We start from the raw sequence: 72089 nt of genomic DNA, 5'->3' as shown, positions 1-72089 counted from the left end.
TAACAATGAAGCTGAGTATGCAACACTAACCAAGGGTCTACAATGGTGCGTCTCGCAAGGTGTACAACACCTTAATGTATTTGGGGATGCTCTACTTCTGGTAAGGCAAGTAAATGGAGCATGGACATGCAAGAATCCTAGTTTAAGGACTCACTTAAGTGGTGTAAAAACCTTGTTGGGTAAGTTTGAAGAAGTTCAAATACACCATATCCCAAGGGCTCAAAACCAAGAAGCAGATGCCCTAGCAAGTGAAAGACTACAGGAAGTGGTGGTTGGAGCAATAAAACTAAAGCTCCCTCTATTTCAAGGAAGTGATGCCTTGCCTGACATCATGCATTTTTTGGAAACAATGGAATGCCCATCAGATTTAACAAAGGGACAGAAGCAATGGCTGACGTGGAAGGCCTCAAGGTATCGACTCATCAATGACGGTTTGTACTGTAAGGGTAAGGACCAAATACTCAGGAAGGTCCCTCTCTCTCAGGAAATCACGGGAGTAATTGCTAGCTGTCACGACGAGGTTTGTGGTGGTCACTTTGCCCTAGACATAACAAGTAGGAAAATCTTGCAGGCATGCTTCATATGGCCTAGCCTCAACCGTGATGTACACCATTGGTGCAAAACATGTAAGTTGTGTCAAAAGGCCGGCACTAGGTCACTTATGCCTGAACCATAGACACCTATTCTCTCATATGGCCCATTTGAAAAATGGGGTATCGATGCCATTGGGCCATTACCTAGGGCCAACTCAGGAAAATTCTACATTATCATGGGGGTCGACTACATGACTAGATGGGCAGAGGCTACAGCCACCACTAGAATCACAGCGGTAGAGGTAGCTAAATTTATCTACGAGCACATATGCTGTAGGTTTGGCACACCTTTAGAGATCATCTCTGATAGAGGGCCAGGTTTCAGAGCAGACTTGGTAGGAGAATTAATGCAGAAACTGGGCATTACAAGGAGGCACTCTTCACCATATTACCCTCAATGTAATGGCCTAGTTGAAAAGGTAAATGGAATGGTTTCTAAAGTTATTACCAAGCAGGTAAACAATCATCCCGGAGACTGGGATAAGTATCTACTACTAGCTTTATGGGCCTACAGAACTTCATTTCGTACATCCTTGGGATTCACACCGTATCGTCTAGTATTTGGTAAGGAAGCAATCTTGCCCATTGAAGTGCAACTACAAAGTCTCAGAGTAATGGCAAGCCAACTTCAACAACCCAACATGCATTTGAGAGATCACATCATCAACTTGGAAAGACTGCAGCTGGACAGAGAAGAAGCAATAAATTATTATGCAGCACAAGCAGAGCATAGACGGCTTAGCTTTAACGAGCATCTCCGGAAAAAAGAATTGAAGAAAGGAATGTTGGTGCTCCGCTACGACAATCGCTTCGACACGCGCAAGGATAAGAAACTCCTGCTCCGATGGGAAGGCCCTTTCATCATCAGGACAAAGTATGCCAATGGAAGCTACCAGCTTATGGAGGCTGATGGAAAACTTCATAAAACCAGGGTAAATGGTTGGCGACTTAAACCTTATTTTCTTCGATTTGACCAGGCTCCACCAATTGACATTCCAGATGAGGACACACCATCAGCCGCCACCTCCGACGATAATGATCAAACAGATGATCTAGAGACATGAATGCCTCTAGCCAAAAGGGGAGGGCTAATGATCGGGGCTTTTCACAAGCCAAGCTCCCATACCCCTCTTCTCTCGTCCCCACCCCATGAAAACCCCCTCTTAGGGAGGGAGTGATAAAAGGCATTGGAAAAAAAGTAAGAAAAAAATAAAGTATGATTATGTAAATATATAAGAAAGGTAAAATAGGCCACCTCATGCCTGCGGGGTAGCCCATCCCCACCTTGCCTCTTTTTTCTTCACTGTTGCCCCGCCGGGTGTCCCTTTTCCTCTCCTCCACTCAAAAGGTCAACCCCCTCTCTCTTCCCCTTGTCCTTTCTCCTTTCTCTCTCCCCTCAAGCTACTCCACCTCTCACCAATAATGCATTATAACTCACCAATAATGCACCCTAACTCACATGCAACTTACCCTATCTTCCAAAATAGTATACCCCACCCCCTCTTTCTCTCTCCTATCATATCCCATGACCCAAATACCCCCCTCTCTCTCTAAAGGGCGCCATGTCTCTTGTCTTGTAGCTAAATAACCTCCCCCACACTCACACACACTCAATTTCACTGAAAAAAGGTGCCCACAGACCCATCCCCACCCGGTGGTTACCTGATTTTTCTTGTGTTCACACACATCTGCACACAGATTCACCTCTGAACACACTCCCCTCTCTCCCCTCTTGTAATTACTTTATTCTCCATGTCACCTCTCACTTTTTTTTCATCAACCCATCTCTCTCTCTTAGTCTCTCTCTCATGAGACTGCTATTCTGGCACATATACACACAGCCAGACAAGTGGGGCCCACAGTCACATGGCCTATGTAGATAATGATTTCTTCATTTCTAAATTCTAGAATTTCTCCCCCCCTCCTCCCCTATATAAAGAGGGGTCACCATCACACAAAAACAACACAACATCACCAAAGAACACACTATGCACTGTGTGTGCCTAGTGCACACACACACACCCACACCATCACCATCACTGCAATCACCATGCTTGTCTTGAGCATGAACTCTACACCCTTGGCTATGGAAGGTGAAGGGCAACTAAATGAAGGACGATGGCCATAATCCTCGTGCGAGTCTTCGCCATCAACTCCCACCTATCCGCCATGTGCTCTACCACTCTCTCCCTTCTCATTCCCCTACCCTATGCTCCCAATTTCATCGCCTAATTCTCTAAATAAAGCTTGAGGTTTTGTGAGTATGTTTTCTTGCAATGTTTTGCCCATGTGAGGTGTGCGGAATCGCCACCTAGTCTTGTGTTTTGGAGTGAGCTTGTGTATGTGTGAAGGGTGTGCGGACTCGCCATCCTTTTGTGGTGCCTAAGTACTAAGCCGCTATACCCCCTCCCTCACTCTCTCTCTCTCTCTCTCTCATTCCCTTTCCTCTTCATCATTACTCCCAAGCATCCATCTCTCTTGGATGAAAACTTTGTTATGGTGGTGTGTTGTTTGCGTCCTAGCCGCTGAAGCTAGGTGGTGCCCCCTGTTTGCTTTACCATGATAGGCTCGAGGCGCGCCATTCGGTCCCCGGTGTTTTAGAGGCTGTCTGGGTTCGGGGTTCACTTTGCTCCCGTCACTATGAGCTTGAGCTCACTAGGTCTCTCTTCTACTTTCACACAGTAACAATCCATATCAACTTTATAGATTTTGACATCCTGTTCATTTTCAAACTGGTATTGCAGGTGCAAAAGTTTCATATTTGGTGCTATTTGTGATGTTCTGACTCCCATATTGGTTTCCTCCTTGAAACTCAGATTCTTGAATCACTCAGTCATATAGGTATAAGATCTCTCTAATGAGGTATTGGAAAGACTTTCCTTAATGATTGGCTCTAAGTTTGGAAAAGTTCCTTGATTGACACTCCAATCTGTCGAGATGTGACTTGACTGGTCTCTAACAACAAGATTTTTATTCTGATGATATAACTTGCATGACTGCAAATACATTAAGAAAATTTACACTTGCAAAATCTTGATCAATTACCTTGCATGATGCATCCAATCTTCCAATCAAAGATAGTACGAGTTGCAAACTCCAATTTTCACAACCTTGTACAAAAATCACTTGGTGGCTATAAGTCTACAACCGCTGTGTTAGTAAAAATTTGAACCAAGTAGAATTTTATCACACTTTTGATAAAAAATCTTATTTTGCTTACAATTTGCACAATTTAAATCCAAATGGAATTTTGAAAAGACTGCTATGCTTCTAAGGACTAGAGCTAGCTATGTTATGAATCTGGGCTCAATCTATGATAGGGAAACATGGGTCTCAATCCATGTATTTTTGTGTCAGAATACACTAAAACTTGATACACAACTTTCTCTCAGTCCATTGATCCCTATTATAAGGTTTATATGGGATTGGGATCACTTTATGTCACCCAAAAGTCAACCCCTATGTCTATTTGGTAGTTTTTGGTCTTGAATTACTTTTGCCTCTTTTTTATCCACTTCTTGGAGTTTTTTTGGCAGCCTTGCTTTCAAATATTTTACTTGTATTGGTCTCTGCTACAAGTCTGTATAGTCTCTATCCCAAAAAATCAAGAAAAATACATAGATTGCAATCAATGTTCCATCAGATCTAGATCCCAAATTTGGCATGATGATTACCTGTAGTCTAATAGTCTACTCCATCACTTATTTTTTAGACTTGAAATAAAAATGTTGATCAAAAGCAATTTTTTTTGTGTGCCCTATGATTTTTGAGTAGCAACTGATCTTTTGATGTTTTGGTCAACTTTTTGGAGCTTTTTGCTATCATATTCTTTGTAAAATTGGTCCTCAATTTATCACAGTTGTTGCTAGCTATCTATTGCTCAAATCTTAGCTTTAGATAATAAAAAAATACATGGATCACAATCCATGTTTAGCCATATCTAAATATAAAATTTGGTCACCTGTATGTTTGCACTCTGTAGATGTTAGATTTTCACTTATTTTTTGATTTGGTTCTCAAAAAGTTGAAAAGTCTCAAATTTTAGTCAACTTTTAAGGTCTTCGTGTCTTTTTCCCAATTCCTTGACTTGAGTGCCTCAGTTTGACCTTAAGTTACCCAATATAGGGAAGGTGTACATGGTTCGGTATAATGTTCAGGAGAGCTTGAACTCTCCTTCAGAGCCAAAAAATTGTTTGATCAAGCCTTGGAGAGCACCTTTTAAAGACTAAAAGAGATATCTTAAATAAGTATGTACATGGTCGATGGGTTAGTGCACATAGCCCACTACATAGTGTTTCTTTTCTGCTTGATCCAGAGTCTTGGAACATGGATTGTGATGATTTAGATGAGGATGTGATTGAAGACTTTTATGATGTGGTAAGTAATTTCTACAACAATCTAGATGATCAAGCCCAAGCAGTCATTAATCTGACAAAGTACAGGGTAAAGGATGGCCTTTTCAATTTGAAGTTTGTGCAAAACCTTGCATCGGAACAACCAGCATGGAGATGGTGGCTCATGAACGGTGCTTCGGTGCCTACATTGCATTGATTGGCCGTTAGGGTTCTTGCACAATGTGCTACCAATTCAAGTTCCTAGAGAAATTGGAGTACGTACAACTATGTACACTCAACTATTCGTAATCGGCTTCTCAGTGACCGAGCCAAGAAATTGGTTTACCTATATTGCAATGACAAGATACTTAGAAATATTCAATCAGAAAGGTATGATAAAGATAGAGCACGGTGGATTGTGGATATGAATGAAGATGACCAGGAGCAAGGCGAAGAGGTGACAGTTGAAGAACTTGAGTTGTGTGAGCTTGGTGGATGTTCTTTGCTTGGATTGAATGCGAACCTTGAGGTGGATGATTTACCTTGTGCTCGGCAACGAAGGGCATTGCGGAGCAAACATAGATAGCATTGTAGGTTAACACTTCATTGAGGTGCAGAACAATTGAATGTAATGAAAACCCTTTTTTCTGTGGCTTGTGGCCCGTGGACCAAGTGGCATACCACAAATTTTATTTTATTGCCATTGAAGACGATAGTTTGAGCATTGTCATTTTATGAATTTAAAAAGTATCATAAATTTTGTTTGCAATTCCAATAAAAAACTTTATACACTTTGAATTTATAACATTACTTTATGCACCAGGGAAGACTATGAAACCTTCACGGATCAATTTAGCAACATTTAAAAAGTCACAACAAGTTTTACAAGGCTTCAATGTTCATTGCAAGGGAGATATATACAAGGATCATAAGAGTCACTACAACCCACTCCAGGCTAAGATGTTTACACTTTACAAAGATAAACTCAGACTATCCAAAATAGAGTCTCTCTCCCTTGCAGTTGTTGCCAATAAGCGTTGATAGTCTTTCTCCATTTTGAATATGGAATACATAAGATCGTCAATCAAAGCCTTGCAAATGTGGCACTCGTTTTTATTTACGATGGTTTGCATGAGACATGGCAAATGATACATGTGGCCACAAGCTATTCTGTAGTGTCCACTCCAACTATGGAAAAAGTATTTGTAGATTGAGCAAGGGCCAACTGCATCCTCAATGTGAGATGGAGGTGGCCGCAATGTGTTAGGATGCTCGATCATTGTCACGATCGATTTCCGTTGAACCAGTTCCTCCATTTCATGGAGTTCAAGCCTGAGCAGCTCGATATCTCTCTGTAACTCTTTGTTATTTCTTGAGTCCCCTTCCCTCGTCATCTATGTGGAGGTAGGAAGTTGTGTTTGCAATTCCTCCCCAGCATCATGTGTTTCCATAGTGGAGCCAACCAATGCATATCTTAGCTCCTCTCATGATATTGTGACTGTCTCACTTCGGCTATCCACTATGCTCTTATTGGGGATCTTCTATTGAAGTCCACTGGTTCATTCTAAACAAATTGGATAGCATCTTTGCAAACCACAAGGGGCAATCTGTGTGGTTAAGTGTACTCCTTATGCATGCAAGGTATATAGATTTGGCATGCGTGCATATGGTTGCCACAACACACGTATCCAACTTCCATCTTCCCTTGCAAATAGAGAAGTTAGACACATTTAGCCATGCTTCCTTGAGGATCTCTATGGTGGCGTCTTTGTTGATGTCTTTCCATTGTTTACCATTCGGCGTCGTACACTCACTGGTCCTTGTGGCAACTCTCGCTTGGTCATTTGGGCCAATTGCGTCAGCAAGTGCACACAAGCGAGCGTATGCTTTTTTAGATTTCTCATGCTCATCTATAACTGTCACAAACACATTTACACTATCTCAATATGCAATAGAACTTAAGTTTTTGCATCACAGATATAATTGCAAATTCACTGGTACACCTTGGTTTAAGTTATCACAGCACACCACATTCTGTATTAATCACTTTGCACCATGACTTTATTTGCGAATACAATGTCCAGATTTCAACTAAAACTATAACAACACACCACATTCTGCATTGATCGCTTTGCACCATGACGCCATTATTATAAGAAGAATTTACTTGCGAATAGATTGCCAGATTGCAATAGAAAATATTACAATACACCACATTATGTATTGATCGCTATGCTCCATCATTACAAAAAGACTTTACTTTTGAATACAGATTCACAAATTCAACATAAAATATCACGACACACCACATTGTGTATTAATCGCTTTGCCCCATGACTACATCATTATAAAACGGTACAATTTAACTCAATGGTCCATGAATATACAAAAAGCTCCATTTACATATTTCAGATAATCCGAAAGAGACCACTGTTTACAACGGTGACCAGAGTACACTAAAATCTAGGCATCATCTCACTAAGCGGACACAAACACATCTCCGAGTTGAGCTCTAACATATCTAAATTCTCACTCATAGTCTGGAATGTCTTTCTCTGCCTAGGTGGTTGTTGTAAGTAGTTTTTGCATTATAGAGGCAATCATGCCGCAATCAATTTGCTTTCACTTTTTCCATGGTACGTTGTAATGCTTTGAAAAATCTTTGCACCAATCACAAACTTGCTCAATGCAAAAAGTAATTGCATAGGTGTCAGTGGCTTTTGAATACGGACAAGCAGCTTTTGGGTTGCAAAGCTCGGGGGTCCTCCAAGGATGTAGGGCATGCTCTATGGGGTCTTTGATGTTGGTTGCTCACTTTTCAATGCCCACTCACAGTGCCAACCCCCAATCAATGACACCTACACGTGGCACACCTTCCTTAGTGAAGTCAGTCATGATGTTCCATGGGTGCAAGTCATAGTGTATAATTCCTTTGTTGTGTGTATGTGCCATGGTCTTCACCAGAGCATCCATAAAAGAAGATACCCAATTGAGCATATGCTTGCACATCTCGAACTCTTGCTCTATGCACATCTCGAACTCTTGCTCTATGGGAGGGCATCTAGGATCTTCTTTTTGAGCCGCCAATATGTTAGAAAATTTTCCTTTGGGTGGTGGAACACACTCTAACATGTCACCCAAATCCATTCCATTGAAGCGAGGAAAAACAAGGGACCATGGCTCTTGGTGTGTTTGTGCAATGCATCTAACGATGCCCCTGTGGAACAATTGCACGCTCGCCTCTAGAGTAAAAGATTGGCGGCTCTCTCTTGCATCTCCTTTGAAGTCTTTGACCACATACTGCACTTTTGGTGGCAACCAAGTGACTCCAATGATTGTGCACTCTGACACAACTCCATAGTATCCTTTCCGAAGATTTTGACCACATTTGATAGCTTCGGGTGTGAGGTAAACAAAAATGGCACATTGAGACATAAAGCGGGTGCGTAATAAATGCTCCATTTTAGCGTTTGAATCTGATCTTGCACCTACTGTATCTTGAGAGGACGCTGTTGAATAAAATATGGTTCTAGCTTTGTGGCTATGGACATCTTGAGCATCAATATTGCGCGCTCTTTTCGATTTTGACCTCTCTACACTCCATATATTAGTCCAATACTGTATCTTGGCTAGATCTGCATCCATTGGTGCATCAAGACCGAAGTTTCTAGTAAGCATTGTGCCATATTGGCCACAATACTATCTATTAGCCTACGGATAGTCTTTGCTTCTATAGCTGAGAAGTGTGCCTAAACTGCTTCAATTATCGTATCAAAGAAACGATCTCTATGCATCTCACTCTCCAATAAAAAGGTGATCTCCTTCGTGGTTAGGACACATAAACACGTGATCAATAAAGATCTAATCTTGGTTTTTAACTCCTTCATCTCCATAGGATCCATGTATGCTACAATCAACACATATTTTATGATTTTTAAAGACAACATAACTTTAAATTTTATAACAAATATATGCATCATGCATTGAAACTGACGACAACAATAGCTTAAAGAGTAGGCAATCATTCAATGAGAGTGACGACACCTCCAAACCAGTAGGGTTGATGCCGCGACCAACATTGAACTAACCCAACAAGAGAGGGCATCATTCAATGCAAAAAACACCTCCAACCCAATAGTAGGATTGATGCCGATAGCAACACCAAATTTAGCCTAAATAGTAGGGCATCATTTGATGAATCTAGCAACACCTCCAGCCCAATGGTACAGTTGATGCCGAAAGAAACACCAAACTAGCCTAAAAAGCAAGGGCATCATTCGATGAATCTAACAACACCTTCAATCTAGTAGTAGGACTGATGCCGAAAGAAACATTGAACTAGCATATCAACACGTATATCACTCATAAAACACAAAAATCAATCTATTAGCTTGTACAACGACACTCCTAGTCCAATAATAGAACTGATGTTGAAAACAAGGTTAATAGAACTAGCTATAAATTGAACGTAACCAACTATGTTCAACGACACTTCCGGTCCAAAATAGAACCGATGCCAAAGTGAACACAATCAATACATTCTAAAACAGTGCTGGCTGTTCTAGGGTTTCACAACGACATTTCCAGTCCAATATTAGGACCGATGCCGGTGTGAAAAGCAAGATCAGCCTAGTTTTAAAACTAAAAAAACAATTATTAAAAAGAAAGTATACCAACTCAAACAAAATAGTAAAAGAGCTTATGAAATTAAAATAAAATTTATATTGTAGTTTTCTTTATTCCTTGTGAGGACTCTTTGGTTGGATATTTGTGCAAGTTGGAACTCAAAAGATAGAGTTGTGAACAAAATGGTCCCCCTAGGGGCCATATATATAGGTACCTTGGGAGCCCGCCAGGCAACGAAGTGGAACCGTTGCCCTCCAAGTTTCTTATGTATCCCTCCGGGTCCCGACAAGCAAGAAAGGTATCCTGGCGGGCAGATCTCACCGAGCCTCCCAGTCTTCTTCAAGTCACCATCCTAGTTTTTGTGAATGTGAAGACTTGTGAATTGAGAATTTTGTTAATTAACAGTGTGATCACAAAAAAAAACACGTGATCACGTGAATTTGAAATCCCTTTATAGAAGTGGCTTGTTGCCACGGCCTCAGTGTAATTAACTAGGTGGTTGCATAATATACTGTACCTAACACCTAGTGAGTTAAGGAAGATATTGGGCCTTAGACAAGCTGACCTGACTCTGTATAATGTGTCCTCATATGCTTGATGATGCGGTGGCTCCCTCCTACATCATCTGCTCTACAATGCATCTCTAACGCTCTCTCTCTCTCTCTCTCTCTCTCTCTCTCTCTCTCTCTCTCTCTCTCTCTCTCTCTCTCTCTCTCTCTCTCTCCAAGGAAACCCTTTTGGTTCTTCCCCCTCGTAAAGACGGACCCACCTTGCCCTCTTGAAGACGGATCCACCTTGCTACTATGAATGGAATGTGTCTATTGGCATCGAAGCCTATAAAAGATGAGCTTCCATGCTCACTTAGCATTGGTACATGTGTGCATATATGGTGTGTGTGTGACTAGTGAAAGGTTTCCTATACCTTGAGAGTGTGAGGGTTTACCTTGCAAGGGTGTGTGTTGTTGGCTCTATGGCAAAAGGAAAAGACAAGAAAGCTATTGTGGAGCTATCTACTCCGACTCAATCTCAGGTGACTTTGTCTCCAATATGGACTACTGTCCAAGATGCTTGGTTGTGTTGTGATTCACCTTTGATATGGTAGTAGACCTCATGCATGTTCCTGAATATACTAAGTCGATTTATGACTGTTATGGGAATAGTTGGCTACTTCTTCTGACCCTTAGGTGAGGGTTACATTCTCAACTATGGTTTTCAATGTTCCTTGGCTTGAAGATGGCGGACTTTTATATCTTTAGGCTCTTGATTCTAGTACTTGTGTATAAAGACTATTTTGTACTATGAATGGGAATTATATTACCTTTTCATTGACAAAGTATCTAGCAGTGCTCTAAAAAAACCTAGGTTTAGTGTAATCCCACCTACAAATTTGAGATTTACCTATTCAACTTATTTCCTTAGGTTTTGGAAACCTAAAAGAAAAGCAATCTATAAGGTTTTTTAAGTGTACATAAAATGGGAGGAGGTAGGCTACCTTTTGAAAATATGAGGGTAGAGTTAATTTAAGGGTAAATTAAAAAGTTTTAGGTTTTTTATAAACATAATATATATATATATATATATATATATAAATAATAATATATGTCCATCAAGAGAGCATTGTGTACTTGAGTCTTGAAGTCTTGAAAAGTTGAAGTGAGGAGTCACGGCTCAGGAGAGGAGTCAGGACGTAATGCCATGTGGGAAATTGGAATGCTCAAGGGATTATGGGAACCCTTTAATTTGGTTTACTTGAAATAACTCCTGAGTCCTTGGAAAGACCTTACTTAACGTTTATTTTAAACATTCTAATCCAGCCTCCAAGTAAATGTTTTTTTTTTTCCTAGGATATAAGCAAAAGGCTCCCGCCCCTTTTTCTCATCCCGCCTCTTTAGAGGTTTTTATTTTTACCTTTGCTTTGTGAGCTATAGTCTGTGACTCGTGAGAGTTGAGTAACGAGTTATTCTGAGTGCTCTTCACAAATTTTCTCCTATTGCATTTGGAAGTTTGGGGGTTTTCCCTTGTGAGTCTGTGAGTCGTGACCCTTTGAGGGGTGAGCACTGAGCACTAAGCAGCTGAGCACTGAGCAACTCAAAACTTTCTTGGAAGTTGGCACGACTCTAATGAAGAAGCTATAATCTCTGAGGGACAACTCAAGAAGAGGCTTTTTTGAATAATCTGGACTCTGCAGCAAAGTTGGACTCCGAAACAGCTTATTCAAAGAGTAACTCGAGTGCTCTTGGATCAATCCACCTCAGGTTACTCTCTCTCTCTCTCTCTCTCTCTCTCTCTCTCTTTTGCTTTTCGAACATTAGATATTTCACAGAGAGAAGACAAATGCAATGTGCATCTACCTGTAATGTAATATGTTCCCTCACCTTGACCTTAGCTCTTAGGTGTTGGCTTTTAAAATTCATTTTAAAGAAATAAAAAACACCTTCGAGCACGCATAGACTGCAACGAAAAAAACACACACATACAGACCCCCATTGAGGCGCACAAGGGCGGAGAGAGAGAGAGAGAGAGAGAGAGAGAGAGAGAGAGAGAGAGAGAGAGAGAGAGAGAGAGAGAGAGAGAGAGAGAGAGAGAGAGAGAGAGAGAGAGAGAGAGAGAGAGATGGCTGAACCAGCTTGAAGGACCTGTGGACTCTGGATTTGTGCACTCTGTCAAAGAGAGACTCGATTTGCGCACTCTGTATTGACGATGTTGCTGCTTACACACACACAGCGTATTTGTCGGCTGAGATCAGAGAGAGAAGGGGAGAAGCTGGTCGACTGAGTTGAGTGTGTGTGAGAGAGAGATCGACTCTTTGCCAGAGGTGTTGGCATGCGTGATTGAGAGAGAGAGAGAGAGAGAGCGCATCCTTCGGGCTCTGTGTGTGTGTGTGTGAGAGAGAGAGAGAGAGAGAGAGAGAGAGAGAGAGAGAGAGAGAGAGAGAGAGAGAGAGAGAGAGAGAGAGAGAGAGAGAGAGAGAGAGAGAGAGAGAGAGAGAGAGAGAGAGGCTCCATATGCATGGACAAAGTCGACACTCCAGAGAGAGAAATATTCTCCAGATTCCAGAAACTTCTAACCTTGACTCTAGAGGCTTTCAAATGTGTACTTCCAAATGACTTATAAAATTTCCAAATTTGGATTTGAAGCTACTTGAGTTTCCAAATTTGTTTTTGAAGCTACTTATCATTTGTGTACTTAGCAATGGAACTTATTCTTTATTCTTTATTTTTTATATATCTCTTCATGCAGGCAACAAGAGTTGTTTTCGAAGTCATTGATTTATCTATACACGTGAAGTTGAGGATGCAAACCTATTTTGAGTAGTGCTTTGCTCGAGGATCTATTACATCAAATAACATATTTTGTGAGTTTTTGTTATGGCTTTTAACTCTTCTAAACAAAAATCTTTGCTTGCCATGCTCGGTTTTTCAAAACAAGTCAAAATTAAAAATGACAAAGGAAAAAGAAAACTTGAAGTTGTGCTTGATGATAATGATGTCAATGATATTGAAGTTCAAATCGTTGGGTTAGAGGAAGCCAAAAGGCGTAAAAGAGCTAGAATTGCATGGAATGACAGTGAAAATCTGAATTTGAGTGGGCTGAGTTTGATAAGGTGCAAGCCAAAATATTTTGTTCTATTTGCAAAGAAGATAAGCATTGTACAAGTGAATTTGGAATGGATGGGGCAATAAACGTACAACATAGTGCTTTAGTAAATCATGGGGGATCCGAAAAACATAAAGTACTTGCATGGGCATTGCATAGTGGGGGAAAAAACTTAGAATTTTGTGTTAATAAGCATTTTGAAGGCATGGAGGATAGCATGAAAAATTTGTTTTGGGTTTCTTATTTTGTTGCCAAAAATGACCTTTCTTATACAAAATATGTTCCCACACTTGAATTTCTTAGAGAATGTAACACTCCGAACATCCCCGAGACCATGTATAAAAATGATAAGGCATGTGCTTCTTTTGTGCACTACATTGGGAAGGGACTTGAGTTAGAGTATTTGCCTCATGTTCATCAGTCTCCATGTTTTGGTATCATGATAGATGAGTCAACCAATATTTCAATAGATGAGCATTTGATTGTTTATGTTTCTTATATAAAGGACAATGAGCCCAAAATCTCGTTTCTTGATCTTTTGGAGGTACATGATCGAACATCTATTGGATTATTTACCTCATTGAAAAAAATTGTTGTTAGATTTTGGCTTAAATGAAAAAAAGTTAGTAAGCTTTGGTTCAGATGGGGCATCAGTAATGATTGGCAAAAAATCAGGGGTTGCTACAAGGTTCAAAGGTGCATATCCATTTTTGACTTCCATACATTGTGTGGCTCACCGCACTAATTTATGTGCTAGTAACACCATATGTGAATTTCCATTTGCGGTGTATGTTGATGCTACATTAAACGAAGTGGCTACTCATTTTAGAAAACGTGTAGCTCGCTTAGAAAAGTTAAGATTTTTGCAAGACAAATTTGATCTACCTTTTCTTAAGATAGAGGGGATACATACAATTCGATGGTTGAGTAGGCATAAAGTCCTTATGAAATTTTGTGAATTGCTTGAACCATTGCTTGACTACTTCAAAAAGGAAAAACAAATCAGTTTTGCTAAAATATCTTCATTTGCATTTGTGTATGTTGCACATTACTTAGGTGATTTATTCTCTCATTTGACAAGTCTTAGTAAGCTCTTTCAATGCACTTATGTTGATGTGACTGCTATCTCTGGCATAGTGGATGCCAAAATTGTGGCAATGGAGAGTGAATTTGTGATGAGAACTAGCCTTGATTGATCTCAATGCCTTACAGTTAGATGGCTATGGTTATCCTATAATTCTTGATTATGGGCCATCCAAAGGACTTCTATATGAACTAAGATCGTCAATGCGAGGCTCAAATTTTAGAAGTATTGAACTCACTCGAGAAAAAGGTGGCTCTGATCTTGAAAATGCAATAACCTTTCAAAAATCTTTCACAAGCCATATAATTGAGAATTTGAAAGAGAGATTTGAGGATACCTCTATTTTGAGCCATTTTAAACTTTTATCTCCTTCTTGCTATCCTCCCACAAAAGATTTTCGAAAATATTTGAAAAACTTCGGTGGTGATGGGATAGAGGAGATAATAAAGTTCTATGGTCAAAGTAAAAGGTTGAAAGGGGGGGAACTCATTGAGCCTTTCATTGATCCTTTTTTATTGAGGTATGAATTTCAAACTTTTCAATACCAAGCTTACAATGAGTGGAAGGGGTGGAACTTCAAAAATACATGGTGCTACATTGGTAGCAATGAAACTTTGAGGGAAAAGTATGCATCATTACTATTGGTTGCTCAAATAGCATTGGTACAATGTTGTAGTACTGCTATTTGTGAGCGTGGCTTTAGTGTTCAAAATATTATCAAATCAAAGCTAGGAATTTTCTTACTACTAAGAGCATGCGTACTTTGATGAGAGTTTCTCTTGAAGGGCCACCATTGGAGGAATTCAATTTTAATGAAGCGATTGGATTATGGCGAGATGATACAAAGACCTCAAGACATGCATTTGGCTCCATTGAGGACTAGATTGTAGGTTTTCATATCTTCTTTTATTTTGAAGTTATATATTATGGATTAAATTTCAAAATTTGTTTTTAATTAATGTTTCTTTAGGTTTTTTGTCGAAGAAGAATGGATCAAATTTTGTTGTTTCATCTTTGAGATCGGAGAAAAGATTCCTCTTTCTATGAGTTTTGATATATAGCTTTCCCTAGCCAATAGACATTTTGGTGCCTTTCTTTCCAATAAAAAGTGGATCAAATTTTGTTCTTTCATTTTTAAGATAAGAGAAGATCTTTCTCTTCCTATGAGTTTCATATGTAACTCTCCTTTTCCAATAGACACTTTGTTGCCTTGTTTTGTAATTAGTTCGATTCGAACTAATGACAATTTTGCTCTCTCAAAAGTTATTGTTTATTTGAATGTCATATAAGTTCTATCTTTCTTTTGTTAATAGAAATTTTATTAGCTCTCTCACTTGCCAATATACATTTTGTTGTTTCTCTCAAAAATTACTTTATAATCTTCTATGCCAATAAACATTTTATTGGCTCTCTATATGGTTTAAGTATTGCTCAATTTAGAAATAATCTAATCATCTCAAAACTTAAATTTTACTCACATTATTGGAGTAAAATCTACAAAAAAATATAATCTTTTTTTTCTTCTCACTTTGTAAAATTTAGAGAAGTAGTTTTTTCAAGTATAAAAGTTTGGGGTAAACTTAATTCACCTATGTCCATAGGTTTTCTACTTTTTTTACTCAATACAATATAAGAAATACTACTTACTTCAATAGTTGTAGGTATTATAAGACTAAAAATTAAGGTTTTTTTCGAGCACTGGTATCTAGTGTCTTTTGTAATTTCAAAGGATTCTTTGGTGTATGAGTACCAGTATACTAGTACTACCAATGTACCAGTACCAATACTAGCACTAGCTCCAGCACTAGCACTAAAAATCGGAGACCAGTACCAATATACATATACCAGTATAGTAGTATAGCAGTACCAGTATACTAGTACTAGTATAGCAGTATAGAACTCATGCATGTTCTTGACTATACTAATTCGATACATGACTGTTATGGAAAATCCTTGAAGATGGTGCACTTTTATATCTTCCGGCTCTTGATTTTAATACTTGTGTATAAAGACTATTCTGTACTAAGAATGGGAATTTTACCACCTTTTCATTGACATAGTTTCTAGTGTCCTTTGTAATTTGAAAGGATTCTTTGGTGTATCAGTACCAGTATACTAGTACAAGTATAGCAGTATACCAATACCACTACCGGTACTACTAGTACCAATACTACAAGTACCAGTTTCAATATTACCAGTACCACTACATATATTCTGCATATATGGCCCACTATGGGGCTAAAAAACCTCATAAAACTCGTCTCCGACATTATCTCATGAGAACTTGCAAAGCAAAAAGGGCTCCATTTGGTTTCCCTTCAACCCCTTGTAAATGAAACCATCTTTGATTATATGTTATGGTTTTTAACTATTTGTCTTTGAAAACAATCTAGTTGGGTGACATCTATAACACGTGGGATGCCCATGCATCACTTGCATACGGTGCCAATGCTAACTATAAGTTGTGTTGTTTTCATGGGTGCAAGTGAGGATTACCTTTTCAACTATGGTCTTCAAAATTACTTGGCTTGAAGATGGTGATCTATTATATCTTCTGGCTCTTGATTTTAGAACTTGTGTATAAGAACTGTTCTATATTATGAATGGAAACTATACCACCTTTTCATTGACATAGTTTCTGGTGTCTTTTGTAATTCGAAAGGATGGCTTTGGTGTATATGTTATATTGTTATTGGAACACACACACACACACACACACACACACACACACACACACACACACACACACACACACACACACACACACACACACACACACACACACACACACATTCACTAAGATTTGGAAGTTATAGGTCAGAGAGGAAGGCTAAGAGGGAAGCGAGTAGCGAATGATGGATGTGAGTAAGTACTCTCTCCTTCCTTGGGTAGATCATACCTTTTGGAAAGATGTTGCCACTTTTTTGAAGCAATTGTTCCAAGTTTTAATGGATGAGGACTTTGGCCTATAGTTTTCAGTTATTTGAGGCACTTCATCAAGTTGTAAGGGTGGTAAGGTACTCTCCCATGAATTATCTTGCAATTTATTTTTTGTGTGGAAAAAAATTACAATGGAAGGTGTAGATTCATTGGTGTTTTCATGGCCATTGACAATTTTAGGTGGGGGTTGTGTAGAAGCTTTTATCTCTATGGATGAACTACATGAGGAGCTTGAAGCTTCATTTGACTTCCCCCTTCTTGAGCTAGGTGGAGAAAATTGTTCTCTCTTTGGTACCCAAACAAGCTTCAAAATTTGTGTGAAGCACTCCATGATTTTTTCCTTCCCACTCTCTTCAATTGACTTGGGACTTATAGAATTTGGCTTGCATGGTTTTATAGGTGACAGAAGAACACGACTTAAATTTAGGTCTCCAAATCATATCATTGTTGTCATAGTAGCCTTGGGCTTCCAATAGTCATTTAGGAATCCAATGCAACATATCCTTGCATTTCTTGGAATGAGTGGAGATTTTATTATGAGGCTTCTATTGTGAATAAGACTGAAGTTAGGAAGAGGAACTTAATGAAGCTTTAGGGACCCATTTGTATTTACCCCTTGTCAAATCATGTTGAGTTTTGGGTGCAATATTCTCTATTTTAGCCATCGCTACCATTGTATCACCACTTGCACTTGCTCGCACACACACTCTCTCTCCCGCTCACACACAACAAAGAGATAAAGCCAGAGAGGAGAAGAGAAAGATCAATCTTAATACATTTGAGAATATCCAAAAACTATGTTACATGCCACTTACGTGGGTCTTCTCGTCCACATATGGGTGCCCACACTCTGTCGATGGTCAAACATGTTATCTCTCTCTCTCTCTCTCTGTGTGTGTGTGTGTGTGTGTGTGTGTGTGTGTGTGTGTGCGCTAAATCTGGTGTGCACCTATCATCGACGATCACCCATGATTTGTTGGAAGAAGAGGGGGAGATCGACCGCTTAGAATATTCAACATAAGCTTTCAAGCCATCACCATCAAACTGTCCACCTCTTCTTCCAATTTCCAAGCACACACACGCACCTAAACTATCACACACACACACACACACACACACACACACACACACACACACACACACACACACACACACACACACACACACACACACACACACACACACACACACACACAGTAAACATAGAATTGACATAGACAAGCTTGTAAGAGAGTGTAAGAGATGTGTAAGAGATGGAGACTAGATTAGAGAGTACACAGCAAAATAACCATAGCTTAAGAGAGTAGAGAAGAGAATCTGCAAGAGAAAGGCCTAAATCTAGCCCCAAACTCCACGGCACCTCTCTTGTGGAGTTGGTATTTAATATATTATTTTTGACTTTGAGGTGCCAAAAATTGAGGCCCCTCTTTTACAAACACTTCACTTTTGTAAATGAGTGAAGCTCATTAGTTCTTGCATGACCCATAAGGGGAGTTCCCACTACAAATATTTACAGAGCCATAGTGGCTTATTGAAATGAGATTCTAAGATACTGTGCAACTATAAAATGGCCAAGAATAATTGCCGTCGCCTCTTCATCAACTCCCCGCATTCCACTCTACAAAATCATCATCAACTCAATTAGTAAAATGAATAGACAACACATAATTAACCATTACGCCCAGCTATCCCAATTGCAGTTAACCACTACAACAGGAGGGTGCCCAGTCTCGTAACATGATTACACATGTGGAACCGACAAGCCCAGTCCATGACTTAATACAATAAATAATGAAGATGATGCTTAAAGTTAATAGTAGATCGACTGAATTCACACACCAAACACCTAAAGAGAGAGAAAGCAAGATTTGTGCGAGAATTAAGATTCACTTTAAATGATTGACACGGGTGTATATATAGCTTGAAGGAGAGTCAAGAGACACAATTAAGTTTAACGATGTTGCGATATACACATTATCTTAGGTTTATGGGAATCCTATACAACCCTCTTATAATGTTTCCCCAAGGAACAAAAAACAAACACAAGAGCTCTTGAATCACATATAAGAAAATACCACAAAAGAATCTCAAAATGAAAACATGTCACCTTAAATCAAATGAGATGAGGTTGCCAAGCGTAAGTTGGAGAGACTCAAGAGAGTTTCAAACCATAGTAGCACCTTGAAACCCAACTTATTAGTTCTATTGATGTGCAAGAGTAGGTACAGCTTTGATTTGAAGTATGAATCACTCACTCCCTTGCAATGCTACAACTAGCTGAAAGAAGCTTTCTTATACACCACAAGTAATGGTGTATAGAGAGCTCACTCTCTCTCCTTACAACTAAGACGGAGAATGGTACGCTCAAAGTAGTGAGCAATAGTGTAGAGATCAATCAATTTACAAAAGGAAAAGAGCTCTATTTATAGGTGAGGAGAGCCCTTATTAGGATTATCTCATGATTAGAATTTACATAAAAAACCATATTTATGAATTTGTTTATATGTTCTTATGACAGTGGGGCTCTCTTGTCCCTTGAGTCACATGGATGTGGGCTCAAGAGGAGAGAATTTATGAGGTGAAATAGAGAAGATTCTAGAGAGGTGAGTGATTTTTGTGTGAGGTTTCCTACTCCAAGGTAGAGTAGAGTGGGTACAATTTACAAGAAAGGGTTAGCAGTTAATGTCAGTAATCACTAGAAAAAGTTAGTAATATAGTTACAATGGGTAAAATGACTTGAAGGATGAGAAAAGAGGGGTGAATGAGATGGGTGTACCCTTGAGATGGTGAATCCTTGAGGAATCTTGGACTCATGCTTGCGTAGATTGTCGAAGGTGACCGCCGTTCTCCTTCTTCTTCTTTTCACGTTGCCACCATAGTCGAATCACCACAAGAGAATGAGGGTTTGGTTGATTAAAAAAACCCCATTTTGTAAAGATTAGGTCTGATTAGGTTGTTGATTTTTTATGCATTCTTGAAAGGAGAGAATAAAATTGTATTATGGGAGTAACAGAGAGAGATATGGAGATGGTGGATGTAGGTAGAGCTTCAAAGAGAGTTATGACTGTGGGAGAGGAGACTAATGGTGAAGAAGGTGAAAGAAAACCATGGAAGTTGTAGGTTTGAGTGAGGAATAGAGAGAAATGAGTATGCGTGCGTGTGTGTGTGTGTGTGTGTGTGTGTGTGTGGAAGTAGGAAAGGAGGTGAGACAAGACTATAGATTACTTGTGAGAAAACCATGAAAGTTTCAAGTTTGAGTGAGGAATAGAGAGAAATGTGTGTGTGTGGAAGTAGGAAAGGAGGTGAGATAAGACTATGGGTTACTAATGAGAAAAGTGGGAAGACTGTGATCCACAAAAAACATCCTATCTCACTGGTGGTATCTCAAAAAATTATCAAAATTTTTAAGGTGATTATTCAACTCTTGGTCCACATTTTTTCTTTTAGTTACCACTTGAAATTTGGAGTGGAGATAGATATAAACAATCCCAACAAAATGCCTATTTTTCTTCACAAAAAAGTCTTCAGTGGCCCCCCTTTTGTCGAATTTGCATAAGGCCCCAAAGGTGAGTCCCCTCCTTGCATGAGAGCATGACCTAATATATTTCGAGAGGTTTGAAAACATGCATGGTTGTGGATTATGCACAAATATAATATATGGATATGATGGAAAAAAATAGATTAATATATAATTAATTCATGAAATCTAGAATAGTGTTAGCTGTATATACAAAAAATGAATATATAAAAATATAGGGAATCAAATGAGGAGGGTCCGCATTTGTTTTTATTGACGTATATTTATCTACAAAAGATAAGAAAAAATATCTGTAGAAAATAGGAATTTAGTAAAAGGCAATGACTGATGGTGAAAGGTATTTTTTGAGGTTTTTCCTTGGAGTGGATTCACACAAAAAATAAGAGAATCTTATATGAAATGATTTTTTATAGAATATGGTAAGAAAGATGATGGTAATGGTGAGTAAATGTACATAGCATACTTATGTAAATAACACACACCTCGATAGAAATATTTAAATAAATACCAAAATAATTATAAAAATCCTTATATTTAGGCCCTATATACAATGAAATACTTACACACAAATGGGCCATAATATTTTTTTATTTTCTATTTTTTGGTTCAAATAGCCCAATTACTAGCTAGCTGAGGGTTTTAAGGAGATATGAAAAAAGTCCCCTAACTCACACACGCCTATGTACAATGAAATGGTAGGGATAGCCATAGTGTTTGGGTGATTTTGGTAGGGTGAGGTAACTCACTATGGCAATTTGGATAGCCAAAAACGGCTATCATTAGCCCTCCCCCAAGATGATGGTATATTCATGTACCATCATAAAGCACCTTTTCCAAAGAGAGTGCTTCTGAGTCCTTGACAAGATTTTCATTATGTAGTTCTTTATCACTTTGACTTGAGTTACACACATGCATCGTGCAACAAAACTTACACAAGATAGTATCTCTTTGGTAGATCCTTTGGTAGAAGGAAACTCAAGTAAGGCTTTTGTCGTTACCCATTTACCTTCATGGAGTGTTATTTATCATTCAAGTCCATAAGCTGATAGTAACTGGAATTGAAAGCCTTCTTGACTGTGTATGGCCCCTGCCATTTAGTTTTAAACTGGGAATCAAAAGAATTATCGAGTTGATTGTCATACCTTAGCACAAGCTCTCCTTCCTTGATGCCCTTGTCCTTGACCTTCTTATCAAGCTTCTCCTTTGCTTGCATAGCTTTCCTCTTGTAGCACTCATAAGCTGCTTCTATTTTCCACTCAAGTTCAACTAAGGTAAGAAGTTGATTTTCCCATGTTTCTTGGTCATCTTGTGCCCCTTTTTCGTGAAGCCGCATGGTTGGAATTTTGAGCTCAATAGGTTGCAAGGCCTCTTGACCATAGACCAAGTAAAATGGTGTGAATTCTGTGGCCGCCCTATATGTGGTTCGATATGCCCATAAGGCACCATCCAAGAAGTCATCCCACAACTTTGTCTTGCTTTGCACCATCTTTCTAATGATTCTTGCAATGACACCATTAGCCTTCTCCACCAAACCATTTGACTGTGGGTAGTAGGGTGTGATATGACGATGGAGAATGTGAAGCTCTTCACAGACTTTCATTAGTAAACCCTTCCTGAACCCTGGACCATTATCAAAAACAATCTCCAAGGTGTGCCAAATCTACAACAAATATTAGTTTAGACAAACCTGGTCACTGTTTTTCCATTTGTCCTTGCCACACTTTGAGCCTCTACCCACCTAGTCATGTAATCTATAGCCACTATAATGTACAGTTTACCATTTTTTGTTCTAGGTAGAGGACCCATAGCATCAATGCCTCTTTTTTCAAAGGGTCCATTTGCAAGCACTATTTGCCTTGCACCATGCAGAAAAATTTTATTTCCATTTACCTGACAGTTGTAACAGCTTTTACACCAATGTTGAGCATCCACATGCAGACTTGACCAAACATACCCCGCAAGCAAAATCTTCATCACGGTTAACTCTTGGGCAAAATAACCACCACATGCCTCTTCATGCAAACCTTTTAGAATGGCTGGAATTTCCTTGATAGTTGGTACTCTTCTACACACTTGATCCTTCCCACTTTGATAGAGGGAGCCTTCTAGGAAGAGATAGAAACTTGCCTTCTTCATGAGTCTCCTCTTCTCATCTTTTGTGAAGTCTTGTGGAAACTCATCCTCCAAAATGTAGCCAATAATGGGAGACAATGACTCCAATCCTTGGTATCTTGGTTGCTTGACAGCTCATGCCACCATGATGACCTGCACTTCTTTTTCAACACATGTAATTGCTTATTGTGCAAGTAAATTAGCATCTTCATTCTGCTTCCTAGGAATATGATACAATTGCACTTCTTCAAATTGATTAAACAACCTATGGATGACATGAACCTTTGTACTTAGGCTTTCATTCTTGCATGCCAAAATGCCTAAAAATATGCTTCACAATGAGAAGTGCATCCCCTTTTACCATGAGATGTTGTATACCTTGGCTGATGCACATCTTCAAACCATGAAGTAATATGTTGTACTCTGATTCATTGTTGCTAGTTGAACCTGGTAGATTGACCTTCTCTTTCATGATCACCTCTCCACTTGGGTTGAGCAACACTAGCCGTCCCCCTGCTTTTCCTGTGGCTCGTCAAAAAACTCCATGAAAGAACAAGGTAAAGGCATTAGGAATACTTTTAGGTGGTGGCAATGGTAGGGTATTTACTTGAGGCACCTTAATCTCTTTCTCATGTACCCTATAAGTGAGAATCCCTGTCAATTGTGCATGCACACTATCTTCTACCTTGAAAGAGTATTGGAACTCTTGAAACTCCATAATCCACTTTTAGATCGTTTATGAAATGTTTTATATGTTCTTATGAGAGTGGGGCTCTTGTGTCTCTTGAGTCACATGAATGTGGGCTCAAGAGGAGAGAATTATTGAGGTGAAATAGAGAAGATTCTAGAGAGGTGAGTGATTTTTATGTGAGGTTGCCTACTTAAAAGTAATGTAGAGTGGGTGCAATTTACAAGAAAAGGTTAGCAATTAATGTTAGTAATCGCTAGAAAAAGTTAGTAATATAGTTCCAATGGGTAGAATGACTTGAAGAATGAGAAAAGAGGGGTGAATGAGATGGTTGTATCCTTGAGATGACAAATCCTTGAGGAATCTTGGACTCACTCTTACATAGATTGTCGAAGGTGACTGCCGTTCTCCTTTTTCTTCTTTTCACGCCGTCGGTTATATTTAAAATAAATAAATATATGAAAATACAAAGAATCAAATGAGGAGGGTCCTCATTTGTTTTTAATGATGTATATTATCTACAAGAGATAAGAAAAAATACCTGTAGAAAATAGGAATTTAGTAAAAGGCAATGGCTGATGGGGAAAGGTATTTTTTGAGGTTTTTTCTTGGAGTGGATTCACACCAAAAATAAGAGAAGCTTGCATGAAATGATTTTTTATAGAATACATGGTAAGAAAGATGATGGTCATGGTGAGTAAATGTACATAGCATACTTAGGTAAATAACACACACCTAGATAGAAATATTTCAATAAATACCAAAATAATTATAAAAATTTTCTATATTTAGGTCCTATATACAATGAAATACTTACACACAAATGGGCCATAATATATTTTTATTTTTTATTTTTTGGTTCAACTAGCCCAATTACTAGCTAGCTAAGGGTTTTAAGGAGATATGGGAAAAGTCTCATAACTCACACACGCCTATGTACAATGAAATGGTAGGGATAGCCATAGTGTTTGGGTGATTTTGGTACCGTGAGGTAGTTCACTATGGAAATTTGGATAGCCAACAAATGGCTATCTCCATGAAGACACATTTATATAGATTTAAGCAGATAGAATAGGTTTTGAACTTTTCAAATATTTTTTTGAAGTGTTCTATGTGCTCATTCTTCAAGAGAGATTGCACACATACGTCATCCATGTAAATCTCTAAGAATTGTCTTAGATAATCCTTAAAATGCATGACTCATTAGTCTATGAAATGAATTTGTTAAGCCAAATGGGATTTCTTTGTAAGCAAATATGTCCCACTCTCTAGCAAAGCCTATATTATGTTGATACTCTAACTTTATATCAAGTTGACTATAGCTTGAAAAGCCATCAAGAAATGTATACACTACCTTTTCTGCAACTCATTCTATCACATGATCTATAATACATAGGGGATAGTTGCATTTACCTATTTGAGATTCACATATACTTGTAACTTTTTGTTTTTCTTGGGCACTACCACAATCTATGAAACAAACCCAACCGTGTGCTTGATCTCGTAGATAAACTCTACTGCCTTAAGCTTGCCTATTTTCTCCTTGATATTCTTTGCAAAGATTTCATTATATGTATAGACACGTTGCCTGTGAGGCTTTGCATCACTTAGAAGGGGTATCATGTGTTGATAAATGTCCAAATATACATCCTTAAGGTCTTTGTATGACCATGAAAACACAACTCTGTACTCTTTGAGTGTGACTATCAAAAACTGCTCTTGCTCCTCTATGAGCACAATGGCCATGTATGTTGGCTTTGGTTTGTCTTCTATTTCACGAAAGTCTGTGCACTTAGCTTTCTCAACCCCATTTTAAGAAGTCCTTAGTTCTTTAAGTTTGCACATTGGTTGTTGAGGTATAATTTTTTGATATTGTATCATGTATGTTTTGTCATGAGAGGGTGTGTCAATTAGAACTGTGTCTGAGCCCTCTTCACTCTCCATTTTGGTAATCCAAACCTCTTTCTAGATGATGTTGGTGCAGCTAAAGTTGTTCCATGCTATGAATAGTGCAAACAGGTGCTTACAGGTGCATGCTAAAGTGGTAAGATAGATATGAAGTTCAAGGGCAAGCAAGTAGTAGGAGGTGTGTGTGCTTTATGTGGTTTTATAGCCCAAGGTGCTTTGCTATGTTGCCTAACAAAGGTGGTGGGTCCACATGTCTGAGGTGCTAAAGTGGACATTCCAAGTCCTTGCAATGTTCTCCAAGTTGGTCCAAATAACTCCTCAATACGAGCCATGGAGTGAAAGTTATGGTAGTTTGAAAGTAAGAGTGGTTTATAGATCCCCACTAGGTTGGACAATTGTAAATAATGTGAGTGCATGGGCCTAAAGTGCTTGATTTTTGGTGCATGTCAGTCTTCTTGGATTCACAATCAGAGTTCAAACAACCAAGATATTGGTGGTTGAAGTTTTTCCAGGGGCCAGTTATGTGCCTCTTTGGTTGACTTGATGAGTGTGCCATCATGGATTTCCTTGAGCTTGCCAAGGTCTATAAGGGTACTATGCAGCATAAGAATCCCATTGGAAGTTACAAGGCATCAACTAAGGCTTGAAATGCAAAGATATGCCCCATTGTTGGTGGATAAGTGCAATGGCGAGGAGAAAAATGGTTTTTTGCAATTTTTGGGTTCTCCTTTCTGGGCCATGGGAAAGTGAAAATGTGAAGCACATATTGGGACTCAGAGCCCAACATGTGGGATCTCATTTAAACTTTACAAAAAGTGCATCGAGTTTTGGAGCTAGAAGGTATGTGCTCCTCAAGTGATAGAGAAAACACATTCTTTTGGAAACTTTTTGTGAAATTTTTACAATTCTTGGAGGGCAGTTTAACCTAAGGCTACCATGTGGCAGGTGCACAAATCCCACATAATAAAGGACATGTCGTATAGATGCGAGGTATATATGCAGGAGGCAAACATAGTGCTTTGTGGAGAGAGAGAGAGAGAGAGAGAGAGAGAGAGAGAGAGAGAGAGAGAGAGAGGGCGGGGGGGCTCTCATAGCTCTCATTCCCTCGCATGCACGTAGTGTGCAAATTGTGTTGTTCTGAAGGTGTTTCTAAGAGGAGTGGGGTGTTGTGAGTACCCTAGGCAGTTTGGTGTGTTTCCGAGTGTGTTTTCGTTCCCCCTCTCCAACGTCTCCTTTGTGTCTTTGGTTTTTGTTTTGCTTTGTTTCTGAGGATTTGTCTTTGTTGAAATAGGTTTTGTATATCCCCGTGTGATCTTGTCTTTGACATAATCTATATCTCCTACAAGCATCAAATACTTCGGTTTATTCCTCATAAGAGGCATAGGTTTTCCTATTGTTTACTTTTGTTTTCTCACTCCGTTTGCACCATACCTTTCTTGTCTTCTAGGTTTTTGGTTTGGAAAGTCATGGAAGATTGTCTCTTTTTCTCTTGGTTTTTCTATGGATCTTTGGAAGTGCATCGTCTTGTGAATCTTGGAATTCTTTCTCGTCTTTGTCGTTTAGATCTTTGATGAAAATCTCATCAAATATGCATTTACACTCAATCGTTTCCTATGTAACCAGGTCCTCGGTCTCTGACCCTAATTCCAAGATAACACTCATTTGGAAGGGTACTATATCATAGCCCTCTTTTTCATAAAATCTTGTTGTGGTTACTTTGCTCACACATACATCTAGAGTAGCCAGTATCTAATTCTAGACAAAAGGTTCAAACAATTCCCTGAGAAATGAATATAATATGTGTCCTCTATTAGTCTCTTTAAGATACAATCTTCTCTCGCCAAGATTTCACACTTAGAAGCTCCACAGATCCAAATATGTGCTTTAGTTTGTAACCATGCAAGTATCTCTTTCTCATTGACCGTTGTTGAGTCAAATTCCTCTATAGGAGTTCAAATAACATCTCTGTAGCTATGGTATTTCATGCTAATTCTTGTCGTAATCTCTTTGTGCCTTAAGTAGATGTGGTCATAGCCCCAATCTTGTACCATTTTAAGTTGACACATGAATGGTCTTCATAAAATGATATCAAAGTTGTTTCTCTTACCAAAATCCACTATTGTGAAGGTATGTTTGTACTCTATCCCACAAGAGGTTACTATAATCTGCTCCAACATACCCACAAGTATCTCAACATAACCAATTGCAAGTGTTGCAATTGCATTTTTTTTTTCTTGAGAGCTGGTCTTCCCCATTTCTCCCAAGTCTCTTTTGTGGAAATGGCCACTTCAACCTTGCTATCAAGTATAGCAATCATTTTACCCCTTTATGTTCTATTGGTAAGGTTGTATTCCCTTTTACCCCTTCATAGAAATCACACACCTTGCTCATAGGCGCTGGTTTTTCCTTTAGTTTATCTTGTATCAATTTACCCATTTGCTCATGTAAGGGGATGTCTTGATGAGGAATTTTCAATCCCATTTTCTGTAAGTTTTTACCCACTTCTCCCCATGGATACGATCTAATTTGTAACAACTCAAAGAGAGTTATTGTGCATTGTATAGGAGTCAACATCAGTTTGTAGTATAGGCTTCGTGTAAGCTCTTAGTGTCCATTATCTTTGCTTTCATTTTGAGGGAACTACCCTAACCTTTCATACTCCCTTATGAAAGATGGCAAAGTTTTCAATGTTTCAGGTTTACTCTCCCCAAATGCTTTTGTTTTTGCATCATTGTATAGATATTGTATATCTCCTGGGTAGAGCTAGTGTTCCATGTTGATCTCAGTGATAGGTGTAGACTGAAAGTTGCACTACCATCCTTTTTATTATTTATTGTTTTCCATAATGTGTGTGGCCATGGATCTTCCACTTTCAAACTTGGCTTCATCACTTGTGACTTTGGGTTGTCTATGGTAATAGCCACTACTCTATCTTTCGATGGTGTTTCTATATCAAACTTCATTTGATCATTTGTTTTGTTTCCTTTTTGCTCAATTATTTACTGCTAATGATCTCTGCTAAGTGTTACACCATGGGGTTGGATGATCCCATCTACAAGTGTCACATCTCCTCGTTTTTGGTTGTTGTCGTACATTCGGGTTCTGTCTATTACCTTGGTTTATTCTCTTTTTCAATTCATTGACTCATTGATGAATGTTTGACATGGTAGGAGCTTGAACACTCCTTTTCATTTTGGATTCACTTGTCATAGACGAGGCACTACTAGTTGTGTTGTCTACATCTTCCATCACCTCTCTGTAGGCCTTACAATTGTCAACTAGATATGTTTTTCTATGCTAAGAAAATCTCTACTATTCAAAGGTTGGAACCATGTTGATGCCATTCTTTCCAATATCAGCCCAAAATCTTCATACTCAATGTGAAGATCCACCACCTATTCAACTTTCAAAACTTGAAGAGTGAAATATGAGCATATGAATCTCATGATCCATTATAATTTTTGGCAACACACTAAGCTACCTGCAATGGTCACATTTGTCATGTTTCTACAACCATTCTCACAACTTTTGGTTCTCTTGCTAAGACATCTCTAGCCTCATAACCCTTATTAGGAACTCTAGATGGAGTTCTCTTGATGACTTTCTCCTTAGAATGCACATCTCTTGCTTCTGTCAAGGTAATCATATCTCTCGTGGAATATATTGTTCTAAAAGCTTTACTACTCCTACATGCTGTCATTGGAACCCTCAAACCCAAGGATCCCGTCAGTCTAGGCACTAAAACTTGTTGCTGGTTCATTGAGTCAGCAACTGCCGATCTCTCTTGGACTCAATCTTCCCATCTCTAGTCTAGTCTCCAAAACATTAGGTATGATGGTAGTTGGAGTGATATAAGATTGATGGAGTGGGCCTCCAAAAAATGTATATCTCTCAAGATCTCTCCAATCTTTTATTGTTAGAGTATCTACACCCATACTTATCAAGCATGATTATATGGATGTCTCTTCATTTAGCGTATGGGAAAATACATCAAGAAACAATCATCTTAAAAAAACCCTATCCTATTACCTCTTTGGTCGCTTCTAAATCCCCAACTCAGAATCACTCTAAGCTATAGCGCTCTAGCCCTTGCAATCAACACAACAAACACTGAACGGCTATGAGCTTATAGCTACTATGTTAGTCAAAGTTCTCAAATTAACAAAACAATTGTGTTTTTGGCACAAAACGAGCTTGCAAAATCCTCTAATGATATCCAAATTCAATTTTGAAAAGACTTATGTGCTCCCTATGACTTTATATAGCTATGGTATCACTCTAGTTTCAATTTGTGATAGGGGAACATGGATCATGATCCATGTACCTCACTAGTAGAATATAATGAAACTTTGCACATAGCTTGTTCTTTGTACCTTGATACCAACTATATGCTTTTTGTGTGATTTGGGATGGTTTAGGTTAGCTGAAAGTCAAACTCTATGTCCGACTTTGTGGTTTTTTCACCCTAGACTTTTTTTTCCCCTTTTGGTCTACCTTTTCGATCTGTTTGCAAATTTTTTTTGGGGAGTATATTTCTATAGGTCTCTACTACAATCTTTATAGGTATTTGCCAAAAAATTTAGATGGGGGACATGGATCGTGATCCATGTTCCTTAATTTTGGTAGACTATGATGTTTGGAGACTACCCCCAAAATGGTTTTGGATTTGGGTAAGAAAAAGTTGAAAACCCCCAAATTTTTGTCATATGGGCTAATTGTATGTGTTTTTTCACAATTTCCCTCTTTTGAGTGTGATTTTGATCTCAATTCACTTGATTGAACTCAATATCTATCAATTGGACTTAGTTATGCACTAATCTATCTCTGGCAGACATGGATCATGATCCATGTTTTGCCACAAAATCTATTGTAACTTCTTAGTTTTCTTCTGATGAGTTTATTGAGGGACTTTTGCACCCTTTTTTTGGTTTTGGATCAACTTTTAGGTCTCTCCCATCAAATTTTCAAAATTTTAGAGTTATGGTCTTCTTGTACAAAATATGGTTTTTAACCCTTGTTGCCTTGATTGTTTTTAGCCCAATATAATTGTGATGCTTTCTACTTACCCTACTCCTATGTGCTAGAAAGAAACGTGAAACAAAAAGGAATAAAACAATGCAAATAAAAGTCATAACCAAAAATGGAAATCACTTTCAAAGCATCGAGAAAATTTGAAGAATGAAATGCTTTTGGTATCTCATTCATAAATCTCTTTGCTCCTCAAGGATAGATCTAGCCAATCCCTTGACTCTAGGCTCTATCAAGTACTTAACTCATGTCTAGCCGCTTTACTGTCAATGTGTATGGAATGGATGACGATTCTCTAGATAACGAAGACTCTAAATATGTGCTAGGTCACTCAACACGTGAGGGTCATTCCCCATCAATGGTGACAATGTTAGTGGGTTGCGATGATGGACTTATATAACATAACTATCTGGGACTAACATACTCATGTGAATACTAAGGGAAGTGACTTGGATAAGGCACAAAGACTCTTTGAGGGTGTCAATCCTCAAGAAGTGAACATAACAAGCGGACACATCAACTCAATAAACAAATAACCAACTCATTGATAAAAAAATCTACCTATGTTCTATTTCACCATTCTTAGTCATCACACAATTCAATTATTTAACGCATTTGAATAGCCATAAAACTTTAAGGGAAGCTATATTAGGTCTAAAGGGACATGTATACAAAGTCTGGTAGCATTTTGACAAGGTTCCAAAGTCATACTCCATCATTTACCAAATGGTCACTTATAATATATCTTGAAAAATCTTGAGACATACTCCACTTGTCTCAAGCACACATATGGGTGAACAAACAACACCCTTCCTTATTTATAAACAAGGTGGAAACCCATCACCCAAAAGTTTGCGGCACCCATATGCCAGTACCAGTTGCCCATACAATCAGGTGGTTCCCCTAGGATAAAAACGGTATCCTAAGTAGTATCCACAAACATACACATGTAGGAGGTACATACTCCTCGTACATGGGGGAAACAACCTCATCAGTGGCTGACCAGCCCTCATTACTCATCACCTGAAGTGAAAATATTCCAGGGAATTAGAGTTGTCTTGAGACAAGCTGTCTGAAGGATGACCAAAAATTCTTTCCTAAGTTAATCAACCTTATCCCAAAAATTTCCTTCCTAATTTACAAACAAGTGCTCGTGCGTTTCTTGGAAGATGTCTTCCATTTCGGCCAATTTTATTTTTCTTAATTCATACTCCCTCTTTACGTATGCAGTGTTAATAATTAAAGACAAACTTAAATTAATTAAACTTAATTATAACAAGGACCCACCTGGGACTGATGTGGCATTTCTTGTAGCACCAAGTCCTGTACACTTTCATCAGTCGGTGTTGACGGCTAGGTCAACAACATGACATAATTCAATGTTTGCACCAAAGAGTAATTCTTTGAGAGTTATGGAATGCTTCGGATTATGTTCATAAACATCATTTGTAATAAGTAGGTAGTCTAGTTGCAAAATCTGAAGTGCAATGGCACTTCCAGATTGAAAATACCAAGCCATTTGACCGCTCAAACTCTATTTCTAGTAACACAAGAAAGTAGAACTTGAAAAAGTACGTAAAGCATGAGCAGCACGGAAATGGGTTGTGTATCAAGGAGGTAAGGCCATTATCCAGGAGTTTCGAACTCCCAAGCTGGCTTCCCTCTCACTTGCCCCCTCTTAGGATTTTCTTTTGTCTTCCCTTTGGACCCTCAGTCCTTAACTGAGATGTATGCTACAACCCAATTAGAAGGAACCCGTTGTAATGTTTTGTATTCGGTCCCATAGGTCATATCTGACCTCCATGGACGATAATGCAATCTCTCTCTCTCTCTCTCTCTCTCTCTCTCTCTCAGATCAGTTGTCAAGTGTCCTACTCTTCCATCAAAGGGAGAAACATGCTGCTAGATATTAGAACAACTTAAGGGTTTGCAAGCAAAAAACTTAGAAGTTTAGATGAGAGATAGATACACAAAAACACATGGAGGATAGAGTTGCCCTTGCAAAGAAGAGTAAAAAGCACAGGACCATGGCTATAATGTCCAAGATTTTTTCCAAAAAAAGAAGGAAAAAACACACACACAAAGAGAGAGAGAGAGAGAGAGAGAGAGAGAGAGAGAGAGAGAGAGCTTGTATAAAGTTTTTTAGGAATTGAAAATAGTGTGATGAATTATAAATAATTCTAGAGGAAGCCTCATGATTTCGTCACTTGTTTGATATAGATTCATAGAATCCACCAAACAAAATTCAAAAGACTTCTCGTACAGATTGTGAAGGAAACAATGTTTCCATAAGATTTTCACACATTGTATCCACACATGGAATCATTAGAATACTCAAAGATCTAAATAAGAATAACCTTTAGTGGAGCATAAAATAAGACGCTTTGAGCAATATTACTTTGCCTCTACCAAGAAACCCATCTTCCAAACACATCCACAAAATTATCAAGAGTTTTTTGAATGAACATCCAAACTAAAGTGACTCATTGAAAGTCCACATTTTTGCTAATTTTTAAAAGGATATCCGCATCGGGCTGGCTTAAAATAAATGTGAGATCTCTATCTCTCAATGCTAGTTGATGCATAATCAAGTGTTTCTTGTGATCTAGTCCCAAAATTTGTATGTACACAAAATACAGATGCTTGCATGCTAAGTATGATTTCTTCTCTTTATCTCGTCGTTGAAAATCACGGCATGTGCAGTAGGGCTCATCCTTCACATGCACCTCATGGACATCTTGTGTTTCTAGTTTAAAGAAAACATACTGATTAGGCACCATAATCACCTCTTCCATAAGATGAGCCTCCATTTGTACAACCCTCTCTAAACGCTTACTTGCCTCCTTAGACACAGTTGTTCACCATTTTTTTCTACGTTTGCCAGAAATTCTAGCAATATGTATATTATGCATGTTTTCCTCATGGTTCACATGCACCTCATGGACATCTTGTGTTTCTAGTTTAAAGAAAACATACTGATTAGGCACCATAATCACCTCTTCCATAAGATGAGCCTCCATTTGTACAACCCTCTCTAAACGCTTACTTGCCTCCTTAGACACAGTTGTTCACCATTTTTTTCTACGTTTGCCAGAAATTCTAGCAATATGTATATTATGCATGTTTTCCTCATGGCTATTTGCAAACAATATGTTGCTCCAAGTAAAATAACATGTTTAGCCACTGTGATATTTGTGCCACTCTCTATTGACCATGTTGTTGGTGTATCTAGTGGGGAGACTACTTGCTTGGTCATATTTCTACAATGAGTAACATCATGTTTGTGGGTCGCCGCGACAGACGTCCATAGCATAGCTCTCACGCATCAACATAAAATATCAATACAAGGGAAGCGACCGGGATGAGGCATGGAAACTCACTAGGGTGTCAATCCTAATGAAGTGAACTCGAAGAGATGCAACTACTAACTCTACAAGAAAATCAAACGCACTAAAGCCAAGTAATCTGCCTATGTCCTTCTACACAGCTCTACAGTCATCACGCCCGTTTACTATGCAAATCATATCGGATTCGCACGAAACTTGAAGGGAAGCTACAGGGGACTATCAGAAGCATATCCTATCACTATCACAGCATTCTGGAGAGGTACAAAGATCGCTATCGTTCATCCCGAAGTCAGCAAAAACAGTGAATAGGTGATCCTAAAGGGTTGTTTTAGGGTCCCTGAAGCCTCTCCTAGGGTCAAAACAACATAAAATACATGTTTAAACACTCAAAATAGTGATTTAAGGTCTCAAACTTGTAGATGAACACCTACACCGAATCTTGAATGATTACACTTGAATGGAAGAGCAAAGTAAGAGGAACACAATGCAATAAACGAATTTGAATTCGGATTAACGTAGCCACAATAGAGAAGATTACAAATTGGAGCAAGATAGAGCTCTCAAACATACACTATCTTCTCTTGTGATAAAAGAAGATGATGTTCAAACTTACAAAACTTGACCTTTATAGTTTAGGTCTTTACAAACGGTTTGCCTGGCGAAAAGCTCCTAAACTTCTAACTGGCTCTCTAACTCAACAAAAAGAGAGGCGCACAAGCGACAAAGTAACAGGGGGCTTGGGGTTGTTGGGCTTCCACATTTGGCTCACGTAGCTTAAGGGATAGAGCATTCCTATGTACCAGGAAAGGAAATGGCACCGGTTCAAGTCTGGTCGCTTTCCTGGATCGAAAAGGTCGCGGTAGTATCTATTATTTAGTTGAGCACTGCTTTGTTGATATGAGATTATGCTTAACCCCCGCTCGGCCCCAATCCCGGGACGTAAGATGATTCACCTAATACACAATTGCTCCCAGAAAAATAATCATAAATTCTTTTACAAGTTCTCGGCTTAGAGATGCTCTCTTACAAAAGAATTTTACAAGGGTTTCCCACAAAAATGTGACTCTTTCTCTGGAAACCACGGCTTCGTCCGCCAAACACTCCCCCCTTCCTTATCCTTGCACGTCCTCGTGCATGTTCAAAGCTTTGGTCGTTGATGAGGCTCCAAGGAGGTAAGAGTTGCTGAAAAGCTTCGCGTGCAGAGTACAACCTCCAGGGCTTCTTGATGCTGTGTGAAGGGGTTTTCACTCAATGTGTTCTGGTATGCTATGTACCGTGCCTTGAGGTCCTTCGCCATAGGATGAAAGATCCTTGAGTCGATTTCGAAGAAACCTGTGACGAAGGCCTCTTCAAACGTCTCCAAGTAATGTGAAGGCAGGTACATTAGTCTTGAGTACATTGCCATCAAAATATGTCATGGCGGCAAATCTTGGAGATTCTAGCAGATCCCTCTATGTCGTTCCAGGAAAACACGTTCCACGGATGATCATCGCCTTCAGTGTCTTTGAACACCTGGATGCAGGTGATGATCATCCGGGCTATCTTTACCAGCATCTGATAGGCTACGTCAGGAACATCCCGCAGCAAAGTGATGGTTGAATTGAGAGTGTTCACTACATATGCTACTGTAGGAGGGTTTTGTGCTGTCACGATTGGGTAGTTGAACTTTTGCTGCCTTGAGCCTTTCCATGTGGCAAACTCCTTCCATGTGCGTCTTCTAGGGACTGGGCAGAAAGTAGGATCTATTTGAATGTGTTGAGGAGCATTGTGGTAATTGGTTCGATCCTGTGGTGGCCGCTTGTCCAGCCACTTCTGCCTCCACTTTGGGTGGTCATCTATGAGTACCTGTACTTCTTCAGCTGTCAATGCTACACCTTCTTAATCCCCGTCTTTGTTTCGTGGCAGGGTCAGCCGCATCTTCTCCTTCCATAGGATTGCTTCGTGGCATATCAAGGGAAAAGGTAGGTACTCATGGCCAAACCCCTCCACCTGATCTTCTGGCTGTAAGAACGCTAGGGCCGCTGACTCCATTATCTTCTTTTCGTATATCATGTAATCTTTTGCTGGTCCCTCTGGCATGTCCCTGATGGTCTGAGTTAGCTCATCTCTTATCTTCAGATTTGCCTCTGCTGATCCTTGCTCTTGTTCTCCTTGGTGTGATGTTTCAGGAAAGTCAGGCATTTCTTATCCTGACAACAGTTGCGGCTACAATTGGGCTTCCTCTGTTTTGATTTGCGGTTGAGAACTCAATGATTCTTTTTCTTTCAACAATGTGTCACTAATCTGCTTTTGCGTCTCTATTTCTGCTCTTGCCACTGCTAATTGCTGCTCCAGCTCTTTGAGATTTCTTCTGTTGCTGTGCTTGGTTCGGGTTTTCAGCCACTTCTTTCTCCTTTGTTCCTTCAGTGGAATGAGAAGAAACGTCCACTTTTGTAGCCTTTTGTTCCGCTTCTAACCTTTGTTTTTCAGCCCGTATGCGAGTTGCATTTTCTATTCTTGCTTGTCTTTCCTCCTTGAACCTTAGTTTTTCTGTTTGTTGTGTTGCAGCAGCTCTTGCTTTTCTGTCAACCCGCAACTTGCTCCTTCTTTCCTCAATTCTTTGTTGGGCCTCTGCATATGCTTTTTGAAGGTCAGACTGCGGCAGTGTACTTCTTTCCCTTTTTCTTTACTCAAGCGGTGTGGTGGAGTCTTCCTCTTCGCTTTCTTCAAATTCCGATGGTCCTTTGTCTTTTGACCCTTGAGATTTTCCCTCGTCTTCAGTCTCCGTCTTTTCTTCATCACTTGAGCTTTTGTTGGATGCTTTGGCCGAGCGCGATGATGTTGCGCTAGTGGTCGTCCTTACTGAGTGAGCAACCAGCTTTGCTTTCTGAATCAAGGCCGTTTGAGAACTGGCCGCCGGCAGGTCTTCAATCATTCCCAAAGCTTGGTATGCTATTCTTGTTAGCATTGGCCCTGCACTCATGTAGCTTTTGTTCTTTGCCGAGCCTTTCAAATTTGCTTCGATCAAGTTCTCCAAGATGTAAGAACCATAATCACATCGGATGGTTCTTTTTTCAGCTATTGCTAGAGCCATGACCACTGCAATGTGCAGGATCGGCTCGGTGTAGCAGGGAGGCTTTTGTACCCTGAAGTGTTGAGAGATCAATCTCATTGGTAACTGTACTTGTACTTGTTTCATTTTGCTTTGATAAATGCCTTCTCGTTATCCAGTGACTTGGTCTTTGCCAGCAAGTTGTATTGCCCTGGAAGGAAGTGCAAAGCTTCGTTGATGATTTCTTTTGTGATCTTTACTTTTACCTTTGAACCATCCTTGTCGGTGAGCATTTCTTGCCCATCATACTATATCGAGCTCATGAGCTCGTGGGCCCTCATGTAGTCTGTTCCCCATGGCTGCAATCTGAAAAATTGCTCCAAATGAACAGCCCGCACGGCTTCGGTGACCTCCGGCCTTCAGTGGAGATTTCATATTTCCTGTGGCATGATAGTCGTCTTTACCATGTCACCATCAGCATCCCTAAACTTCGGATGAAAATTTGAGCAGGGATCTAAGCTAGTGTTTCACCCGAAATGTGAGCTTTTTCATTCGTAGAGAACTCATCCACTTCATATGGTGCAGCTGTCCACTGCCTTGCTTGCTTTTGACGAGGCATTCTGTGTCATTAGAATCACAAGCTTTCAGGATTTTCCTTTCGCAACCAGTAGCATTTAGACTTTTAGTAAAAAACAGTTCAAAAGTTAAAACTGATCATAACTTGAACAAATCTCATCCGTTCTTGTCCATATTTCACCAGTGAGACTAGGAAGACTAGAGCTATGAGACTGATTGAAATCTGAGCCAAATCTGGGCCTGAGGTACACCGATCACGATCGTAGTACAGAGGCCAATTTTTTTTTTGATCACATGAGTGGTTTGTTGATAGCTAGAGGGTCATTTTGGTCCACTCTATCTTTTATTTGAACCACTTTGGAGTTTATAAGTCCCAATTTTGGGTTACAAGGGAGTTTTGGACTAGACTTTGATTTTCATGGGTTTTTGATGTCCAATTGGCTTGAAGCTTGATGTGTGACTTGAACAAGATGTGTACAAGAGATCTGCTAGGTTTTGGTCAAAATCTGATGCACACGAAGTTACAATTATTTGGTCCAGGACTCCCAATGGTCTCTCTACATATCCATCTGCGAGTTGCAGTTTCATTCTCGTCTTTCTGAGAGCTGGACGGCCCCATTTCTCCCAGATTTTCTTTGTAGCAATCACAACTCCCGCCTGACTGTCTAGGATAGCTATCATCTTTATATCCTGATATTTGACAGGTAAGGTTGTATTACCTTCCTCACCTTCACAGTAATCTCCGACCTTGTTTATGGGCACAGGTTGGGCTTTGGGTGGGGCTTTGGGTTGACCTTCTCGTTTGTTTTCTTCTACCGTAGGGTTTGTCTGAAGAGGAATCTTTATTCCTTTGTTCTCCAAATATTTCCCCATGTCTTCCGATAAGTGTGGTCTGACTCTCAAGAGTTATGACAGTGTGATTGTGCATGTTACAGGTGTCGACAACATCTCTTGAAGACTTTTTGAGTCAATCATGGTGGAATAGCTCTCTTCTGGGATGGAACTAATCTTATCTTTGATTGTGCCTCGTGTTCACCTATAAATGAAGGTAGGGTTTTCAGGGATTGAGCTTTGCTTTCCATCAAAACCTCCATTCCTGCATCTCCATACAACGATTGTATATCTCCTGGATAAAATTAGTTGTCCATGTTAACCTCAAGAATTGGTGCAGACTGTAACGTTGCGCTTCCGTTCTTTCTATTTCTAATGGTTTCCCACAAGTGTTGTGGCCGTGGTTCTTCCACTTCTGGAACTGGCATTATAGTCATTGACTTAGCATCATTAGCGGTGTTTGGCACCACTCGGTGATCCAATGACAATATCGTTTTAGGCCTGGGTCCGTTTACTTGTTCTAATTCATTGATCTTCAGCTTTTCTCGCTCTTTGTGAATCAACACTTCTTGTTCTGGGGTTCTAATTGCATTAGGTTCCATCAATGCCTGGGCTGTTTCAATGAGGTGTTTACACATTTCCAAACGCTTTGTTTCCACTTCTGGTTGAGGATAAGTCAACCACCTCTGCTCTAAGGTTTGGTTTGTTTTTAGCCTTGCTTCATACGATTGTAATAGAGCATCTAAAGGCTCTAGTTGTCCTTAGCAGTTTTACTATCTCTCTCTTGTTTCAACTGCTCTTTCGTTTCATGTAATTCATTTGCATGGCAATTTGGGTTTTTATCCTTCTTGTTTTCATTCTGTCTCGTTTCGCCTTCCAGGATTTACACTGTGTTCTCACAGATAAACTCTCGTTCTCTGTGGGTATTGGCAACTCGACCTTTTCTTCCAATGGCTAGTTTTTCTCTAAGTCCTTGGCTTGGGCTCTGGTTACCGCATTGATTTGGATCATGGGTTTGGTTTCTAATCCACTGCTTGCACTTGGTAACACCCCCACAATATTCATAGTTACTTTTCCCTTGTTGTCCGGATTCCTTGGGCAATCTGGCAGTATGTGATTCACACCACACCCATCACAAAACCCAAAAATTTTCACTCTTTGGCCTTTGAAAGGACAACTACGCTCCCAATGATCTGAACTTCCACAGTTATAGCACGGTCCAATTGGTGGTTGATTTTGAGGAGGTGGTCCCATAGGTTGTCCCGCCCTATTAGGATATCCTCTTGGTTTGTAGTTCTGGTTCGCAATGAACATTAGCGTTCTTTCGTCCACCAAATATTGATCCCTCGAAGGTTGTGCTACATACGTTGGTGGTGCCATACCCTCGTTATTTCCCCACGGTTGATAGGCTTCGTCTACGTACATCTGTGGTTCAGGTTCAATATTAAGGCTCATTCCGTTCCTCGTAATAAGAAATTTGAGGTGTATTATTTGTTCCTAGTGATGCTTCATAAGGTTGAGCATACCTAATCATGGCCCTATTTTCCTATGGTAAAGGAGGTTGTTGACCCAACACAGGTTGAGGTCTATCTGCTCCTGCTATCATATTCACATTCAGCCCCACTTGATATCTTGGAGGAGGTGGCTGGGATGGTCTTGCTGGAGGTCCATACGGCCTTTCCCTCACATAGTTTTTGTTGTAAAAACACTCATCCGTGCCATGGTTCGTCCATTTTGCTATATGGTGCACAATTTCAGTACTCGTCCATTCGCAACTGGTACTTTCGGCTGTTGTGTGCACCACGGGGTCGGGTGATCCCCCCCACATATGTCACATTTCCTCATCTGAGCCTGTCTCATCACCGGATTTGATCTCATATGTTGCTGCATTCTCTTCGTTACTTCCTCTATCATTTGGTCAGCTGCTGTCGGCATCAAAAAAGCTTGAGCATCTTTCTTGGTAGAGGGTTCAATCTTAATAGATGAAGAGCCACTGGTTACTAAATCAGTATCCTCTGACACTTCCCCATATGCTTTGCAATTATCAACAAGATATAACGCTTCCCTTGTAACCTGTTCAAATGTGCTACAGGCTTTCAAGTGAAGGTCCTTTTTCAAGGTTTCGTTTCTAAGTCCTTCAATGAAGAGCACAAACAATCTCTCGTCCTGTGGTAATTCTCTCCTTGGGCACCTCTCAATGTATTGCTTGAATCTCAAGGATGCTTCCTTCACTTTTTCGTTCTCCTTTTGTTTAAAAGCATATATCTGTGATACAGTATTATGCTTTATACCCCGTTTTGAGAATTCTTCTGCGAACTCCCGTAATACATGTTCAATATTCGGACAAGTTTCAGGGTTCAAAGGCTGAAACCACGTTAAGGCCGTCCCTTCCAAGGTCAGCCCGAATCCCTCATATTGAGTATGAAAATCAGTGATCTGCTCTGCTCTTAAGACTTGCTTGAAGAGCGACACATGGGATGGCCTCATCCGTCTATGGCCTATGACCAATCTCAATGCTCCCACGTATCGACTTAATCGTTGTCGTAAATCATGGATATCGTGGGTTGCTCTCGTTAGCTCCCCTACCACGAATCTACTACTAGGAGGCAAATGGGATGGTGTTGCTGCAAATGTCGGAGCTATTGCGGTATGTGTAGAGATAGGAACCGCACTACCTCAATTCGTAGACATTGATTCTCTAGAATGTAATGTTCCCATGAGTCCTCTCTCCACCTGTTGCCATCGGATCTGGCATGACATGTGTAGGTTCTCGTCTCAGTGGGCTTGGAGTGACATAATAATGGTGGAGTGGTCCCCCAAAGTACGTATATCCTTCCAACTCCTTTTTACCGATTGCTGCGTATCGCCTTTCATATTTGTCGTATGCGACGATTTTCATTTCTGATCCCTCTGTGTAGGTGAAGACATAAAGTCTTTTCCGCTCTATCAACTCTCCGGCGTAGGGTTCCTCGCATCTATAATAGAGATCTTCCTCTCCATTATTATACTTGTATAACCCCACGTAGACGTTGTCTGTGTTGACTCTCAAAGTTTCATTTTCTCGCCTTAACCTCGCATTAGAGAAGCTCATTGTTGGTGCTTTATCCTCAAGTTCCTCATCTACTTTGGCTTTCGTGCCCATCAATCCCCACTTGTCCACAATGTTAGGATTCAGGACTACCAAGTACATGATACCTTCGTCATCTAGGTACCTATCTCCGCTATAGCTCACAAGCACTAATTCCTTGAACTCACTTGGTCTATCTTCTATTTTCACACAGTAGCGGTCCATACCGTCTTTGTAGATCTTGGCACCTTGCTTGTTGTCATACTGATACTTGATGAACAATAGCTTCATTGTGGCCGAAGGGTTTGATGGTCCTGCTGCCATGTTTTCTCTTTCGTTTACTTTTAACCGTCCCAAGTGTTCTGTGAAATACTCGTAAGATCTCTCTGAAGAAGTATCAAAAATACTTTCTTCAAGGATCGGCTCTAACAGTCATACTACACCATGGTTTACACTCTCCTCCGTTGATAAAACACTTGCTTGATCCGCTAAATTTCGGTGTCGGTTGTTGATTTGTTTTCCCGATCTCAAAAACATGAAGAAAGTAGAATTTACCGATTGAATCCAAACCTCTTACCTGGAGATGCAGTGATCTTCCTACGCTCACGACTGCATGGATTGTTACTTGATCAGTCTCTGCAAATGAATACACTTGATGGCTATGAGATCATTGTATCATTCCAACTGTCAGCAGATTCAACAATTTCACAATGACTCCAATACAATTTTGCTTGCAGATTATTGACAGTATCCAATTTGGGTTCTGACAACTCTTGATATCTTAAATAGTCTAGGTCTATGAACATATCAAAAATGAGTCAAATCTAGCACTTGGGTACACAGATCGCGATCGTAGTACAGTGCCCAAATTTGATGAAACTTCACCAGCTTGTTTACTAGGCTATTTTAAATCTACCCACCAAATACTTTTGTATTCAAACCCCCAAAAGTCAAGCTTTTACCAGTTCTTGGTTGGAAGTGTCTGTTTTCTTGAATCTGTTAGTTTGACTTGATTTTGATATTTGTTTTGGGATATGAGAGATACCTAGGCTTGTCCTATGCACAGGCTATCCCTCTGCATGGTTTCTTCCCAGTTTTGATGTGTTTTGGTCTACTGAAAGTCAATTTCTATGCCCGTTTAGCAGTTTTTGACTTGGATATGTATTCAGATGGTTTGACAGGTATTTTGAGGTTTCTGGCTCTACGTCCTTTAGACTTTTATGTTTGTATACCCTTGAAGAGTCTACTTATCAAACCTGGTGCAAATCTGAGGTCTAGGTACACCGATCGCGATCGTAGTTTTGAGCCCAAATTCAACCAAATTTGGCATGCTTGTAGACACTGATGTTTTAAAGCTATCCCCCAAGTCTTTTTGCATTTGGATCACCAAAAGTCAAGATTTTACAGTTTCTGGGTCTATCAGGCTAGTTTTACCCAAGTGGCTTGATTTCCTTGATTTTTGATGTTTTTGGGTGTGGTTGCTTTAGACAAACTTGTTTAGAATCTTATCAGGATGGCACATGTCAAATCTTCTACAATTCTGGCCTTGAGGTACACCGATCGCGATCGTAGTACTTGGGCCAAATCTGATGAAATTTAGTCTGCTCCCTCTGACAAGTTTTTTATAGTGTTTTGTGCTACCACTTGGTGATTTGAATCAATATCAACCCTGTTTGGTCAGATTTTCTAAATTTCAGAGTCTTATGGTCCTTTTGCCAAAGTTATGATTTCCTGGTTTCTCGACTCTAACTTTTGCCCCAAATCTGACTGAAATGTGATTTACTTATCCTACTCCTAAGTGCAGAAATGAAAGAACATACAGAAATGAATCAAACAAAACAAACAAGACGGATTTCGGGTGAGATTTCAGTACTCAATCGAATTAGAGAAATTCAAGAGAAAAATTTCTTTGAACACTCTCACTCACATCTCCCTAAATCTCCTAAGAGAGGATCTAGCCGGTCAGACTCTAGACTCCACTAAGTTCTAAACCCCTGTCTAGCAGCCTAACTGAGGTGTAAAATGGATTTGTGGATTGATCTTCTTTCAAGGAAGCTAACTGCGCACTCGGTCACTCATCACCTAGGTGCATTCCCCGGTAGCGGTGCCAATGTTTGCGGATCGCCACGACGGACGTCCATAGCATAGCTCTCACGCATCAACATAAAATATCAATACAAGGGAAGCGACCAGGATGAGGCATGGAAACTCACTAGGGTGTCAATCCTAATGAAGTGAACTCGAAGAGATGCAAATACTAACTCTACAAGCAAATCAAATGCACTAAAGCCAAGTAATCTGCTTATGTCCTTCTACACAGCTCTACAGTCATCACGCTTGTTTACTATGCAAATCATATCGGATTCGCACAAAACTTGAAGGGAAGCTATAGGGGACTATCAGGAGCATATCCTATCATTTTCATAGCATTCTGGATAGGTACAAAGATCACGATCGTTCATCCCAAAGTCGGCAAAAACAGTGAACAGGTGATCCTAAAGGGTCGTTTTAGGGTCCCTGAAGCCTCTCCTAGGGTCAAAACAACATAAAATACATGTTTAAACACTCAAAACTGCGATTTAAGGTCTCAAACTCGTAGCTGAACACCTACACAAAATCTTGAATGGAAGAGCAAAGTAAGAATGCAATAAATGAATCTGAATTCGGATTACCGTAGCCACAGTAGCGAAGATTACAAATTGGAGCAAGATAGAGTTCTCAAACGTACACTGTCTTCTCTTGTGATAAAAGAAGATGATGTTCAAACTTACAAAACTTGACCTTTATAGTTTAGGTCTTTACAAACGGCTTGTCCGGCCAAAGGCTTCTAAACTTCTAACTAGATCTCTAATATACAATTGCTCCCATAAAAATAATCATAAATTCTTTTACAAGTTCTCGGCTTAGAGATGCTCTCTTACAAAAGAATTTTACAAGGGTTTCCCACAAAAATGTGACTCCTTCTCTGGAAACCGCAGCTTCGTCCGCCAAACACATCATGGCCACAAAACCACATCCATTGGTATTGACTTTGATCTCGATATGTTATTTCTCCCCCAAAACAAGGAGTTTCCAATCCTAGTACCCTTCTTTGCATAACATTGATGCTTCGTGTCCCTTGCACCACATCAAGGCACTTTTGAGCACAATTTTCTCGCATTCTTCTTACCACCCAGCCACTCTTGGGTAGGGACACTTCAATTTTTTTTGGAAAGTGGTCACATCTATTCACTGCATCATCCTCAAACAAGTCCTCATTTGTGGATGCTGCATTGACATCAAACATTTGCCCTTGTATATCTCCATCATCCTCAAAAGAAATCTTCCTAGGATGGTCGCAAAGTTTTCTTTGTCTAGACTCTATCACATAACTAGGCTTATGTGAAGATGCTGCCATGGATCTCTTAGAATTTTTTTTTGAACCATCTCTCTATCTCCATGGAGAATTGGTTGTTCATAGAAAGGTGTGCCTGCACTGCACTTTGGACAACATGAGCCACTACACATGGACTTGGTGTTTTTTGAGAACCTGCCCTTGTAAGGTAGTCTTGCATATCTAGACCAGATCCTATCTAACATCCAGTTTTAAAAAAACTGCTAAGTCTCATTTTGATGAACTGCTAAGGCTCATTCTATAATGGAAATGGCCTATGAACTTTGAGGATAGCGGAATTAAGAGAACTAGAGTGAGCATTTTTATGAGACTACTTTGAGAACATAGAAGGTGACCTTTAATTAGCGCTAGCAACATAGCGATTAGACTTAATTAACTTGGCATGAACACTACTTTTTCAAGAAAGGGAATTGGAGAACATGACAATAGTCGAGGACCGGATTTATGTGGAGCCTGTCCCCCCTCCCAATAGGCTTGTGTATTATAGATTCTCCCATAAAGAGAGACTTGGTACAATACAATCTTTGTGTTCCTTGTGACCTAGGTGATGCAATGAAGATGGAAAGCTTCATGCATTACGAGCATAAAATAAATTTTGTAAAAGCATTAACCATCCCCGGCCTCAAACACCTTCAAAGGTGGAGAGAGCTAGCGGGGAATGAGGGTAGGAAGAGGAAGAAGAAGGCCTCAAATACCTTCAAAGGTGGAGAGAGCTAGCGGGGAATGAGGGTACGAAGAGGAAGAAGAAGTAACATATGAGAAAGAGATAGCTCATCATTTATCATCACTCTTCTTGCATAGCACAACATAATAGCATAATACTGATGATGAATAAGATGGAAAGCTTAAGCATTTAAGCATGGCTCTTGGTTGGATTTGCATTCCATAGCCAAGAGTGTTGGTGTAGGCTCTCAACTTCTCAACAACCTTGGAGAAGGAGATGGAGATCTTGCACTTTGCCACAACAAGAATGAGCATGTGAGTGTGTGTGTGAAAGAGAGTATAGCCCTCAAGCACACCCCTAGCTTGGTTTGGTTGACCCCCCCTTGTAGAGTCATCCTAGAAGTTGATTGGACCCATACATGCCTAGCCAATCACATGCATAGTGTATATCAAGCAACCATGCTAGCCTTGGGACAAGTTTCCCCCTTTCCCCTTTGAGAGAGAGGACTTGATAAATGCATACACAATTAATTTAATTAGCTAAAAGATTATTGGACCCATATAGAGGCCAACCAATAGCCTTTAGGCACCTTATGAGGGCAACATGGAGAGGAACTTGACATGTGTCCTTGTTGCTTCTTTAGACTAGGCTTGCCGTGTGTGAGGGCGTGTGTGTTCTCTCTCTTGCCCCTACAATTAGGGCTCACCCCCCCATGAGTAGGGATTGTGGTTGACTTTGGCAACACCTTAAGCCCCTCAAGCACCTTAGCCATGGAGAACCTTAAGCATCTTAGTCATAAATCCCCTCAAGCACCTCTAAGTCAGCAAGCACAACAAGCACCTCAAGCACCATAGTCAGCAAGCATGACAAGCACCTCAAGGATCTTAGTCAGCAAGCACGTCAAGCACCTCAAGCTTGGCCACCTCAAGCACAGCCCTAGCTTGCCTAATGTCTAAGGACTTTTAACAGTAACCTTTGGAGGTTGTATTTAATGAATCTAACCCTAAGGTGTTTAAGCTCCATTAGCTAGCTTTGCTCTTTGATAGACCATCTCTCATTTGGACCCCCTTGGCCCCGTGTTGAGATAGATCCATAAGCACATGTCTATATTCTAACCCTTGTTCTCGTTTATTCTCCCACATTAAATGACCAGTTTAATATGAGAAAATCATTTGGGTTGGTTAGATATTAGATTTTATGACATTACCTCTTTCTTGAAATCATAGTCGTCCTCAAATATGAGGTAGAAGAGATAAAGTCTTAGTCGTTATTCATCAATGTTTCTTAGTGGGTAGAGGATCCATTTTTACCCTATGACATCATTAAAAGATGGATGACTAATCCATTTGGGGCTTGGGAGATTTAGCTTCCACAACCATGTCTACTCTTTCCATTTCATTCTCCCAAAGGAGAGTGACAAATTCTACTTGGTGTTTGAGAGACGTCGTCATCTCACAAACACGATTCTAAGCATGCATACTACTTAAATTTGTGCACAATAAAAAGAGAATTAGTCTTATAAGACAAAAACATTGATCATTTAAAAGAAACGTGTACATTTTTTTACTCTAATGTAGCATTGTAAGCATTGACAAGGTTCATATTATCCTTAAGCTGTATTCCTTGCATCCATCTAGCATCTTCAAAAGGATAAGTTTTCAACTTAATAAGATACCATCTGGATAATCTTACCATGTCATAGTACCTTGTCTGCATGCGAAAGGATAGCTTTGAGTTGTAGCACCTCTTCTTGGTCTTTGATTTTTGGGGGGTCTTCATTAATTGGTTTACTTGGTGGCTCTCCTTTGCAGGGCTTAAGTAGGATCACATGAAAATAATTGTGTATGAGCCAATGGTCGGGCAAATTGAGTTGATAAGCCATTTCATTGATTGGATTCAAGATTTGAAAAGGACCATAGTATCTTTTTGCTAGTTTACCATAATACTTTTGATGGCCAGTAGAATTTTTGCGTGTCATTTGCCTTAATCGAGCCTTGGAAAACTTGACTAAGACCCAATCTTTTCTTTGAACGTTAAGGCCCTTATGTGCTTGTCACCTGCAGCCTTTTGCCTTTGTTGAAATATGGATATAGCCTCCTTAATATTTTGGAAATATTATTGTAGGTCACGGCTATACTCATCAACAGCACAGGCGAAGTTCTTTCCATGTACTTTAAGTACTAAGAGACTTTTAGGTCTTCCCTCTATGATCTCAAAAGGTGCCTTTCTCATAAGGGTATGGACAATATTATTGTACGCATACTCTATAAGGGGTAAGTACTTCTCCCATTGTGAGTGATGATCTACATTTGTAACATAAGTCTTTAGTAGATCGAGAATCGTAAGATTGGCTATCTCACTTTGGCCATCCGTTTGTGGGTGATAGTCCGAAGAGAAATTCAATCTTATACCTAAATTTTCAAAGAGACCTTTCCGGTCATTCGAGGATCTCTATCTAACACAATGGATGTTGGCAATCCATGGTGTTTAAAAATCTGAGATATGAAGAGAGTTTCCATTTGGTGTGCCTTAATAGTCTTTTTGATAGAAATAAAGTGTGCTTGCTTACTAAACCTCTCAACTATTGTCCATATTCACATATTTCCATGGATAGACTTGGGTAATCCAAAGATAAAATCCATGGATATACTCTCCCATGGTGAATTAGGAATTGGCAATGGCTGGAGTAACCCAAGTTGCTTCCCTTTATCATACTTGGTCTTTTGGCATACCACACATTTTGAAACATACTCTTTTCTATCTACTTTCTTGGTAGGCCAATAGAAGTACATATCTACTCCTTAAAGTGTAGGTTGAATGCATCTATTCCCCGCATGGGGAGGAGCATGGGATTCTTACATAACTTTCTCACGAAGGGAGTGGCTAACACATAGCCTATTTCCATGAAGAAGATAACCATCTCACAAGGTGAATGGTTCTTATTTCTTCCCCAATGCAAGGGATGATATTATCTCTTTAAAGTCAGGGTTAGTAGCATACTCATCTATCATAGAAGATAGATCATTGTAAGTTTCTGTAGACACCACATTGACTCTTGGTCATCGAGAAAGTGCATTGGCCACTTGATTATGCTTACCAACAATGTGAGCAATATGAAAATAAAATTGCGAAAGAAAATTTTCCCACCTTATTACAAGTTTGTCGGAGAGCTTGGTTTGTGTCATAAAGTACTTGAGACTTTGGTGGTTCCCATTAGATAGCAAAATAAATGGAGTTCCCATTAGATAGTACTTCTATGTGTCTAGGATATGTAGAACAACTAAAAGCTCTTTTTTGTATATGCCCAAGACTCATTCATTGGCATTGAGCCTTCGGCTCTCATATGCTATGGCATGTCCTTCTTGAAGTAAGATTTCTCCAAGGAAATCACCACAAGCATCACATAGGACCTCAAATGGCTTTGAGAGATCTGGAAGCGTAAGGACTAGTTGGGAGGTAAGATTCTCTTTGAGCTTGTCAAAAGCATTTTTCTCTTTAGCAGTCCATGAGTACTTAACATTCTTCTTTGTTAAGTCATGTAATGGTCCTGCTATTTGAGAGAATTTTGCTATGAAGCGTTTATAGTATGCACACATACCAATAAAGCTTCGTAGCTCATGTAGATTACTTGGATTAGTCCATGCCTTTATAACCTCTAACTTAGATGGATCCATACAGATACCATATTGAGAGATAATATGACCTAAATATTGAATCTCTTGAAGGAAAAATTTGCTCTTCTTTTGGTTGATAAAAAGCTTGTTCTCCCTCAAAGCTTGAAAAATCACATGGAGATGTTTCTTGTGCTCCTCCAAGGACTTGGAGTAGATGATGATATCATCAAAGAACACTCCAATGAATTTGCGGTAGAGTCTAAAGATTTTCTCCATTAAACGATTGAGCGTGGCTTGAGAATTTGTCAAACCAAAAGGCATGACAAGATATCCATAAAGACCAAACGTTGTACGGAACGCGGTCTTTACAATATCTTCATTCACTAGATCCTTATTTAATGATAGCCACTTTTAAGGTCAATCCTACTGAAGCAGGTTGAACCTTGTAGCTTATCAAACAGATCTAGTACGTGCAGCATGAGAAATCTGTTTTTGATAGTGATATGGTTTAGTGCTTGATAGTCCACACACATGCGGTATGTACCATCTTTCTTTTGCACTAAAAGAATTGGAGAACAAAAGGGAGAGGAGCTAGGCCTTACCATCCCTTTGTCTACCAATTCTTGTAATTGCCTCATGATCTCCTCTTGTTGAGCTTTGGAAACTCAATAAGGAGGCTTGTTATGCGGTGAGCTTCCTAGTAGGAGCTCAATTCGATGGTCATCAACCCCTCATTTCGGAGGTAAGTCCAAAGGGATATCATCAATAAAAACATCTTGGAATCCATTTAGAAAATTAGATAATCCTAACTCTTCTTTATTCCTACCATCTTCATTTGATAAAACATTAGGATTTTTAATAGATTGTTTGACAAAAATCATGTACGCAAAAATTGAGCTTTTCATTGATTTGTCAAAATCAAGAGAATTTACAAGTGGCATCTATGTACATGTTATTTTCCTATACTTGAAATACAACCTTCTTTCAGGGAACTTTACATTAACAGCCATACAATCAAACCATGGTGTGATTGAGAGAAGAGATGAAGAAATCTTCTTTGTCAACATAGCCTTGGACATGAAGCCTCAATTTCCCAATGAAGGGAGTGATTGCGGCTTCTTGCCCCTTGAAGGCTCCATCGACTACAGCTACATCTCCCATCTCATGAGCTTGAATGCCTAACTTGGTGGCCAACTCCGTGGATATGAAATTGTGAGTAAAGCCAGGGTCAAACAGGATGAAGGCATCATGCTCCCTTTCCTTTCCCCAAGCATAGGAGAGAGGTGATCCTTTGGAATGAGCATCCTCTTTTGGAACTTTGATCATGGAAGCTCTTGGAGTCTCATTGCGTGCATTTATTTTGGGGCAAGAACGGTAGCCATGTCTTGCTCCCCACACTTAAAGAATTTGTGCTCCTTGCAAAAAGCTTCTAGCTCTTCAGAAGAGAGTTTATTTTTACCTTTGTAAACTCCCTTCTCCTTGGATCGGTTGTTGTTGTTGGAGTTGCCTTGGGAAAAGTTTTTGGGTATTGTTTTTCCCCTTTGCATCATTTTATATTTTCTTTCCATGGCTTGGCATTCCTTTTAGACCCTTGTTGGAAATTTATGCGGGAAGCAACCATAGTGTGATGGATTACTTTGGTGATAGAACCAGGCCATTGAGAATTGACATACTCAGCCATTTGTTCAGGTAATCCTGCACAAAATTGCTGCTTTTTATCAGCAAAGTCTATCTTTTGAAAGACGGTAGCCTTGAGATGTAAATCCCAAAACTTGTCCACATATTTGTGGATAAACTCGTTGGAGAGCAGCTTCAAACTCTTTCATTCGGTAAGAACTATTTCCTTTGCATTGCTTTTGCAAGGAATTTCTTCATGATGGAACTTGTAGAGTTTTCTATGTCTTTGGGGATTTGCCATTGCCATGGAGGCTAGCCCACCATTGACGAGCAGATTTCTGGAAGTGCATAGCTACATGACATAGCTTGGAGGACTCCGTGAAGCCCTCGTCTCCAAAGCCGTATCAACTTGTTGGATGAAGGCCAATACTTTGTAGGTAGCACCAAAGGTTCCATCATAGGTGAGAAAGGGATACTCTTTCCTCCCTCTTTGAATTTCTTGAGCTTTTGAGACCTTTTCCATGCGGGTTAAGATTTGCGATGTCCTCTCCTCTTGTATTCTCTAGGAGAATAGCTATTGCTTTCCTCGAAAGAGGAGGAAGGTGAGGAGAAGAGGATGACCTCTTTCTTGCCTTTTTCTTCCTTTGTTTCCTCTCTTCCCTTTTGGAGTGACAAGGAGAAGGACTATGGGTTGACCATTTCCTCTTGGAGGAGTTGCCAATCATTTAGACCACCGTCTTTGTGAAGCTACATCTTTAGATGAGCTTAGTGATTTTCTTCTTTCTTGTTCTTTGGATTCCTCCTCTCTTATGGGAGAGAGTCTTCTTCTGGGAGTTTCATCAAGAGGCCTCCTAAGCTCTCTTTGTCTCTCCTCTTGGAGAGGAAGGGAAATCCCATAAGCACGAAGTTGTTGAGTAACTTCGACTTGCAAAGAAGGGTTGCCCATAGCTTGTTGCAACCTAGTAACAGGATAATCAACAAACATGGGGGCATCATCATTAGCACCTTCATGTGAAAAATCAAAGTTGTCAATATTCATTCTACTCTCTTGGTTATTGTTTGACATGATAATTAAACTTATGTATAAATTATTTTGTGCTTTGGTACCCTCAAAAAACTTAGTTGCTACTCTTCTTTACCTTTGAAAATTGGTTCTCAAGCAACCACACCCCGTGGTTTAGAAACCGTTGATTGCAAAGACTAGTGGAGAGGGTCTAACATTATGGTTCTTGTTGAGCTTGCTAGTAGCTTAATAATGGTTAAGCCAAAGTCAAGACCCAAGTGACTCCATTATTAAGACTATGGTTACCAATGGTGTACCTTGAACTAAGTCCTTTTTAACCAAGATAATAGATCCCTATCCCACTTACCCTATTGCAATGAATAGGTCCAACCTTTCATGGACAACTTAAGGACCTCTCTTCTTAATCAAGAAAAGAGAAATCAATAGCTCTGATACCAATGTAATGGAAATAGCATATGAACTTTGAGAATAGAAAAATTAAGAGAACTAGAGTGAGCATTTTTATGAGACTACATTGAAATCAGGTATAGACGGTCAATTTGGCTATCGTTTATGGGATCCGGAAAGTGGATCAGTGATCTATAGCAATGATATTGTCTTTAATGAGACTAAGATGCATAGACAACCAATGAAAGAGGTTGAATTCCAAAAATGACATTTTACGATGTATCACCTCATGTCGAGACAACTCCCAAGCCACTTACTACATAGGCTAGTACGAGTTTTGATCATCCATAGAGATCTCATAGAGTCTCACATCTGCCATAATGTTTTGTTCCAAGCGTGGATTTTGTTTTGCTGATGGATAGTGGTGAGCCTTCTTGCTACAAAGAGGCTATGCTAGCCAATGATAAGATTCAGTGGGAACATGCTATGAAGAGGGAGCTATTCAGTATTGAAAAGAGCAAAACATGGGAACTTGTTCCATTGCCAAAAGGTAGAAAAGCATTGCCTTGTAAATGGGTTTACAAGAAAAATATTGACAATTACAAAGCTCGTTTAGTGGCCAAAGGTTTCTAGCAAGAATATGGTGTCGATTTCCAGGAAATCTTTTCTCCAATGGTCAAGATGACCACACTAAGAATGTTGCTTGCTTTGGTTTCCACTAAAGATATGCAGCTTGAGCAAATGGATGTCATTACATCTTTCTTACATGGTGATCTTGAGGAAGAGATTTATATACAGAAACCTGAAGGGTTTGTGCTAAAGGGCAAGGAGCATTTGGTTTTTAAGCTTTTTAAAAATCTCTATGGCTTGAAGCAATCATCTAGACAATGGTATCAAAAGTTTGATGCATTTATGTGTTCCCTAGGCTATAAGCGCAATAATGAGGATCCATGTCTTTACATGAAAAGACAACCCAATGCACATCTTATTATGCTTATCCTTGATGTAGATGACATGCTTATTGTTGGTCATTCCAAGAAGGACATTGCTAACTTGAAAACCAAACTGAAAAGTCAATTTGACATGAAAGATTTGGGTGAAGCCAATCACATTTTGGGTATGTGGATTACTCGTGGCCATAAGAAGAGGTTTTGTACCTTTCTCAAAAAGAGTATGTGTAGAAGGTTCTTGATTGTTTCAACATGCAAATGGGGAAGGCTTTGAGTACTCCATTGCCTACATATTTGAAACTTAGCAAGAACGACTATCCCAAATATGTTGATAAAAAATTTGCAATGGCTAAGTTCCTTATGCTTCAGTTTGTGGTAGTCTCATGTATGCCATGGTGGCTACAAGGCCTTGTTAGGAACGAGGCTGGCTATGGCGGGTGCCAACGAAGTGCCATGACAAGGTGCAGGACTTGCAGAGAAACGAGAGAGGAGAAGGGAGAGAGAGACTCAATACATCAAGTAAATTCACATGCTTTAATTGATTATTTGGAAAACCTCTTTTACATGATATAAAGCAAATAAGTACAATTGTTGCATGCAGCTAGAAAAGCACTGGTGCATAACTCTTTATCACAAAAGGATGTTCCCGCGGCTAATACTGGGCTTGAAAAACCTAACAGGCTTGACATTGCACATGCAGTGGGAGTTGTCATTAGATTTATGTCTAGCCCTTGTAAAAAGCATTGGGATGTTGTCAAGTCGATTCTCAGATACTTGAGTGGCACTGCAGATAGACAATTATGCTATGGTCGTGGAGAGTCATCCATTCAGGGATTTGTAGATAGTGATTATGCAGACTGTGTTGATAGTCTTAAATCAACAACAGGTTGGATCTACACATTTTCTGGTTCTGCTTCTTGGAGATCCGTTCTTCAAGATTGTACATCTATATCTACCATGGAGGCAGAGTATGTTGCATTGACTGAGGCATGCAAAGAATCTATTTGGCTTGCTTGCCTAGTGAAAGATCTTGGATTGGAGCAGTGTACACCAGTTCTTCATTGTGACTGTTAGAGTGCTATTGCCTTGGCCAACAATCCAATGTTTCATTCCAGAATGAAACACATTGATGTGCGTTATCACTTCATCCATGAATGCCTGGCAAACAACAGCCTTGATTTAGTGAAGATTCCTACATCAGAGAACACACTGGATGAACTCACTAAAAGTCTCTCCAACCATCAAGTTCAGCACTGTCATGAGTTGATGGTCATTGGGTGAAGAGTGGTTCTCTTCCATTCTTGTGGTCTCCCACATTGGCCATCAAGTGGGAGAATGTTAGGTTTAATGGCCATGTGGCCAATCACCCATCACTAACTGCTACTAACCCTAGTTGTATAACTATACACTTATGTGATCCACTAACACAAAGTAGAGTGTGTATTGTGCCTAAGTGCATCAGATAGAGAAGAAATAAAGGGGGCACACATTGTGTGTCGGCTCTCCGTCTCTAGCTTGTGTGTGTGGATATGGTGGTGTGTGTGTGTGTGTGTGTGTGTGTGTGTGTGTGTATGCGTATTCATCTTCCTCTTCCGTTGTGCTCTCGGCTCCTCTCCTTCACACCCCCCCATGAGTAGGGATTGTGGTTGACTTTTGGGAACACCTTAAGCCCCTCAAGCACCTCAGTCATGGAGCACCTTAAGCACCTTAGTCATAAAGAACCTCAATCACCGTAGTCAGCAAGCACGAGAAGCACCTCAAGCACCTTAGTCAACAAGCACGACGAGCACCTCAAACATCTTAGCCATCAAGCACGACAAGCACCTCAAGCTTGGGATGGGTTCCTACCTCAAGAACAACCCTAGCTTGCCTAAGGTCTAAGGACTTTTAACACTAACACAAACTATTAAGGCTTGTTCTGACAAACTATCCACAGGTTTTATGGCTTCTTCAATTGTTCAGGCCCTGTGATTGCATACATTGGAAGTTATTTGATTTTGTTAGGGCCCTACCTACGATTGCAGACATTAGGAGTTCTTAACAGTGTAAGTAGATTGTGCTAATGGTTTTCCACTCGCAAATTGCATAGAACTATGTGTGTAATCATTTTCGCTCAGTTGTATCTATTTTGTGAACAAATTTTGCATGTTGATAATCTAGGCACAAATTTTTCCATTTGTTTCTATTTTGTTTGCCAAGATCAAGTTAATTTCTCTGCAATTCTTGATAGTTTAGAAAAGGTAACATAGCAATAACTTTTTTTCTGCAAACTTATAGTCCATAAATATTTCTTTCAAGCAAACAAAATTTAGTAAATATTACTTAAATAATCTTGTTGGACGTGATTAAATATTTTCTTGTTGGACCTTTTCATTATATGATTGTGTAGTGAATGTGTGTACTTGTTGCGAGTGTTTGTACATGCATGTAAATACATGTTTAAGGCAAACATGCGAATCAAGATCGAACACTTATTAGTTTTTTTGGCTTATTTGGTGAACCAAATAGGAATTAGTGTAGTGTACTCCAGATGGCGGGAAAAATTTCGCTCAGTGATTGCATTCAATTAAAGTTAAAATTGTTTGGGGCTTCTTGGGTAGGAATGGTTGCATAGGAATGACATTAGGCTGGTATGGGAGATGTTACAATGAGAATATAATTGCATTATTTGAAAATTGAGACCCTAATCTTGTTTTTTCTATGAATATTACTCTTGTGTGCCAAGCAATCCTCTCTCATGTATTTTTAGAAGCTTCTATGGCACCCAAACGATCATCATGAAAAAAAGGGAACCTCCTTGGGTGGGATGAGTCTCAGGTCTAGTTCTGCAAGTCTTGCATGAAGATGGTTCATCTAGAGTTATTCTCTTAAACTCTCCAAGAAAGTCACCAAAGAAAACAAGAAAATGTGTTTTCAATGATGATAAGGCCTCCGTGGACATGTCAATGGATGAATCCTCTAACAGTGTTTTGTCAACTCCTGATGTCAATGTTGCTGCTCCTTCCACTACCTTAGTCTCTCCCACTCCACACTCAAAGGCTAATCATACACTATCATTTGAGAAAGAGGCTACAGATATTGGTGCTAACACAAATGAGGATGATGAATTCTCAAAACTCAATAGGGTTTTTAGGCAAGACATTTCACTAGGACTCATGAACGATGTGATGAGTCAATTTGATGTTCGTTGAGAGTCAAATCCCCCTTTGGCGCCACTATGAAGATTAATTGCTATGGATGCAGTCATATTGGCAATTGCGGATGCGCCAGGGATGAACCAGGTATTTGACAGGGTTGGGTATGTTTCCACTATGGGATCATTTATTGTCTCTCTCAAAGGACAACATGGAGAAACCAAGATGGTGACACAAGAGATGATAGAGCGATGGGATCCTATTTGGAAAAGGCTTAATGTAGAGTTTGAAAGCAAGCTAGTATGTGAGTGGGAAGAGCTCAAGGGGAAACTAATTTTTTGTGTGGGATGGCAACCATAGGTTAAATACATGGATGAAGCGGATCAAAGAATGTAGATACTTCTTTGTTTTTTGAACTTGACATGTGAGATTTTTCATTAGTTAAACTTGAAAAATACATGTCTTATTGTTTTGTGAACTGACTTGATAGTGCATTCTCAAGATGAGAAGTATTATGTGCTTGTGCAATGCCAATTTATTCAATTTGTTAAGAAAAAAGAAGCATAGTTGATTCTAAGTCTGGATACTACTAATGAGTAAGCAATTGCGTGTGGTTTTTGCTTTGGCTCCAATCTTGAGGTTTTCTTCTTTCTTGATTGCTATTGTAGGATCTCAAGAAAAACAACCTCACACCAAACTTGCCACATGAATTTTTTATGTTTCAAAAGTCTGGATCGGCCAATAAACACAGTATAATGGAGTATCTCACCCTGGAGCAAAGCTCTTGGATGGAGGTAGAGTTCAAGTTTGAGGCTACGCACAATCAAGGAGTAGTTCCTTGGTACTCCGTTCCTTGCATTATTTTTTATCGATTGGTTTGGAAGGTAATCACAAGTGTTATATTCATGATTATTCAATTATTTTGCATTTGGTATTTCATTTGAAAGGCATGGACTATGTCTTTTTGTGTTTTGATGTAATGTAAGAAAGATTTGAAATTCTAATCCTCAAATCTTCAAGTGGAGAGCCTTGCATAAGGTGGAAAGCCTTGAATTCCCCGTGGGAAGCCTATTCTTAGGTGGCATGTTATGGTTTTCTTTTGAATGTTATGGTTTTCTTTTGAAAAATGAGTGATTGCTATGATGTCTCTTTCATGAGTAAATTTATTTGTGGCTTTGTAAAGGGAAACTTTTTGGCAAAAGAGAGAAATAGACTTAAGGGTCTTGGGTTGATTAGGGAGGAATATAATAAGAAAATGGCAGAAGCTACTAAGCGAGAAGAGGAACAAATGAGAGATATCGACTATGATGACGTTGACTAAAGTAAAAGAGTCAAAAGGTGGTCATTTTGCGGATTACAAGAAGTTAAGAGTTTGCATGAGGCAAGATGCATATTGGCAAGGGATGCAAGAGGCAATCATTATCATATCAAAATTTGAAGTGGAGGGTCCACAATTGCCTCAAACATTTGAGGCTTTCTTCAAATCATATCACTTAGGCGTATAGTCATGTTTTGGGAGGTATAAAAAGTGCATCATATTGTGTCTCTTTGCCCGAAGCGAGTAAATGAGTTGGTTATAGGTAAATCAATGTTTGATTTTTGGAAAAAAGGAAGCCTTAGCATACATTATATTGTTAGACTTACACCACTCTGTTGCTTCACAGGTCTAGGAAATACATGTACGGCTGGTGTGCCTTCGGGCTGGCCACCCTTTGTATCTACGTTAAGGTGCATCACTGTTTGACTGCCCACTCCGGGCCAACCGCCCACCCTTGTCCGGGTGCCCACATATATTTCCATATATCATTTTTCTTTGTTGGGTTGTGGGGGATTTTATCCAATCCTTTCCCTACCTCCCCTTGGGCACATATATATAGGCCCAGGGGCGGTACCCACTTCCTTATCTCATCTCATAGAGATCATCTGATTGTATAGACAAGGTCTTGTGGTTGATGGTAGTCATGGGGGGATGATCACCCCCTTATCTCACATCTTGCATTTGTGTCTCCGTCTCTCTCTCTCCTCTGCTCTCTCACACTTCTGCACATATGCAATCTCACATGGTATCATAGCTTCAGGCTCTCGATGATCCAAGGTGCATCTTCACATCAAGGTACTCCTCCCAAGAAGAGCCAGCCAACATTTTTAATCCAAATCTGCCAGCATTTTGCAAAAGGCCAGGCACACGACATAATCTATGTTTTTCATCATGGAGGATCCCCCTCCACTGTGTTTTTGCAGATCAGGCTAGCGTTTATGCTTATGGCTTCCAGCACTACACTTTTTGGACATTTTTGTCGCCGAAAATGTTCCTCTTCCAAAATAATTTTTGTGTATCTTTGGTGTTTTTTTGGGGAGCTGCATTTTTGGATAGCTGCTGCATTTTCATCACAAAGAGAAAGAGTGCTAGGCCCTGTCCATTTTGATCTTACTTTCCCATACGAATTTCCATCTACTGCATCATTGCATAAAAAATCCTCTGCATTTCCACCATATTTCAACCAAATACCCTTGTTGTTTTCTCTGTTTTCGGGCCATTAGGGGCAATGACATTGATTCCCCACCCTCTCCACCTCTTCGGACCTACCGATGAGTACGAGCATGCTAAAAATTGCTGGACAGCAGCATTTTCATCACCTTGTAGTTGCATTTTTGGGTAGACAGCAGCCATATGGTTTGCGTGATGTACTAACAGTTCTTGTGGTTGATGGTAGTCATGGGGGGTTGATCGCTCCCTCCTCTCACATCTTGCATTTGTGTCGTCGGCTGCCAAGCCTCACCATGTCGATGCTAGCAAAGCAAGAACCACAGACATAAAAATTGTCAATCCGTGGTATGTAGTTGATCCAACTAGTGCATGGAGTCTACAAGAGATAGATAATCTCTCCAAAAACCCAGGTCTAAACCGCTCCTACCTATCTTAGTCTCAAATGTGTGTCAGAGATCAAAAACTAGTTTCCTTATTGCAAGCTTGATCCAATGATTTGGCATAGCTATGAGTCTCTGAATGCAGCAAAACTTTATGCCTATTATGAGCAGAGTATCCTTAACGCTCTCATGAACTCAAATTCCATTTTTGACACTCGGACAAAATTGTGCCTAAGATAAATAGCCTATTTTAGGTCAATCAATTTTGGTGTCCAAAGCACTCTATAGCTTCCTCTAGACGTGTTCTACCTATTCCTAAGGTCGAAAACCAATTTTGGTGCGTGTATTGTGCATAGGGAGCAAAATCAACTTGTAGACAACATGACTAAAAACACACTTTCATCGCGAGAAAATTACACTAAGTGGAAGAGATTTCACCTGCAAACATGTTGGTATGCTTGGAATATCAATGCAACACTATATGAGAGAGACACAAGGAATCAAATAAACAGTAGACTCACGTTGAGCTTCTGCAGCAAACACTTACTTTCATTATCCAAAACTTAGGTTTTTAATTACAAAAGTTGGCTTTTATACCTTAGCCAAGGTTCAAATAATGGAATCCTAGTAGCTATTTGGGCTCAATAAAAAGCTTTAAAATTGCATATGATTAGAAACATGGAGGCTCTCAACCCTTCTAGACTTGTTGGCAATCGATAATGTTACAATGGCTTTGGACTTTGTGGGATTTCTTAGTAATACAAAGGGGTTTAATACAATCAATCGGCTTTAAAAAATGAGTGGCATCCCTTTTGATGCTCTTTCTTCGGCTCTTGTTAGCTTAGCAGCTAACATTCCCCCCCTCCTTGCATGTGTCATCCACCAGCGACATAGCTACTTAGGGTGCTAATTAGTGGTCGAGCTTCCTTGCTGCTGTCCTTTGTGCGTGCTCCTTGAGACCTTGTTGGTATCTGAGGTGGAGTTCTTTATCTTCATTGGATATAAAGTGCATGGTTAACTTAGTTATTTGCTCAACTGTGGAGTAACTGACAAATCTCGCTCGTAGATTGGTGATGACGGGGCCAAAGATCTTGGATCGATAAGTGAAGAAGCCCGTGTAGAATGCTTCTTCAAATGTTTGTATATAATAGGATGGAAGAAACATCACCCTAATATATAATCCATGGAGCACTTTTTCTGTGGGCTGGCCTAATAAATCATAGCATAAGCCCTTAGCACCTTTGAGAAAGGACATCCATGCTACATCTGTTTGCTCTCCATGGTGAAAAGTCTGCAAACAAGTTGGGAGCATTTTTGCAATCTTTACCAGCATGATACACTCTAAAACCGAAATACTGCAAAACAACTGAATGGTTGAGGACAATGTTTCCACCATGTATGTTTCTATGGGTTGGTTATTCGAAGGTGGTGGAAACCTGGGGTAGTTGAGCCAAGTCGGCCGCTTTTGATGGAGGAGAGAATGCTGATGTCAACTTATAACTCTTGGTATTGGGCACTGCATATGATCTTGTTTGATATGAGTTTGCACATTTGTATACAAGATAAGATATGTGGGGTGCCGGTTCAATTAAATATCCTGCCATTTGGGATGTGCAAGTGTTGGGTTGGCTTGGAAATCCTTGAATAGTCTCTCATTGATTTGGAGTACTTTAAATTTGATGAGGGGAAAGGGTAGATCTTGTTGATGCCATGCCTCATTGATATTTGATGGTGTGAGGAGGCTGACATTGATGGAATGCAGTATTTGTTCTTCTGGCTGCATGGCTTCCTTCCAGATGGTCTTGGTCTCCTCTTTCACTTGCTTCTTTAATGCCTCTTCTTCCTCAGCAGTTAAGATTTTTGGTTGAACGGAGGGTCCAACTTCATCATGAGAAATATCTAGCTCTTGAAGACTGGACTCTTTGGTGGTAATTGCTTCAAAGTCCATAAATTGCAGGGTATCTTTATCTTGCATTGCGGAATCTACCTATTCTTCCCCTAGTGGCCAATGACGTGGAAACAACTTGAGCTTTCCTCAATTACGCTTTAAGTTGGTCAATTTCCTAATGATATCTCTCCTCCCGCTACATAAATATGATTGATATTTATCTTCTCTGCATTTTCTCTAGCTTCAATCTCAAGGTCTTTAACTTTCCATTCCACTGCTTTATATGACTTATCTGTGCCCTGTAGTGTGGCTTTTGTAGGGTTTTCCTTGAGCTGATTTTGTTTAGACTCACCTCGGTAACCTTATAGTTGACTTATCCCCCAGCCTGGGCAGTAGGCCACTCCCAGCTCATTCTTATTGAGAGCCACAACAAGTTGCGGTTTGGTGGCATTGTTGGTGTGTATTGTGTTTTGGTTGACACCGGAGGATTGGAGGCAGGAGATATAGGCAAGATGGCATAAATAAATTGGTCTAGCCTTTCCTCTTCTTAGAGGATATTCACAACTCAGACTGCTCAATCTGGCTTCCTACTTCTACAGGATGATCATGGTCCAGACATCTTGGTCTGACCACACCTCTTCTCAGAGGCCCTACATAGTGCAGACTGTTGCGTTTGGATTTCCTCTCATCTTGGATTACCTTACCTATTGACAGGACACCATCATGTGGTGGTTCGTGAGATCTCTCGGTCACTGCTGCAGCTTGCGATAGCTTCTATAGTGCAAAGTACTTAGTCTGGCTTTCCTTGGTTTGAGAGGAGTTTACAATGTAGATTAATATACCTGGACTTTTTCACTAACTTCTACACTATGGAGAGTCTTTTGCAAAATAGAAATGTTTTTTTAGAGACATTTGTTTGTGCTGGCTTCTATGAGTGGGAAGCAGAGCAACCAGAACGAGTTAAAACAAAGAGTCGATCCATGAAATTTCTTATTGGTGATAGACTCTTTTGGTCTAATGCTGGGGACACATACTTGGTGATGAGGCCTGTGATGATATCTTTGTGTGAGGTTGATCTTAAGTTACCCAATATAGGGAAGGTGTACAAGGGCTGGTATAATGTTCAGGAGAGCTTGAACCCCGGGGGATTCACTCTATGTACAAAATGGGATGCCACCTGTGAGCGGATAACTTTGATAAAACCCCTATATACGACTCATATTGGGGAATATGGCCCCCCTTTCTACGCTTATATGACAATCAATGAAGAAAAATATAATACCCCTATCTTACATATAAAATTTAGGTCTCACATGATCTAACTGAGTAAAACTAGTCAAAGAGTGTGTAGCATAGTGACTGGCAATGTACTAAGGAACTGCTTCCAAACTAGATGTACCCTCAATGTGTCGTAGTTTGAATTTCAAACTATATGCATGATTGGCCTACACTCTAGTTACTTGTCCAATTTTGACCCATCCAAAGTTGGTGTAAATCAACCCTTGACCTGCTCCAAATCATCCCTTATCTATGACTTTCTTGACGCAAAATTTGATGTGTGACTTGATAAAAACTTCCCCTGAATTCATACAAGTTCTAGTGCACGTTGATGACCAATTGCTACAAGTAATCCCCCCCCCCCCCCCCCCCCCCCCCCCCCCAAATAATTATGATAACCCCCCTCCCTTATTTTTAAGATTTGGAGATAAAATTTTTGGGCGCCTGCCCCTAACTTATACGATTATATAACTTGTAAAAAAAAACCCCTCCCCTGCACTTACGTGGTGCTGTAAGTTTTTCATGGTGAATCCCCCAGGGCTTGAACTCTCCTTCAGAGCCAAAAAATTGTTTGGTCAACCCCTAGAAAGAACCTTTTAATAAGGCTAAAATAAATGTCTTAAATAAGTATGTACATGCTCGATGGGTTAGTGCGCATAGCCCACTACATAGTGTTGCTTTTCTACTTGATCCAGATACTGGAACATGGATTATGATGATTTGGATGAGGAAGTGATTGAAGATTTCTACGATGTGGTAAGTAATTTCCATAGCAATCCAAATGATCAAGCCCAAGCAGTCTTGGCACCTAGCTTTTCACTATGCCAACTGATTATTTTCAATGTTGAGCTGAATTTATAGCTGATTGATTGTGTAAGCAGACTCTTGTAGAGTCGAGGTGGCCGCTATGACTTGTTGCTCTTGTTGATGATTCCTTGTCTAGAGAGCTTCCAAATCCACTCATGACTTTGCAATTAGTTCAACCAATTCCTCGTCTCAGAGCCGTAGTTATTTATACAAGCTATGGAGTTGTTGGTGGCAAGCATAGATCTCATCTTTCATTGTGTCCACCACATCATGTGCATACTGGCATATTCATCTATGTCTTCCAGACTCTTCAACCTTCTTGTGTTGCTCACTTCAAGTTGATCCGTTGATGTGTCAGGAGCCTCGGTTGTGATTTGCTCATTTGGCTGGTGGGCTTGAGTACTTGGTGTCTCTATTGGGATCAGTGGTTCATCCACTTGCTCATTAGGAGTTTCTTTGGGTGATTTTGATCCTGGTTCCATATTGCTAGCAAGGGGAGTGGTCTCTTCTGGTTGTGGTGGTGTTATGTCCTCCAGTTCTGGTGGTCCGCTTGGAGGAGAGAAGTGTGGAACCTCTTTAGCTGGGTTGACTTGTTTTTTTAGGTGAGTCCGCTCTAGGTGGTGTATCGTCTTCTTCTTGTGCCTTGGCCTACTCTTGTTGATGTTCTTCTTGGTGATAGAGATGTTCTAATCCGGCCCAAGAATCGTCCTTAGTATCAAACATGGGGTGTTTGGTTTGAATATTTATCCTTCGTGGAGATGGTTTCCATTTCTCCTCCAAAATCCCTTTGAGTCCTCTCTCTAGCTCAAAGCCACCTTCTCTCTTTCTATTCTTGCTTCTTTTTGGGCTGGTTCCTCTACTGCTACTACAGGGCGTGGCCGTTTGTGGCTTTTGCATCATCTACCTTTCCTTTCCCTTTTTCTATTTTCATTATTTCAAGAGGAGTTTTTTGCTTTGACGTCTCTTCTTCTTCCTTGTTTCTTTTTGTATCTCTACAGTAGCTGTTTCATGGCTGGGGACATTGACTAGTCTTGTCCTCACTCTGGTTGCCACTAATGGAACTCTGGCCTACACTTCTTCTTCATCAAAAATCTTGTTTAGTAGCCATAGATTTTGCTCTAGGGCAGGTGGTAGATGCTCTGCCTGGCCTATATCATGGTAAGTAATCCGTGTTAACACTTTTGGAGCTTCCACGAAGGTGATGTTCTCTAGCTTTTTCACATGAGTGAGCCCTTCTCTCTTAGAGGCTTGTGTGAATATGGAAGCAATTGCATGATTTGGAATTGTGTACCTAGGAGGTCTTTTAGCAGTGAAATGAAAGTGCTGATGATAGAGCCAAAGTGCCCCCTCTGTCTCTCTTTCCTTTAGATTTTAGAAGGAGGTTGACTGACTGGTGAAAATGCCAGCTATGGGCAACCCTCGGTCTCTTATGGGTTTTCCTCCTCTTTGTAGCTTTAGGGATTTAGCAACCTCTTACTTTGTGATGTACACCTCTATTGGAGAGTCATTTAAGTCTGAGATGGTTTCCCTTCTTTTGTGATGCTGCATAGGAGCTCATAAGACCTCTTGTAGTCCACACCACAAGTCTCTAGTTCAAGGTAGTCTTTAAGGTCAATTCTCTCCCAGAGTGGCCTGGTTTCCTCTTCTTTAACAAGGTCTTGAGCTTCCTTTAGCAACGTCTAAACTTTCACTTTGGATCCTTGTACACTTATGAATGAGCCATGGTATAAAGTGACATGCTGAGTTTCTATTTGTTCTTTTGACAACTAGGTATGGTGGAAGCTCCGAAAAGTTTTCCTTCATGGTTTTCTTCTTTGGAGATCTCGAGGCAGATGAGAGTGAACCTGGTAGGCAATCATTCAATTCATTGGTCGTACCAACTTTAGCAAGTCCCAATTAAGTAGAAAAACCAATAAGGCAAAAATGAGCTCTAAAAATCACAATCTCTACAAAATTTATCTTATGCACACCTAAGATACAGATGGGTGCAAGTGCATGCAAATTTGTGTCAGAGTGAATGCATAGGAAGTGTATAGGTTGTTGGTGATATGCAAGAAGTTTGATAGATTTTGGACACTTGTCGTGAGAATTGTGTATAAATTTGTGTCCGCTTTCAAAGCTTTTGGTGTCTGATAGAGTTATATTGTGCCAAACTTGATGAAACTTGTCAAGGTGCTTTATTTTACCATTGTGAACATATCTGTATCTTCAAATTGCAAGTTAGGTCCTCCATGTAGCATTTCTATCTTAGGCATGCCTAAGATAAAAATGACTGATTTGGGATGATTTTGTGTTTCTGGTTGGTGGTGGAGGGTTGATTATTGATGTCCCCTAAAGGTGGTTTTTGAATTGACAGGCTAAAAGTCAATTTTGGGGCACTTCAATCTGTTTGGTGTGCTAAAGTGCATTTGTGAGTAATTATGCATGAAAAGAGTGTACCAGTGTGATGTGGGGTCTGTGAGGGGTAGGGAAATCACGCCAATGTGAAAATGTGTGCAAAACATGCTTCCATCCTAGCAGATTATCTTCGGCACGCCTAAGATAATTTTTACAAGTTATTGTAATTTATGCCCTAATCTTGCCCCATATAGCTTCTACTAGGTTAATTATGAAGGTGAAGCCCTTGGTTGTGTTTCTTGCACTTGTTGGTGTGTCCGATTAGGTTGACAGTTCCCTTTTGAGCTGAGCTTGACTTGGAGTCATTAGTCACTAGTTGTATGCCCACTGAAGGTTGGTAAAATTCCAATGTAAGGTATAGAGTGCTCCCTTTGAGTTTGAGGTTAAACGGACGCCAAAATTTTCTAGATTGGTCTGTGTTTCCGTGCCTCCTATTGCTCGTGTGGTTGACAATGTGATATTCAAAATGCTTCTAGACATAGTTAGGAACTTATTCCTCATGGATGGAGTGTGTAAGAGCCAACAAACAGGACATAGGAGAGCATGGAAGGTTGCCAAAATCCACAACCTGGAGCTCTCTCTCTAAAGGCTAGAATGTAAATGAGAGGAAAAATGGCCCAAAGGATTATACATACCTGGAATTTCCCAACACCCCTATCCGATGAGTTTAATAGGCCATACAGTGTACTCTCGGATCAAAAATCTCTGAAAACTGACATCCATGGACCCTTTTGTTGCATTTTTCTCCAGATGATTAGTGAATCGGAGTGGCCACCGAGTTTTTTGATCGGAATTGCTCCAAAATTTTCATGGCTTTTCCATTGAGTTTTGAGATTTGACGTTTGAGTCAAAATCCAATTCTAACATTCTTGCTTATTATTTTTATTTATTTAGATTTTATTATCTTTTATTAAAAAAATTAAAGAAAACTTCAACCGAAATGCTCAAAAAATTCCATCCTATACCCAAAAATACAAAAACACTTCTAATTTTATTATTTGGATATATTTTTGTGGATTGCTCCATTTTCATAACGATTTTGGCCAAAAAAAAACACACAATATAAGTAAAAATTGCACTATTTATGGCTTTTGGCACTTATGTACAATATATACACACACCAAGGGGTTAACCTATTGCATTCCCCAATTATCTTGTTATGAGGACAATTGGCTAATTTATTCAAGAATCCCCCCCTCCTTGGTTCAGTCCACCGGAACAACAAAGTAGTTTGGCCATTAGGAAAAATTTGGACTCTGGGGCCCTTCATCTTTAGTAGCGGTGGTTTCTATTGAAAGATAGATACGATGGTTTTCCCTTAGGGTAGTTGGAGGTGTATAGCAATTTTTTGGGCACCCAAATTTGTTGACGTCGATTGTCAAGCTGACTTTTGGGTATCCAAACGTGCTTGGTTCCCTGCATTAGTTGAGTAATAGAAGTCTTTATTGGATTTGTAGTTATAATTGTGGTTGATGATTCATGCTTATGTGATTGGAAATCACCCTTTCCATCCTCTTTACTGTATCCAAATGGTATTTTTAGTTGTCCTCATTTGACTGTGAGTTCTAGAATTCTGGCATCCCAATCTTGAATTGTTTTGTAAGCTTTCATCCACGAAAAACCTAATATTAGGTCCTCATTCATGTGTTCATCCACTATACATATGAAAGTATGCGGGCAAGAGATTACATTAACCATAATATTCAAGTTGATTTTCCCTAAAGTTGGAGTGATGCTCTTATTGCAGCCCTTGATCGTGGCTCGACAATACTCAAGTGGTTGAGTAATTGCTTTGCGATAAGTAGAATAGTTGACCACATTGACTCGAGCTCCTGTATTTGCTAAATCTTTGACTTTGTATTCATTGTTTAGATTCGCATTGATTCGCATATCCAGACCATCCAACCACTCGTCATCAGTCTCAACCTCATTCTCTGCTAAGGATTGAATGTGGAGAGTATTCTGTGGTATAGCTTGGAGAACAGGCTGTCTTGCAGCTTTTTGTTTTAGAACTCCAATGCGAGCTTCTTCTTGAGCCTCCTCAATAACCTGTTGTCGTTTGAGCTTCCTTTCCTTGGATGCATGCATTCTCTGAAGAAGTTCATTAGTCAAGGGAAGGTTGTATTTGTGGATTCAATATCCATTAATCCAGTTTTCCATGATTTCTGCATCTACAGTGGCTAACTTGATAGTCCCATTTGGTGAAACATCTTAAATGACAAAAGGACAATGTCCTTTTTCTTGAACTTGGGCATATGTTGTTTCAACAAGTAAACTAAGACTAAATCACCTGGTTTGAAAACTTTAGTCAACAAATGCGAGTCAAAGAATTGTTTTTGTTTTTGTTTTTGTACGTATATGTGGGCAATGGCCGCTAAACATTGTTCATCTAGATGTTTTAAGTCCTCGAGTCGTTCTGAAAATCCATGCCCCTTCCATTCCAACTCAGTTGTTGCAACTCTGAGTGTGGGTAATAAAAATTCCATCAACAATATTGCATATAGGACATAGACCAAATTAAAAGGAGTTGTGCTCAAGGCCATTTTACAAGAAACTCGATAATCCCACAAGGTAGAGTGAAGATGCATTTCCTAGTCTGTTCTGCCTAAAGTAGCAATTTTGGTTAGTACAAAGCTCAAATTGTTTGTATGTTCTGCTTAACCATTTTCTTGAGGGTGGTAGGGTACAGATTTGTTATGGATTACCATGAACTCATCTAATGGATATTCTATCACCTCATTGATAAAATGCAATCCGTGATCATTCACAAGCTCAATAGGAAGTCCGTATCTAGTAAAAACGCATTCGTATAGGAATGCAACAGTGGTTCTAGTTGTTCTTCATGGTGGCTTGTGCCTTAGCCCACTTGGTTAAGTAATCTATTTCCACAATAATATATTGTGCCTGAGTTTTGTAAGTTGGTGATTCTATTGGACCTATAAAGCCTATACCCCATTTAGCAAATGCACGTACTCCTAGGCTACAATGGCATGTTATCCATTCTCATTGGCATCTTTGCTCGTTGACATGTATCGCATGATCGAACAAATTCTTTTGCACCAGCCAAATAAAGTTGGCCACCAAATGCCTGTCATTTATATGGATTTGGCTATGGTTTCATGAGAGAAGTGGTCCGACCCCTTGCTAGACCTACGTGAGCTTGTTCCAAAATAGGAAGATACTCCTCTTCATTGGTGCACAGTTTGAGCTGTTGATCTTTCCCTCGTTGAAGAGCTGGTTTTCAATCATTGCATAGTTGGTTGACTCAATTTCTATTGCTCTTTTTTGTCTTTTACTCATGTCTTTGGGGAACATTCTGTTAGTCAAATACTCAACTAGGTATCTACTCCATTGGGGTGTGACTAACATGTGGAATAATGTGGCATGGGGTATGGCGGTTTTTTCTTTACATTGAGAGTAATCATTTACGTAATGATGAACATCTCTCTTCATGGTAGGCCAATAAACACCCAACCAGGTTAATATTTGTAGGTTGATCTCGCACAAAATGTAGACCTACAATTGTGGTATGAACTTGACTCAAATAGTCTTCTTGGTCTTTAGGATTAATGCACAAAAGCAGGATTCCATCCTTGTTTTTTTTATACAATGTTCCTGCCAACAATTGATATAGGGATGTTTGCTCAATCAATTGTGGTGTAATAGAAATTGGTATTTGAGAATCCACTTGTACTATAGTCATTAAAGACACAAGATCTTCTTGCCATCTTGGAACCATTTCCACAGAGAATAAATATGCATCGGGTAAGTCATCATCTACCCCTTTAGATGCTTCCCCCATGGTGAGTCTTGATAGGTGATCTACCCGAGGCTTAATGGTCTACAAAAAAGACAAAATTGTTAGCTAGCAAGTTAGTAGTGTCAAAATTTCTTGACTAAATACACCATACCAAGTAGTGGTTGTATAGTTATTTTTTGCCAATTTCAATCGTCTACTAGCACAGGAGATATGAAAATCCATTGTTCCTTCTCTTGGATGGGCTAAGATGCAACCAATGTTATAGCTTGAAGCATCAACATGTACATGGAACACTTTGTTCCAGTCTGAAGCTTTCAATATTGGTGTTGAGCTCAAGGATTGCTTAAGCTTTTGGAAGGATTCCTGACATTCATTAGTCCATTCAAAGTGAGTGATAAGCCTATATATGGGCCGAGCAATAACTACATACATGTAGATAAATCTACGATAGTAATTGCAATGTCCCATAAATACCTGCATTTCTTTAACTGTTGTTGGCCTAGCCATCTCCGCAATCACTGCCACCTTTTCCACGTTTGTAGGGTGTAAGCATGTTAACTTGTCATGCTTTTTGTGCTAGTTATCATGTGGCAACAAGCATATCTTGTAAGCATAATGAGAGTGTAACTTTTCAAACGTGTGGGAATCCATCAAATATTTCAAAATAGGGAGACCACCCTGAATCCACTTTCCTAACCATTTACGCAGTGTTACTCTGAGGGGAGTGGGGCAGTCAAAATGCATGGAGAGAAGCGGAGTGGGGTAGTCAACATGCATGGAGAGAAGCGGGGCGCAGAGGCCAGAGGTAAGAGGGGCGCAAGGGCCAGAGTTAAGAAAGAACCAAAAACAAAGTCGAGGGCTGAACTTTTTGCTGCTTCTTCTCTGCCCCGAAAAAGGGTGAAGCTCTCTGATTCCCCAGCATCCCCAATGGCAAAGACCTTGCATACAAAGGGGAAGGATGACTCAGGTACTCTCTCTCTCTCTCTCTCTCTCTCTCTCTCTCTCTCTCTCTCTCTCTCTCTCTCTCTCTCTACCTCATTATGATTTGCGAGGATAGTTGCTGGTGCTGTCTTGGATGGAGAGTTGTCCCTTGATGTCGGCTTTAGCAATAGGACATCTTGTGAATAGTCACTTGAAATACAATCGCTCAAGTCGAAGTCTGGCTCAAGAAGCACAAACCAGTGTTTGATTTGAACCTTGAAATTGGAAGGAAGTCCTCAATACTGCACTTTCCTACTGTTAACACACTCCTGGCTACATTATTTTTTACCTACCAACAAATAGAAAAATCTGCTAATCTTGTGACATTGGGGGTGTGCAGGCCGATGGAAAGCTCCAAAGTTTACAGTCCCAGTACAGAGAAAGTTCTGTATTACAGCTAAAGAGTTCAATGATGTTCATGGCCTCTCCTTTGCTGGTGCGAACCCCAAACTAGTGAGGTGGGATCACATCAGTGATGTGGAGTGGTTCAGTGTTTTCAAAGAGTCAAAGAATCGTAGTCACTATCGCATTAAATGCAGTTCTTTGCGTACTGATATGTTCGACTAGGTGATGCAGCCGCATTCCAAGGTGTACCAAAATCCCCCAACAAACATGGAGATCAACTCTGCATTCGCCAAGGGGTTTGTAAAATAATTCAGCCCGGCGGCAATTGCAAGTAGCTCAGCCATGCAATTCAATTGGGCTGAATTCACTGTCCAGCATTTGCAGGACCTCCGAGAGAAAGGGTACTCCGAGGCCCATGTCGAAAAGTGGAGGATGCGCAATGTATGTCAAAACATCAAGGAGGCACAAGCTGAAATGAAGGAGGATACCAAGGAGACACCCATCTCTCGCCACAGCACTCACCAACAGGCTGAAAGCCTGTCATTTTTTGGCGTTGAGAATTTGCAGCACATAAAGGCTGCCTTTGAAATTCTCAGCAAACAACTCCAAGATGCTAAAGAACATCTTCTAACTGCAAAATTAGAGTTTGAAGCTGTGAGGGTTTTCCAAGCAAGCAATGATAGGTAGGTCACCCCAATGTGCTTGCTATGAGACAAAAGCTTCACGACGCTGAAAACAAATTACAGAGGTTACTACAGAGCGACAATGTGGATGCAAAGAGGGAAATAGAGTGTAAAGTAAAAATAGAGACATTTAAAGAGACATTGGAAGGTTTGGCATTTCCTGATAGTGGTGACGACACTCTTGCTACTGACTCAACTTGTCAGCGTGTAAGTGTGTGACTTTTATGCTTCCACTGTATGATTGGAATATGTGCACAACAAACCTATGTACTTACCATGCTCCTCTCTTTTTTGGTGTGCAGATTAATGTGGAGGTTATGGAAGCAAAAGTGAATGCATGTGAAGGTCAACTGCAGCTCCTAATGCACATGAGCAAGATGCTACAAGGCTCCTCCATTCCCACTGCCCTGTGTAATATGGCTATGGGCACTTTTACAGAAAGTATAGAAGGGGTATGCGATGGGACGATGATCAACCCGTGCAGTGGCTACAGTTTTCCACTTGAAGTAAAGGGAACCAATGCCATGGTCAAGATGCCCTGCGGGCATAGCTACCACTTTCTCTGCTTTGCAACTGCATGCTCCTTGTCGACAAAATGTAGAGCTGTGACCTGCCAACAAAGGATACCACAAGAATGGTGTTGGAAACCCACAAGGCAAAGACATCCAATCACACCAACATCTGGTAAGATTGTACATGGTGTGCTAATTAGCATACCCAGTGTGTTAATTAGAATATTGAGTGTGTTAACTGGATATGCTAATTAGCATATCTTGTATGTTGATTAGCATACTGGGTATGCTGATTAGCATACTTGATATGCTAATTAGCATACAAGATATGCTAATTAGCATACTAGGTAGGCTAATTAGCATACTGGATATGCTAATTAGCATACCTAATGAGAATATTGAGTGTGTTAATTGGATATGCTAATTAGCATACCATGTGCTCAGTGTACAGATTAGAGTAAGTTTGGCATATTAGCATATCTAGTA

General features: G+C 39.9%; 1 pseudogene; it reads left to right on the top strand.

Moving 5' to 3' along the window:
* Positions 1-13484: 13484 nt before the first annotated feature.
* Positions 13485-63505, top strand: LOC147452734 (uncharacterized; annotated as a pseudogene).
* The last annotated feature ends 8584 nt before the right edge of the window (positions 63506-72089 follow it).

The sequence above is a fragment of the Adiantum capillus-veneris genome, chromosome 8 (genome assembly GCF_014529385.1).
Source record: "Adiantum capillus-veneris isolate H3 chromosome 8, ASM1452938v2, whole genome shotgun sequence".
Taxonomy (NCBI): domain Eukaryota; kingdom Viridiplantae; phylum Streptophyta; class Polypodiopsida; order Polypodiales; family Pteridaceae; genus Adiantum; species Adiantum capillus-veneris.
This window is presented reverse-complemented; position numbering and strand designations above follow the sequence as displayed.